This window comes from Ictidomys tridecemlineatus, chromosome 1 (assembly GCF_052094955.1).
Source record: "Ictidomys tridecemlineatus isolate mIctTri1 chromosome 1, mIctTri1.hap1, whole genome shotgun sequence".
Lineage (NCBI taxonomy): Eukaryota > Metazoa > Chordata > Mammalia > Rodentia > Sciuridae > Ictidomys > Ictidomys tridecemlineatus.
Genome location: NC_135477.1, coordinates 106,135,972 through 106,196,919, shown reverse-complemented (window position 1 = coordinate 106,196,919; position 60,948 = coordinate 106,135,972). Strand labels below are relative to the sequence as shown.

General features: G+C 38.6%; 1 protein-coding gene across 1 annotated transcript; it reads right to left on the bottom strand.

Moving 5' to 3' along the window:
* Positions 1 to 5,754: 5,754 nt before the first annotated feature.
* On the bottom strand, positions 5,755 to 34,082 carry Rgmb (repulsive guidance molecule BMP co-receptor b). The gene is made up of 5 exons (XM_005326137.5): positions 33,475 to 34,082; positions 32,430 to 32,505; positions 28,756 to 29,021; positions 22,909 to 23,417; positions 5,755 to 9,294 (listed from the first exon to the last, which is right to left on the bottom strand). Exons 2-5 carry the CDS (start codon positions 32,432 to 32,434, stop codon positions 8,626 to 8,628), a joined length of 1,449 nt encoding a protein of 482 aa, XP_005326194.2. The 5' UTR covers positions 32,435 to 32,505; positions 33,475 to 34,082; the 3' UTR covers positions 5,755 to 8,625.
* Positions 34,083 to 60,948: the final 26,866 nt, after the last annotated feature.

Genomic DNA, 60,948 nt, shown 5'->3' with positions numbered 1-60,948 from the left:
CTAAGAATTCCTAATATACTGTCCTCTCTTCCTGCTATCCCAGAACCTGTTATTTACTATATGGGATTTTCTAGGTCCCTGATTAAGCAAATTATCTTAAAGAAGATTAAAATACGTGGAAGGTGTGACATTTTTCAACATTAGGAGAATATTTTGAGGTTTTCTAAGTATACCTAGTGGCCCTTCCCAAAAATAAAGAGTTGCAAGCAGTTCACCAAAGTTAGTTGGTGCTAGTTATTATAAAAATTACTCATAGATCTCTTTATGTGGAGCACTGGAGAACATGTTGAGACTTTAAAGTGATTTTGTCTCCATTGATGGGCAAGCAAGAGATGGTTGAAACTGTTTCTAAATTAATGCAGGTCAAAAGGCAGCCTACTCAAAGCTAATTCTGTATCTTGGGCAACTTAATCTGGCAGGCTTTTTGTGGGGAGAAACCACTCAATAATGAGAGATGTCAACTGTTACTGAGTCTAATCCCTTTGGCAGAAATAAATTGTTTAATTTCCAGGAGAGATGAGATCCAGCTTCAACGCTTTTATGCAGCCTAAAAATTTAACAATATCATGTAATTTTGATAGATTAATTTTTGTTGAATTAATGAAGAACTGAAAGGAAATAACTCTCTGAGGTAAGCATTAGACTTATTATTACTAAAGACTGTGCTTGCAATTTTAATTTTGCCCTTGATATTACAGACTAGTGTTTGTACTATAAGGGGTATGGGTGTGTGTCATGTGATATCTGATCTAGTACTTGCTTACCATTGGAGGGGAATTTCTTCTCCAGCTGAGATACTTTTTTCTTTCCCATAGGAAAGTGTAGATGGGATAACCTGGTTTGCTAGGCAGAAGGTGGTTTAATGCATCCAAGAGTTTTGTACTAGTTTTTCAAATAATTTTGAAATGAAATGTTACTCAGAACAATGACTTTTCTAGTTGTGGCAGATGGTGTTTTCTAGATAGCTCAAGATCGCTAATCCCACATTAACGAAAGTAATGTGATCTTAATACTACTCCCCCTCAAGAGGTGGAGTTCATTCTCTGTCTTGGTACTTTGATCAGTAGAAGATAGTGGAAGTGACACTATGCTAGTTCTTTGTGTATCCCTTAACCACATTTTATTTATATCTTTCCTGGTAATTAAGAAACTACTCTGCTCTATGTTTGCTCTTGATACACTACCTCTCAGAGCCACTATGCTATGAGCAGCTCACACTAAAGTCACACCGAAAAAGCCATATGTGGCTACTTTGGTATACATCCCCATTGACCTCCCAGTAGACAGTCATCATTGACTGCCACTATTTAAGTGGGCCATCGTGGATGGTGGATGTCCCATCCAAAGGAGGCTTCAGGTCACTGACACCTCAAGTGACTTCTAACAATCAGTGCATGAGAGATCTCAAGAAAGAGATCTCCAGTGGAGCCCAGCCAATGCACATACCATGAGACAAATAACCTAATAGGAGTCATGGATGGGCAATATAGAGATAAATTACCCTTAATATATGAAAACTATATCAGCCTATTTAAAAACATTTCAAAGTTGAGCACTGAAGGTTGAACATCATATTCTTCTTTTTGCCTCACTGTAAGTTCTTCTAGGTAAGGAAATATGGCTATGCAATACTAATTACCCAGTTCTCAATTGTTTGGACTTAGTAAGTACTCAATAAAAGTTTGTTAAATGAATGACTCTTCCCTTTAATGCTATACTCAGTCCAGTCTTCCTACTCACTGAAATTCCTACTCAGTTGCAGTGAGTTATTATAATTATTGAATTCATAATCCTATCCCATGATTGCCAAAGAATGTGGTTCTTATGAGTGGACAAGTTTCGGCATATCCTTATCAAGTGATTACAAATACTGAAACTTACCTAAGGCTTTATCAACATTATACGTGTGTGTGTGTGTGTGTGTATGTGTGTATGTGTGTTGTATACAAAGAGTTATACAAAAAACAGACTAAATATTCTTTAGTTTCAGACCCCACTGATTCAGACCAATTTGGTGGAATTCATTTCTGTAATGATAAACAAGTGTTTGATAAGTAAAATTATAGGATGAATATTTACCTTCTTATGACAATATTCTCCAATACTACAAGTGAAAACAGGGAGATGCCTGCTGCCTGATGCTATGCAGATTTAACTGGCCTAAACTGAGCCAGAGAGATTTTCCCCTGGAACTGCAAACTCTCTGAAGATAGATGGAACCATGCTCTGTGAGCCGTGCATGTTCTGCCAAAAGTACCCATGGAACAGAGAAATCAGCCTGCAGCGTGAGTGAGAGGAAAGTGCTTATAGAATCAGCAGCAGAGATGAGATTCTTGATGCTTCCCAGCCTTGGTGTCCAGTCTGTGAGCTCACTCTGCCTTCCTGCCCTTTGGTTCCCCAAAATGCCTCAGTAACCTTGTAATAAGTCCCTCCTTTTTTGTCTCTGTGCTGGAGATAGTTCAAGTTGAATTTGTTGATGAAACCAGGGAATCTTGGTCAATTATTATGCTCTTCAATGTCTGAGGGATGTATAATAAATTTTAAAACATATAAAAAGAAGATATCTGATTCCTCCATGTCTCTGCTCTTCTCCATGAATACCCCATGTATCACCTGCAGTTTTGTTCAGGTCTTCATTAATTGTACATCTTAACAGTCTTCCCCCCTTCAAGCTTTGTCACTTTCTGTCACTTTCTCTTTCCCATTTCTATTATTTTATAATCTTTCCCAATATCTTTTCTTTGCATAAGCTTTTCCGTGTGTGGTCTGTATGTTGAGTGTGTATGTGCAATTTCTCTTAACTCCTCTCCTTTCACCTCTCATGGTGGAAAAAGAAATATTAAAACCAGAGGGGAAGGACTTTGCTTGATTGTCCAGTCTAAACCAGTCAGCCCCCTCTAGGAAGCCTTTTCTTTTTCTCCATTTCTATCTCAAGCACGATTGAGAGGATGAGAATTCTGCCACTGGCCTAGCTGAACAATTGCAAAGGGTCTGTTGGAGTAGAGTTATGGCTTTGCTGTGAGCACTGGATGCCCTCTTCTCACACCTTCCATTTGCAGGTCAGACTATGAAGACATTTTGGAATGTTTTTACCCAAAGTAGATGTTCTCTCTACTGGTACTCCAATTTGAACAGGTATGTAATACATGGTTAGCCACCAACCTTTAGTAGTATTTAATAGTAGGTATTTCACTAATAGAAGCTTTCCCTCAGAGCTCTTCCTATCTGCAGGTCACTCTTAATCCCTGTAGTTTGGTCCAGGCAAATGGTTGGGGGTGGGGGCAGCTGCAGTGAGGAGGTAAGCAGGTGGCACCTTACCTTGACTGCTCTTGGACCTCACCTGATAGTCATGAGAGAGTTTTTTTCCTTCATTCATGTATCTAAACTCTGCAGAACTTTTTGCCAGTCCTAAATTCTTGAATGTTCATATTTTAAAGTAATATATGTTGAGCACTAGGTCTGCTTCAGGTACTATGCTAAGAAATTAAGATAAAAGAATAAATTTAATCCTCACAATGAATGTTTGAGGTGTTCTCTTCAGGTTTTCATGAACAGGAGGAAACTGAAGGCTAAATGTGTTACGGCTTTGTATGTCCAAGGAGGCAGAATGAGGAAATCCAGTGAATTTATACTCAGAATGGTGTGATCCTACAACTTATGACCTTGACCATGATGGTATAATGTTTCCCCTAAGGTAGAATATAGAAAAAAAAATCTACACAAAATGAACCTTTTATCAAGGTCCTGTGGCTCAAAATGTAATCAGGATGCATTTCCCACACTTCTCACTTGGATTTCTAAGCTCTTTCTGCCTGTTGCTACCCTTAATCACAGATAAACTTTTCACCCCTTTCTCGACTTCCCAATACCACCCAAATTTCCAGTTTGATAGGGTGCTGAGGATCTTACTTTGTGCTGTCACAAGCTATTTTACTCTTTTCTTTTCCTTTCCAAAGAGGAAGATGAAGTGACTCAGGTCCGGAATCCCTTCCCTGACACTTAGAGGAAGCCAATCAATAACTTTCCCCTCTGTCCTCCTGGCACCAATGACCCACAGTGCATCAATAGCATTGCTACTTAGCAGCTCAAGACAAGATCTCACAGGGAAATAAATTTATTGTTCCCATTATTCTTTCCCTTCAGTAAATCCTACCTTGCCGCTTCCTGTTACAGGGCTCTGGAGGCCTTCCGGGCTATCAAATAGCACCATTCCCTTGGCAGTGGTATATGGACTGAAATAATCCTATTTAAAAAAAATGTTATCTATCTACTTGGTTAATTTACCTATGGTTTGGTCTTGTATATTCAATCTGGTAGCAAAATGCTTTTTATTTTTCTTCTACAGTTGGAGTTTTCATTATTGAAGTAAAAAATGAATCATTGAAATATCACCTATGAATCCTGTTAGAAAACATTGCCCATTGTTGCTTTCTTCATGTGGAGTTTGATGCACCTACTTTAGTACATTCTATTTGACAGATTGGCTTTCTCAATTGTTTTGAACATCATTCTGATAAGGCTGAGGTCATAATATCCTAGCTCTGCACAGTGTTAGGGTTTCATTCTGGGCCTGGATGACCAGTCTCTTGGTCAATCTGCACACTCTTCAGAGAGAGATGAGAAAGGCATTCCTACTCCAAGCACATTTTTTTTTTTTTTTGCACAACATTTTGGGTACAAAGGCAATACATTATTTAATTATTTAGTTGATAGTTTCAAGTATCTTGTTTACTAGTGATACTTGGGGTGGTGTTGGGAAGAACAGTACACTCAAAGGAAAACACCACCAAAATAATAATGTTGTGAATATGACTTGTCCCTTTGGAAGACATACAGAAGAGGTAGAAGTGGAAACAATATGAAATAATAGAGATTTGCAAGCTGCTTCCTCTTGAATGCCTCAGTTACATTCTCTGTGAGAGGTTAATGTTCCTTGGTTCACATATAGACATTTGTTTGTGGGAAGAAGAGGGATGTCTTTGCTCAGAAAAAACGATCTAAGACTGTTATCTTTACTAATTCCCGACAATAGAACACAGAATACTGCCAACACTGTGACTACAATTTTTTTTAAAAAAGGATGTTAGATAACTTAGAAGATGCTTGGAATTTATATCATCATTTGTAATTTAAGAAAAATGAACATTTACCCTTTGGGTTTTTGGTATTGTTCAAGTTTCAGTCTCTAAAAAGTTGGAGATAAATATGTTGTTAGTTTTAAGCATGGATTTCATTTTGATGCAGATTCTGTTGATTCAGTACAGACACATACAGTAGGTGTTCAGTGACCACATCACTGTCTCCTGCTTCATGTGTTTCAGCTGAAATAATTTTCCCTATTTGCTCTGAACTGCTAGATGTAAACATTAAATGCAATGGATAAGCTTTCTGTTTAAGAACATGTACTTCCCTCCACTGAGATTTCCTTCATTTATCATTCTACCTAGAACAGATAATGCATTTCTGAACCCCTACTTTCGGTTTCTTTTCCAAACTTTTCCACCTTTTGGTATGTTTCTTCAAAGACCAACTTTTGATATTGTGTGAATCTTTTTAGAGTCATCATAATTGAATCTCAACAAGTGAGGATTTATTAAAGTTTTCAAAGCTAGAAAACCCTGTGCCCAAGATCCTCCCCAACAGGAGCAAATTGTTGCAGTCCATACTAGCTTAAAAAGAACCCAGGTGCAGGCAAGTTACTTGTCTTCAAGGGAGCAAAATTATTACAAAACACAGAACTTTGTGACAATATCATTATAAGTCTCACAGATAATGGTTTATTTGTAATTGCTTAACATTTATAAGGAAAACTACAGTAGTAGTAAGTGAGTTGGTGGGCAGGTGGCACAACTTGCTATGACTAGTAGGGATTTTGTAATTGCCCCTTCTCTCTTCTGCAGCTGTTTCTCAGCTCTTCCAGCAGGTGTCACTATAATCACAGAACAAACATTCCACAGCATGGTATGTCACTTTATTTTTCTAGCATAATAATTTAAGTATTTACACACTGCACACTGTTTTACACAGATACTTATTCATATACCTATGAACCACATCTAAAGGTTTCTTTGCAAAGATTCAACACACTGATGGGGGGGGGTGTTCCAAGCATAGCAAAGAGGACAAAAAAAAAAAAAAAAAAAAAGTCTTTTAAAGACAGCCATGTACAGCATCTGTGAAAACCAGTGTTTCCCCCCAGGAGACTTGTGAATAGCTACAGCATATCCATGTGTTGGTATGACCTGAAGCTCTTCTAAGGACTTCATGAACCAACATGTGCAAGCAGCATTTTCTCTGGGAACTCTAAAGAAAAATCAACCTGGTTCTTCTCTAGAGAAACACATCTACTTCTGAAAGTTATCTGTGGGGACTATAAAGGTTTTACAGGGACATCGCTTAAAAAGTGAAAATAAGTAAATACACTGATCCTAATACTAGTGATGCAAGATGCTTTTAAGCATCGTTTCAGCGAAATGATATGGCAAAACCCAATTTTCCCCCCAACTACTGGTAGAAGTGTTTATTTTCCCTGAAAAGGACAAAGGTGTATTAATCAAATACATTCTAAACCCAGACACTGTAGAAATCTCTACTATTGCTTTTACTTCACTTTTATACTATTTGCACAAAAATAGTGGTTAAAAGTATCCTTGATATTTTTCCTCCTTTATTCTAATCGATTAGAAAATAACATTACTAGCTTACAATAGCTTCTGAACTGGGCACATGGCACCACAGTTGAATAAAAGCAGCCAAGTATCAGAGCTGATGGCAGGTAGGTCCCTAGTCCAACTTCTGTAACAGGGTTAGGTTCCAACTTTCCAGAGTTGAATCTTTTAAGAAACAGGTGCCTTATTTTCCCAGGCTGCCCAAGATTACTCTCTCATACACCAGAAAGCAGAGGTTTGCCACCTCCAGATGAACTCACAATCCCATCCTGAGACTGGAAGTTACATCAGTCCACTAAGAAATAGAACTTTACAAAATGATATCTTGCTGCCACTCTGGGCCTCCAGCAGTGCCACTGGTCAACAGGATATGGCAAAAAACATGACCTGGTCAACCAAAACTCAGCATACTCTTGGCCTCAATCATGATGGTATTTGAAATTCTTTTGTTCGCATTTATGTAAACTTGAATTATTAAAGTACAAACGGTGCCAGTTTTTCTTGGAAGCAAACATTTACAATTGGATATCACAATATAAACCTACCTATCCTGGAGCTTTCTCATTTACTGTTCTTGTTTTTGTTGTTGTTCTTTCCCTTTTGCAAGGGGCACCAACAACAGAATGGAAGAGGTGAGACGAGGAATCATTTTTCTATTTCACCAAGTTACAAGAGCAACTAATGTTCAACTACAGGTGTTAAGAGTATCTGATTTAAAAATAGACTTGGGGAGCATGAAGTTAGGTAATGAGAAATCTGGACTGACCAGCATCACAGGTAAGTGCATGCTGGGTTAGGCCTAGGGGGCTTTTCTGTCCTTAACACCCTACTCCATTTCATCATGCACAAAGACGTGTCAAAGACTCTCACAAAGACCAGGAGTAGCGGGCAAGGAAGCACAGAGAACTCTGTGATGGGCTCTGGGTCTCAACATCAAAGGAAGATGAATAAACCCTAACCTCAAATTCTTAAGTTGAGGCAGAGGAGGGGTAATGGGGTGAAGAGAAGGAGAATGTTTCTGGGCCCAAGCAGTTAAAGAAGAGAAAACTAAGAACGTGGGCTCTCACAAATTATGAAGAAAGAGCAAGTCATGATTATTACTAAACTTATGGTTTCATATTTTGTTTAAAGGGAATAGAGTTAAAAGAGGGGAAAACCACAATTTAAATTGAGTATGGGATGAGAAAAAATGTGAGAGCTACTGAGATCCAGCAAGATATTTATCTATAAACTGCCATCACGAAGGACCTTTCTACCTTTGGAAATGGCAGTTTCATAGGTTCAACTGAACAACACATGTGCTTGAAAGAAAATAATTATAGCAACACTCTCTCCGCCTTCAAAAAAAAAAAGTGACAGCTGTTAAGAAAGGGCTCCTTATTAAGATCAGCATTTACAAGAGTCAAAAGCACCTATAAGGGAAGAGTTAACTGTCCTTTCCAACTGAGTGAGGGCAGAAGAAAGGGTAGGGTCACACTCCAAAGGAAAGGAGGCAGCTCCATCAGGAGGTGGCCAGTGAAAACTACACGCTGTGGCAAATCAGTAGCAATGGGAAAGGGCAAGGGGAAAAGCCAAGAATAGCTACAGACAACTGGTCACCTTCCAAGGGAATGCTGGGTATGGTGTCTGTGTATATGTACTATACATATTAACCAGGTACACACATAAATATTTAATATATAAAAAATAAAGTGCTTTCTAACAGGTTCCCGGGTAGGGACAATTATAAAACATTTCACAAAACTGCAAAACAAAATTGATACAATCAAAGAACACTGCATCCAACATATGTGAAAACAACCAAACAGAATATGTACAATCTGGTGGTGTCCCAGGATAAACATCCTGTCATATACATGGTATATACATATATACTCTTTTACTCAATATATTATGACAATATATATTTTAAATTTTTGTTATAGACAAAAAATAAAAACAAAACAAAAGACAACCCCTACAAAAACACAATAAGGATCAAGCACATGAGTCCTAGACTGACAGACAAATTGCTGCCACCACGGGGAGTCCCATTGCCACTGCTGGGAAAGATGTGCCAGCGTTCCTTCCTGGGGTGCAGTGCCTCCACATCCTCTAAGGCACTGTGGGCTGCAGCGGTAAAGTTGGCATCACCAGTGGTGAGCAGGTCGAAGACACAGGACTGGAAATAGATGTCCTTCACTGGCATCTTCTCATGGCATTGAGTGTTGGCAGTCTCCAGTGTGTAGCCAGGCCAAGCCTGCACCAAGGAGGTGTGAGGCAGGCTGTGCCCCAGAATGGCAGACACCTGGCCCTGCCCATCATCGATGCGTTCACTCAGGGGGCAGCCATTCACACACAGCTGCAGGTCCTGGCTTTCCTCAAAGGACATGGCTAGGTCCTCGGGCATTCGGATGGCAAGGGTCAGGTAGCGACCCAGCTGTCGCACAAACACTGTGGTGCCTATGTAGCGGGCATGCATCTCCACGTAGCGGCCACTCTCCCTCTCCACGATAAGCAGGCTTTTGGCTTCTCCATCCCCACCGCTGGTGGTGCCATCCACAAAGGCAGCTGGTAGGTCATCTGTCACAGCTTGGTATACTTTCTGATCTGTACACTCACGGTGAGCTTTGAAGATGATCGTGATCTGTGGGAACACATACAAAGGTCAACACAATGGGTGGGAGCAGAATGCCCTCCCCCGATAGCAAGCATGCCCCTCCACCTGGAGTAAAACGATTTGAAACAGAATCTCCAATCTTAATGCAAAAACTCTCATCTCAGAAATGTTGAAAAATAAAGAGTATCTCATGTATTTAGAATTAAAATTTAACATAAACTCAGGGGACCCAAGGAGCGTGCATAAATAAAAAGGCTTGTTTTTTTTCTTTTGGTACTGGGGATTGAACCCAGGAATCCTGAGATATATCCCAAGCCTCTCCTTTATAAAAGTTTTTTTTTTTAATTTTTTTTTTTTTTCAGACTATCTTGCTAAGTTACCCAGCCTGGCCTCAAGCTTGTGATCCTCTTGCCTCAGTCTCCTGAATTGTGGGGATTACAGGCAGGGACACCACACCTGGATGAAAAAAGTTTTTTTACTTTTATAAGACAGAGAACAGTGTTGCAGTTGGGAAACAGGCAATTTTTATTGATAATTTGTATCTGTCTCTTTCCAAAAAATGACTGAGAATAGCATAGCTCTGAGAGGGGGAAAGAGTTGCCTAAATTATATAGAAAGTTTTAAGGGGCTTAATTAACAATGTATCTACCAGAACTTTGCTTTTTAAAAAGATTCTTCATTGGGCTTTCAGCATACCAGTCCTGACTTATCACTGCAAACTTAATGTAAATCCTAAGAGATGAGGCAGAGTATGGAGGTGCACCTCAGAAACAGCTACTAGCCATCTGCCTCAGGGACAATTTCTTTAAGTCTCTCAATCTGATGCTTTGCATCCTATGACAGGGAAATCATTTGGCAAATATAGCTCCCAACTGCTGGAAAAGACTACACACCCCAGACTTAGTTAGAGCAAATGTTTCCCCAGCAGTCCCAGGACCCTCTGACTCTTCAGAGCTCTTCCTAGCCAACTCTCAAGTCTTCAAATCACGTACACAATGCAGGGAGAGAAAAAAACCCATCTACTGAAAATGTAAATGCTTCCCTTCAGTAAGCCCATTTTCTTCCCTGCAGAATCCTTTAATTAGAACAGTTATAAAAACATAACTAAATTGAACCTTTAACACACCTTTGCCTCCAACATGCAGTAAGGGTAGTGGAAGGGAGGTACCTATGAAGAGACAGGGGTTTGTGTGTCACATAGATGGGAAAACTGCTCCAAAGAAAAAAAGACTACATTTGGAGATTTGTGTTATTGTTAGTAACTGAGGTAACAGCTCATTTCTTTCTTCCCTCTTGAACAAAAAATAAAAGGATCAGGTGACTTCAGTCAAGAACGAGGCAGACAAGCCAAACACTCTGTGAGTGACTCTGGATGTAGGGAACCTTCCAGCTCCTGCAAGGGAACTAATCAAAACAATAGGCCCTTGTTAAAAAGGCCCGAAAATGCCCCCCTCCAAGTCCTCACCACCACCCTCAGGTTTATGTCTGAAGTTTTTCCCCAACTCAGCCAGCATTTGCTCACACTATTTAATTCCACATGTTCCCACTGGTGTTACTTGACTGGAATTTTCCAGCCATTTCATTTTACTTCAGCCAGTTATAAAGCCAGATCTGAACCAGCTGCACTGCAGAGCAACTGGTTAAATTCATATCCGTTGTTTGCAGCTGCAACTAAAAGCCAGACAATGTGCTATGAAAATGCTGGGCTTTCTCCCGTCCTAATTACCCTGAGCCACAATTTGATTTCACTACCAGCCTTCTCACATTTCAACACCTCCTTAACAGCCTGAAGGAGGTGTACCAGAGATGATTTCAGGAAATTTGCTGTGCATCCAAGCATAGGACCTTCCAGAGTGAATGGGGGTTTTGAGTTAGATATCTAATGGGACTATAAAATAGATTTATTTGGTGGCTCTAAAGTCAGTTTGACAAGTGCTGTTTAAAGCACACTGGGATCTCTTGGAGGTGAAAAGATTAATTCAAGTAAATTCTGCACCTGAAGCACATGGCTAAAATAAGACTAGTAATAGACTTTATATAATCACTATCTTCAATTTCAACTATAACACACTCAGATTAAACAAACTCTTCTATAACATCTAATTTGTCTTTCTAGTTTGACAAACAAAATTATTTGCAAGAACTTTTTTTATTCACATTAGAAAAAAACAAAGAGGAATTACTTTTGTTGGGATAACAAGGAAGAGATATCCAATTCCAGACAGGTTTCTGAACAGACAAGCAATGCTCCATACTAAGATGAGTGGAATTGTTCCAAACATCTTATGAAGCCTGTTTTTTCGTTAAGCACACCAATTCCACCTCAGGAACTCAGAAGTCTGATTTCAAACCTCTCACGCTCTCAATCCCTGCAATGCCTGTAACACAAATGACAACTCCACATACCTAGAAGGTCACAGGAAAACTTGACTCCTCTAACATATATACCTACAAAATATTTCAGTTTTCCTCACAGATTCCTGTTTGTCTTTCCAATTTTCTAGGAGTGATTTTCTCTTTTGAGTGAGATGATTTTCACAGAATCCGTATAGAATTACTCACTGAATCAACATGCTGAGGTGATGAATTGATCCCACAGCATGAGTGAGGCCTCCTGAGGGCTCCTCTGTAGTTTAAGTATGTACTGACTAGGTATCTAGATATATAATCAGTGTAAATGTAGAAATTTCTGGGTAATAGAGTCACATGACTTGAGTTTTGTAATGTAATTTCATTCCTCAGAACAATTACAACATGAGCTCTTAAAAAGCAAGCACTCAGCTGTGAAGGGCAACAAATTTATTTTCAGGTTGTCTTCCTCTTCAAAAAAGCAATCTTCATTCATTATTATTCTTTCTTGTGATACTAAAGATTGAACGCAGGGGTGCTCTACCAGTAAGCTCCACTTCTGCTGCCCACCCCAGAGAAAGGGTCTTGCTAAGTTGCCCAGGCAACCCTTGAACTTATAATCCTCCTGCCTTGGTCTCCTGAGTCATTCTTAATAGTTATAGCATCAAAAACATTAAAATTCAGTGGGAGTTTTTGCAACTTCCAAACTTCTTATATTTCCAAATAGCAGTTATCAGAGCATAAAAACAGAATAGTCAAAATTGTATTTAAAAGCTTTCACACAGTATTCAAAACACCAGCTATTCTCTTAACTTTCCCCCTCCCCCATGCACTGATCCGTATGCCGTAATAACTCAATTTGGCACATCTGTTCTATGCCACACCATTTATTATTGATGCATGGCATTTCTGTACATTTAAAACATCAATGTCTTTTGTTAAACCTCCCCCACCCAGTCTCTCTTAACCCTACCTTAGACAAACTACTCTAGTTCTCCTCATTTATTTTTAATGTTTCACTCCCTGAGATCTTTACTACCCACAACTGTCTATTAGGAAGAGGAAGATACAGCTACACAACCAACCTCTCCACACATGAAAGGCAACAAAAGACTAACAAGGTTTGTTATGAAAGATTAAAATTAAGAGGCATCAGCCCCTCCTTTCCATCAGGAAAACAAAATAACGAAAGAAAATATATTAAATGAAAATGAACTAGCCCACAACAAGGAAAACAGGACTGCCTCTCCAAGAAATCCAGATATTTGCCCCAGGGACAACAGCCTTGCAAAATGCTGTACATAGGTTTTAAAGCAGCAGAATTCCCCAAAGGCTGTGCACTTAACTATTTGTTCATATTGTATTTTGGAAGAAACATTTATTGGCGTTCAATCAGGCCACTTGGCACTGCAAGTACAGGACCTTTCTGGCATCCTCAAATACCAGAACTGGACTTTCAGATGGAGGAATTCATCTCTCTTGGCTTAAGGTGGATCTGGAAGCTAAATTTAAGTTGTCACAGAAATTAGTTTGAAACTTATGGAAACACAATTCTGATAGGTACCTGGTTAAAATTCTGCTTATGTCAAAGGAAGTTAAAATGAATTTTATTTTATATAATTAGCTCATATGTCTACTTTGCCACTCTCTGGGTATAATTATAGGCTGAAAAAACAGCAGACTGTGAGGGAGAATGAGACTATACCCTTTCACTCTTACATATGGGAGGGGCAAGAGCTGACAACAAGACCTCTAGAGAGAACAACAAAACCATTCTAACAAGAGCACACGCTTCAAAGAAAAAAATCAGGTTTCAGCTCTATTCCCAACACACTCAAATTCTATTTCTGAGGGTCAATTTCTCCAAAAGTTGAGAAGTGAAAACCTGGGAAGCTCTGAAGCTTCAAAGGCAGCAGAGGGCTTTGAGGCACCTTCCTTGCCAATCTTCCCTAGCTCCACCTGCCCATCTTTTAGGGTAAGTAGAAGTCTGGATCTCAGCTGAAGCAGAGCTACTTCTACTCCCTTCAGGAAGAGAGGCAACTGTCCTGTGGTTACACAAAATTGCAGGAAGATTAAAAAAAAAAAAAAAAAAAAAAAAGCAAGCACACTTATTTAAAAAAAAAAAAAACTTTCAGTCTGAACAATTTCATGCAAAACCCACGAAGGTTTTATATGCACCAGAAAAAATGTTGGGCTGGGAAATATGTGATGTCACTGACAATTTTCCTAAAAAAATAAGGAAGACAATCTGTTAGGAAGTTGTGAACTCAGTGAACTGGAATGTAATTTTACTATCACAATTCAGCCTATATATCAAATATCTTAGAGAAAAGACACAGAAAAGTACAAGTTGTTCAAAAATTTTATTGGACTAGGATTAGATACTAACAGTAAGATAGTACATGTGTTTACAAGCTGAATGGCTGATTTTAAATATTATCATCATAGACGCCTTTTAAGGCTTAACTGAGACCAAAAAAAAAAAATCCTACAACCTTCAAAACATATACCAAAATATGTAGGTTTCTCTACTCTCAGGTCTCCTTCCATGGAGCTCTATTCTTGGAGCACTTGCAGGAAGGCTCCAGAGAAATGGAATGGATCACACTTATTCTTCAGTATTGCTGTAGGTAATAAATACATGCAGGAACAGGGGCTGCCTTGGCTGCTCGAGGGGTACTTGGCAGCAGATGGAGAAAGAAAAAGCCAAACCAGAAGGGAAGGACACCCACAGCTGAAGGCTGCTAGGGTGGTCCGGAGAAGCATCAAGCTCACTGGCTGGAAAGAACATTCAAGAATGAAAGGGAAGCTGGCCCAGGGATGACACATAAAAGGGACAGGCACAAAAATGCTGACTTTCAAAGAGTATTTTCTATACACTTAAAACAAGGAAAGCTGAAGCACAAATAGGCACAGATACAGGGAACCTGGCCAGCTTCCTTCTATACAACAGAGTAACGTGACACTGAGCAGGAGGAGGAGAGGCCTCTAGGCCTGTAAGTCTCAGTTATTCCAAAGACTCCAAAGAGATTTTTTCCCCTCAGCTTGTCTGCTGTGCTCAGACTCCACTGTGAAGAAGCCAGCTCCCAAAGGAGCTCCCTATGCTTACAGATGTGAAGGTAAGCACGTGAGGCCTGCCTTACAAGCCTGGGCTGCCACTCCTTTTTAGACTAGAGGCTAAAAATATTTTGAAAGGTGAGAGCCTGGGCTGGAGGCAGTAACACTTAGTTGCTCAGAATTTGCCCCAGAAGGTCTTGCCTTCAGGCATCCCCCTCCGGATGGGAGCTGGGGGGACAGGGCATTGGCAAATGCTCTGTGCCTGGGTTCAGTGTGGTTTTTCCCAAAATGGGTGGCAAAGAAAAAACTACAGCCTTTTTGATCACTTCTGGGTTTTGGGAAGTGAGAAAAAAAGGTAAAGCGTCTTCACTAAACACTCACGCCTTGTCATTTCTAAGATTAAGGTCTTTTTCTCCTCTTCTTTTTGTAGTACTGGGGATTGAACCAGGGGCACTCACAACCACTGACCTATATCCCCAACACATTTATTTATTTATTAGGTACTGGGATTTGAACCCAGGGCCTCACACATGCCTAGGCAAGCACTCTACCAACAAGCTACATCCCAGCCCTCTTTATTTTTTGTAGTAGTTTTTCTGTTGGCTTCAGTTAAGGTGGAAAAACAGTTCGTCTTAACTGAAGGCCAGGGCCTTGTGCATGTGAAGCAAGCACTATACTTAGTGAGCTATATCCTCAAGCCTATTTTTTAAGTTTTGAAACAAAGACTATGTTCCCCCAGGACAGCCTCCAACTTGTGATCCTCCTGAGTGAGGATTATAGGTGTGTATGCCCATATCAGGCTCTAAGTTCAATATCAAACCCCCATGGTTACAACAAACAAACAAACCCCTTGAAAATTTAGGAATGAGGTGATAAGAAGTAGTGACCATGTATTTCAAGAAGCCACTTAAAGGAATGCTACCCTATAATATCCCTCTATCTTCATTTTCCCTGGGCAGAGATAGAGAATGACATCAATACCTCATAGGTACACATGGGTATGTGTGTGCTTGTGCACACACGACTTAAATGGAAAGATAAACCCCAACGCAGTTTCAGGAGCACATGTAGAGCAGATGAAAACTTCGAGTTTAAATGCTGTCATATCAATTCTATCCACAGCACAGACACCATATTCCAACATGAAAGAGCCCCACCAGAATTAGCCAAATGTTCTTTCAGCTCCAACTCTCAAAATAACCAGCCTAGTGGAGCATAAAGAACTCCCTTCTCCACAGAAACAATTCACCTAAAGTTCTATCTAGACCCCAAAGGACCATGTTTTTAATGCAAGGTTGTTTAGTTAAAGTCTGTATCTTAGACGCACGTTAGCTGTTCTTGTTACTTATCACTTAAGGACAAGTTCTTAAGTTACCCCACCTCCTAGAACACAAAATTCAAAACAGTGGAAGAGCAAGTTCTTCCGCAGTCAAAACAAATAAAGAAAAAATGTTTAAGTAGCATTTTTCATTGTTCAACATTGTAGGTAACTTTTTACATGCCACATTCCACATGGGCAGAAACTGTTTTGTTCGCCTTAACTGAAGCCAACAGAAAAACTACCAACGATCCACTGTTTCAAAACTACCAACGATCCAATGTTTCCTTCTCGCCCCTTCCCCTGAAAATGTTGATGCAAAGAAAATTCAACAGGGCAGAGAGAGAGACATTTGGAAATGTGACAGAAAAACAAGTTCTAACTCTCAGCTGAGTATCTGCCTTGGCCTGGTGCCTCTGGTTTAAACTACAGAGGGGTGAAGGTTTGTTTTAAAGCAGCAGAGACCTATAGGATCCTCATGGATTCCTGCCTGGTTCGAGAGTCCTTGGGTTAATTTCACTTACAAATGGGGAATTTTGAAGGTCTCCTCCTTCCAAACTATATCAGGGACAGAAGAAGACACCAGGGATTAGAAAGCCTGTAAAAGACTGTTACTCAGAGTTATGTTAATGCATACAGAGAATATAAAAGTGTGCCCTTTTGGAAAAGTGTAGCATAATGAATAACCAAGGTTTGCCCATTCACCTTACAAAATGACTTTTCAAACTTCTAGGTTCATTATATGGCTAACAATTTCTCCTCCTTTCTCTGCTTTCTTTCACCACATGTACTCTGAATCTTTTTTTTTATTTTATTTTATTTTATTTTTTTTTACCTCCAGGCACTCTACCGAAACTATATGAAGCAAAGTTAAGTAGTTCCTGGGTCTAAGACCTTATAATCCAGTACAAACAAGAGCTGTGCAGGAAATAGAGAAGGACAAATAAGAACACTGCCACCTGGAATTGGAGCTGATTTCTGCCCTTCTAAAACCTGTCCTTTAATGTTAAAAGAATTGTTTCTATAATAAAGTCAGGAAAGATAAGAATGTGTAACATATGGTTTCAGGAACATTTTAAAGATAAAATGGGATCCTAAAAAATGACTAAGAACTGCTAACTGTGGAAACATCAATGCAAGTGAGGGACCACCTTGACTGTGGGAGGTGGAAAGAAGGTGTGCCAAATCCCAGGAGTAAAAATTTGACTTGTGAAAGCAACCAAGGCAGGGGTGTGCCCTGTTGATGGTTTAGGGCAGGTTTTTGCAGCAGCTGCTCTCTCTGGCCTGCTCTCCCTACCCTTTGTGACACTCTGTCAGCCTGCAGAGTAATGTCGCTAGGAACAAACTTATGAATGCAGCTCACCAATGTGCTACAAAGAAACTCTGAAAACAGATGTGCTTATATACAAACCCCACACTTCTCCACTGAAAACTATAAATTTCAGTTATGTGCTTACATTCAGGCAGAGGCTACCATTCACCCCTACATCTCTTAAACACAGTGGTTCTTTTAATACCTAGTATTGCGAATGTAGCACCGAATGAATGACACATTTTATCAGACAGATTATTATATTTAGGATGGGTTATAACTACAAACTCCTTTCCCATATGTTCCAATGTGTCTCAATGAGTCTTATAACTTTTTAGTGTCTCTATATAGCAAAGTAGATCACCATAAGGGATTAATTTCTACGAGACAGCAATAATTACCTGAATAATACATGGGATAATAACAAAACTAAAAACCAATCTCAAATTTAAAGAATTACAATTATTTGCAAGACAGTTTGTTCTGTGAAAGTGCTCTATATTCCCTAAATTTTGTGTCCTCCCTGCATATCAACACCACATGCATGAATGTCACCCATACATTTGAATCACAATTCTGCCAGTGAGAAGGAGGAGCATCTTTCTCAGCCTATAAAAATGAAAGGATGGCTACTGTGTAGCTTACATGGTCTTGGAAGAGATGCTAAAAACATAATGGGCCACAAAAATAAATAAATAAATAGGTGTGGGGTCAAGAGAGGACAAATTTCTAAACACTGATCCAGAGATATACTTAAAATGACAGTTGAAAGCCTTTGCAATGCAGTTAAGTCTGGATGATTGTGTAACCAATACAGAATGATCCAGAACACTGGTTTGCCTGTCCATATGATACTGTGGAAAAATACCAACATGCTAAGAGGCATCAGAAAGGAAAAGCAGACTTACCTCATGTCTAGGAGCCTACATGAGAATGGAGATTCATTACCATGGAAAGCCTTGCATTATACAGTTTGAGGAAGACATTAAATGAAAATGAACAAAACTAAGTTTTTCTACATCTTTAGCATCTGTAGTAAAGTTCCAGAAACTTCTAAGAAAGTAGCTACAGAATTTGAAATTTCTGGATAATTATGGAATTAAACACCACACACACACACACACACTACCTGATGGGTAGGGCTTCCTAATGTGTTTTGGACAGGTACTGGGTGCTGCCATGGGATTACCAGGAGCTGGTAGCTCATTGCAGGAGCAAGGGTTTACAAGGCACCTCAGAGAATCCACACTCCAGGTCAGCAGGAATTTGGTTTGGTCAAGCACAAAAAGCAGACCCTTTCCCAAATGCCAGCTACTTTAGGATAAACTCCTTCTTCCACCCAAGGATAAAATTCAGTAAAACAGGTAACAGATCACAAAAAAAATTGTTACAGGGCCTACAATTTGTAATTTTGCTTTACTAAGACTGAAGAATAGTACAAGAAAGCCAGAGTGGCAGAAAGGATATGACTACATTAAAACTAAAGGAAAGATAAAGCAAAAGCATTCAAATTGATTGCAAATACCAATTACTAAAAATCCCACCATTGTTTGGATTATAATTTAGTAACAAATTCCTGAAATTTCATTGAAAAGGAATCATTTAAAATGCACTTCAAAGACTAGTGTATTTTGTTTGGGGTTTGTTGTTGTTGTTGTGCTTTTCTGCAGTGTTAAAGATCAAACCCAGTACCCTGAACACAATAGGCAAGAATTCTACTATTGACATACGCCCCTAGTTTTGGTAAGGGATAATTTTTGCTACTAGAAATACACTGGTAAAGTGCAGAATCCTTCCTTAAAATAATTTACCCGCTCATCATTTCCTGTGCTCATGGTGTACACAGATCCTTACTGAATACCTTTGTTTGAAACAGAGCCACACAGATACACTGAATGAACTAGGGTTGAGACTAAGGGGGTGGCAAAGAATGTGGAAGAGAAGGAACAGAACCCAACCACTTTCACCAAAAGATGATCTGGCTCTCTTGCGAGTATAAGGCCCAGGAGAGCTAATGACATAGGTCCTCTCTGGAGCCTACAAAGTATGGGTTACCTCCTCCCTCCAAACAAAAACTGCTTTTCTTGCCAGTGTAGCTAACTATGAGTTCTATGCCCGCCCCTCTCGTCTCAGTCTCCCCCAGTACCTACATGCCTACAGCTGCCTCTCATGACTAAAGGTGGGGAAGATGGCCCAAAGCTGATGTGGATCTTAGCCGAGTTGTGTAGATGTGCCAGAAATCCCTGGAGCTCTGGGGTGGAGAGATGAAAAACCAGCTCTGGCTTTCTCTTCAGTAACACATCTACCTGGCAAGCTGGCCAACTGGTACAGACTGCTTCAGAGAGCCGAAGCATAGCAGGCTGGCAGAGAGCATAAACAAAAACAAAGAGTCCCCTAGAAAGCATACCTGCGCACACCATGACCACCTGGAAAACAAGCCCTGCTTTTCCCAGAGAAGGCAAGGAGAGGGCCATGGGGCAGAGAGAACAGTGGAGAAGAGGCAACATCACACACCACAGGCCTATCTGCCTTAAAACTGTCACTTGTTAGGGAGGAAAAAAAAAATGCCAAAAATGACCCCTTGAGGACAACTGACTTCCTCCTCTTTCATTCTGCTATTGGTCTTTTTTCCCATTTTGTCTTTTTGTGATGACAGAAAGGAGGTTATTTATAGGCAGGTAGTGCTCACTAAGTTTACTGGAACATGGCTTCCAGAAGAAGCTGGGCTTTCAGAAATGAGTTGTCTTAGTGACCTCACTGAGCAGCATAGCCGGGGTTTAGTGCTCCAGTTTGGTGCTGAAGGCAGGAAAATGAGCGAGCATTAAACAACAATTTCAGTATCACAGCTGGCAAGCCCAGGATCCATGATATCACCAGTTTTCAAACCAGTGACAATGGGCATATGGGTTATTAAAAATGCTTGACCACACAAGGATGCAGTATCTGCCACATGTGGTGCCTAGTTATCCAATAACTGGTCTACACATGTGTGCGAGTTCTCAGTAGGGGGTGGGACTCAAACGAAAAAATCTTGCAAAAGACTTTTTTAGAAAGAACTACAGTACACAACAAGGAGAAAAAATCAAATCTTGTTTGAAATTTGTTTTGAATTTTTTGCCTCAAAGTACTTTTATTTCCATCATTTTTTTTAATGCTTACAGTCTATAAGTCTATTATTTTGGCACTTGATGGGTGAAAAGATATCATACTGCAATATTTTAGGCCTCTGCGTGGTTTCACCAGCACATGTCACACCAGCCTTGAGACAGGCCATCGTGAGTAACCTTCCAGATAATTATGTGGGCTCTGGAGAGAGTTGCAAAGAGGAGGAGGGGGGAAAAGCCCCCTCCCAAAACCCCAAATGAACAACCAGAGGTTGTGAAGCCATAGAGTAATTTGCTGCTAAACAGCATGGTCACCAGATGTGGCAAAATACTTTCCAACAGCGCAATTAAAAAAACCACATACTCTCATCGACCCCTTGAATTTATGTAAGAGGACCACTTTTTGGAATGGGTAAAATCTCTGATAATTACCAAGCAGGAGGAGAAAATAAATAATTTTTATTTATTTATTTGCTAAAAATTATGATAAGTTTTCTAACTGAAATGGAATTATCTTAAGTGCTTCACCGTACATTGTTCCATTTATATAATATTAATACTTGTAAGATTACTGGTTATCCCCCAAATATTTTCATCATAATCATAAAATATGTAGACTTTAAAGTTAAATGATAGAGGTGACATGTGACTGGATGAAAGGCATGGAAAATAAAACTTTGGACTTGTGAAAAACAAAAAACTACTATTTTTGTATTCACACAGCTTTTATTAATCTCTATAGTCTTATCTGAAGTTGATTTTTCCAGTTCTTGATTATTTGAATAACTGATTATGACTTCCTCCATTCCTAGTTCCATTCTTGAAATTTCAGTTATCCACTGACTCTGACTATTCCTAGTTTAGGTGTCCTATGATTCTGCAGGAATGATGAATTTTTGGTTATGGTCTATTTTTTTTTTAAGAATTTATTTTTTTAGTTGTAGAATTTATTTTTTAATTTTGTTTATTTATTTGTTTTTTAATGTGGTGTTGAGGATCAAACCCAGTGCCTCACACATGCTAGGGAGAACTCTCTACCACTGAGCCACAACTCCAGCCCCTGACTATGGTTTATCTTGTAACTGCAAAATTTTTATCTTTACGACATAACTTAAAATAAATACATATTTTGTGATCCACAGAGAAAAAAATTTGCATACTTATGAAAATCAGAGAAAAAAGTTTCTTTTGAGATATAGTATTCCGTAAAGCAAAAGGCAAGCTAGAGCTTTTTCAGAGAGTTAAAGTATAAACATTTTGGAGATCCCCTTAGATGTCTGGACTAGGGTTAACAGTCCTCTTTTCTCAGAGAAATGACTTTTAATCTTAGATTTGTGGCACCCCTGGGTGTCTGCAGATATCTCCTGAGGTGTTATAAAATTACCTCCATAAAATGCCAAGTCAAATAATTAAAATTCATTTTAAAAATATACCGCATGTGTTTGGAGGCAAGGGAGGGTATCCTGGAATCAAAAGAACAGTCATAAGTATTTCAAAAGCTTGATCCCCCCCAATTATATTTTACGCTAAAGCAACTTATGAGTAGATGTAATAAATAAAGGAAATTAAAGCAAGTGAGATGGTCTGAAGCCATATGTAGGGTTTTGTGGTTGGGATAACAGGTAAGGAGGTGGTTTTACTTGGACTCTCTTTTAGTAGAATCAGTTTTATACTTTCTTTGCTAATGATTAAATTAGCATTGGATGGCAATCGGAAACTCCTCTCTACCTATCTGTAGGAAAACACTGGTGCGTGGAAGTAGGTGTCGAAGATCTCTGAACAGTGTTAGTGCTTTTTAAAATAAATAAACATGAGCTATAGACAATGGACAGAAGGCAGTGTAAACTTAATTTTGCCAGCTTTTCCCTTAGCTTCTGATTTATACTGTTAACACAAGGCCCAAGATTACATGGGAATTATATATCACTGTTCTGCAATATCCAATTTGTAACTTCCTTGGTCACCAAAAGGTTAGTAACTAAAACACCATTATGGGTTTGCCATTGGGAAGCTTAGCGTATAGCTATTATGTTTTACTATAGCTTTCAAATCACCAATAAAATATGCTTCCTTATGGGTCACTGCCCCAGGTTTCACAGTTTTCTTTATTCAAAATGCCCACTTCATTCATCTGATAAATCTGAACATGGATTTCTTCAAGAAGAATCACACATATGCACTCAAAAGACATCATGAAAAAAAAAAAAACACATTTTTTTTTTTCATTAAATAGGCCTGCATTTTCTTCCAGGAGAAGTCCATTTCACTGTTTTCTTTTATTTTTCATGTCACTGTCTGTTTAAATTTAGACCCATACTTTATATTCCAAAGCAAGTTCCTTACTAAATTCTTTATCAACTCTGTTAATTGCATCCCAAGAAGACATTAAAATAATAAAGACTCCTCTAAACTAAGCCTTTTATATCACATTTTGAAAGTTGTCTGAATCAAACATCTGGAAGTTATGAGTAGAAAGAAGGAAAACAAGAAAGCACACTTGCCTTATTTGTAGCAGTGGCACTGGATCCAGGGACCACAGGCACATTCGTGACTTGAACTGAAAGGTAATTATTATCTATGAGTGGCCAGGCCCCTTCCACTTTGCACGTTTGGAAGTGATCCTTGAAAGTTCTAAGGTGAGGATCTCCAAACAAGCCACAAAAAAGGTAATTGGGAGGGTTCTGGTCCCCTCCCCTATGTTCTCTGGCTCCTGTGTGGCTGTGATAGTTGCAAGGGTCATGGGTCACTTCAGGGTTGGTAGAGGATGTGGGTCCATCCTTGGAACAGTTCCTCTGGCTCATGAGGTCACTGATACCTAACACAGCAGAATGGTATACCAGGTTGCCACGGCAGGCTTTTGAAGTTCGCTGGGTGCAGCCAGCATAGGCACGCAGCGCCTTGCAAAACTCAGAGTCAAAGCCGTCAATGGCAGAGTTCAGGTGCGAAGTCAGGGACACAAAGTCCGTGGTACATTTCTGGATTCGACACTGGGCCGGCTGTTGGCAGTCACCTATGGGAAAGAAGATAAGACGGACTGTGTAAGTGCTTCATAACTTCCTGAAGTACACAAGAAAGACATTCTCCTCTGGGAAATGTTTGTTCTATCTCATATACTCCTATTTTAAGAAACCTTCAGAAACAGGGTTGTATTGTGATCCCATGTCTCTTTCAAACTAAGCCCAGGAGAAAAACTGTATACAGTTATTTAACTTAAAACTTCAACACATGAGCTACTGTGAGTGAACATTAGTCGTTTGGTGCTCCTGGGTTAAAATGATAAGGGAATAGTAACTGAAATACTTTATCAGGTTATAGATTTTTACTTTAAAGCTAGAGAAAGATTCTCTAGCTTTAAAGTAAAGCCAAAGACACAAACTTTGGATTTTGAAAAGTACATGAATAATTTGCTTTGGAAAGTATTATAAGAGCAGCACTATGTACAAAATCATGATTAAAGCCTCCACATGCAAGGAAGGAGAAAAATCCTAAATTATAGTATGATTAGTTAAAACACCTTTACATGATTTTATATACAAGGTACAGGTTGAAAATACCAAGAAAAAATCCAGGTACTAAGTTATTCTAACTTTCCTGAAACAAACTGGATATAGCCACTGTTTCCTAGTTTCTACAAAACATAGGTGCTCTGTTAAAAAATACAGTGATTCATTTGACCAAGCTATCTATTTATATCTCCCTTAACATCGCTGACACTCTAAGATTCCAGCTCTCAAGCAGATCACAAGTAAAAGGGCACTAAATAGAAAAGTACATGCTGAAATTATGCTGCGCAGATGATCCAACCATGTTTTTTTTTTTTCCAGAAAGAGATTCAGAGAACTATAAAGCACAGAATTCCCTCAGAATATATAGACCTTATATATTTTCCCCCTTAAACCAGCCTCCTTATAAACCTAATAATTTAAACAAAGCTAAAATGAAGGAATAAAACCCCAAGTATTACTGTCCTGTAGTTTTTAGAAAAATTGATTTCCAAAGTATCTTTTTTGCCACTAGCCTCTCAAACAATTTATAAAACCTCTCCAAAACATACAGAAAATCCACAAAAGCTGAGCACAGTGGTACACACCTGTAATTCCAGTAACTCAGGAGGCTGAGGCAGGAGGATTGCAAGTTTGAGAGAGCCTCAGCAACTTAGGCTCAAAGCAAATTAGCGAGACTATGTCTCAAAATAAACATAAATAAATAAATAAAAAGTGTTGCTCAGTGGCAAAGTAGCCTTGTACCATTAAAAATCACAAGAACAAAAAGAGAACTGACAAGAATGACAATCAGTGTTGTGTGCCAATCGATTTAATATTCTGTTTCATAAAGTGGGAACAACAGACTTACTGAAAAGATAAATTCTGGTCTTTATCATCAGTCTCAAATTATATAGAAATGAACTGTAATATATATTTATGTTACTTAAGAAATTTTATGTCTTTAAGAAATAGAGGAAGCCTCTTCATCCCTTCAAGTTTTGGGTTCCTTATCTGAGAAATGAGGATGCTATTCTAAGATGAATTTTGGGAAAGGGGAGAGTCACCACCAGTGGAACTACTCATAAATATTTATTTAAATATATAAATATTTCAAATATTTCATTTTAGCAGTTTTATTTATTTTTTTTTGGTACCAGGGATTGAACCCCCAGGGGAACTTAAATACTGAGCCACATCCTCAGCCCATTTTTATTTTTACACAGGGCCTTGCTAAGTTACTGAGACTGACTTTAAACTTGCAATCCTCTGCCTCAGCATCCCGAGCTGCTGGGATCACAGGTGTGCGTCATCACACCTGGCCCAATTCTTTCTTTCTTCCTTTCTTTTTAAAATTCTGAGACAGGGTTTTGCTAAATTACGGAGATTACAAGTCTGCATCACTGCACTCATAGTAAACTGCTTTTAATTGGAATAACATAGCCTGCAATCTCTGTTTCTAGCTTTAATAGTGAGAAAAGGATGGGCAGGAACAATCACTGATGACAATTTTGTCAATATTTTAAAATTTCAAAGACCAAGGAAGAAAAAATATTGTACTCTAGACTTTGTATTCAGTTTAATCTGAATAAAAGAGAATATCAGGATTATTTTAATATTGTGGAGCTGTGTACTTAGAGCAATCACTAAATCACTTTAAAAAAAAAAAATCACAAAATCACCTTCATATGTTTGGCCTATTTTAAGCTTTCTCAGTCCAAAGCTGACCCAAGCAGCTCCAATATTGTTGTAATTAATTCCTCTCTCCAAAGCAGATCAAGTCTATTGGTGCTAAAAACAAAAACAAAACAAAAACCTTCCCAAAGGCTTTAAAGCCATTTTACAGATAGGAAAACCAAGGCAAAGGGCTATTAAAGGCCTCTTCCTAGATGGATCACAAGCCAGGGTGTGATTAATGTTCTTCAAATCTCCTTTTCCTTCCACCACAGCTCATGCCTCCTTTAATTTCCCATCTCTTAACAACAGTAGTAAATGACAGCTGAAAAAAAAAAAAGTCCAATGTAACTGTTATATTACTTTTAAAATCATATTCATAGCAAATAGAAAGCAAAAACTAAAAACAGGGCCATGATCTCTCGGTAATGAACAGTTCTTATATACTACAAATAAATGACAGCACAAAAAAGTTTCCGCTAAACTTTCAGTGCCTATTTGTTCTTTTTTATGGTCTATAAAATCTATCTGAACATACATTTACTTATAATTATCATAAAATATCAAAAGTAAGAATGCCTTGGAAATATAGATGCAACTGTTCAGAAGGGAAAAGAAGCAGACTTTAGACTGCTTTCTTCCCTTTCCTTTATTCATCCCCAACCTCACTCTCAAACTTTCCATTTTTCATAGCATATAGGTGCTGATTGCTATGAGAAATTTCATGCAAAATGGAAGTGCTTCTTCAGAGAAGGTTTCTAACAGCCTTTTGTTATAAAGATTATTGGATGGAGAAGGGCTACCTAGAGAGAAAAGTGCTTTTGGGTCAGCATTTTCAGCTCCATCTCAGGCTTCTGTATAATGACTAATTTGTAGCATACACCCAGAAATATCCAGGCTTCATGAATTTATAATGACAATGCACACTTTGCCTGTTACAGGCGGTAAAGTAAACCTCCTGTCAAAATGCCAAGACAATGCAGAGTAGAAACAATCTCAAGGATGTAGCCAAGAAGGCCATGAAGTGTATGAGTAAGCAAGTAACTTCCATATTGGATCTCCATTTAGGAACTGCAGAGGTTTGCTAAAAATAAATACACACGTTATGTATATGTAAGTAAACAAATGAAAGCTATTTCTCAAGGGCAGAATTCTAAATTCGCAGTTACAGATTTCTTCATTTTGGGGTTAAATCATCTACAATCAGTGTGATAGTATTTTCATGCCAGTTACTGAAAGTGCTAAAGGACTTGTAGGTCTAGTGCTTTCATTTCATTATTTTTTAGTGAATCAGACATAAAGGCCTCACCATTCAAGACAGTTTCCTTAATGTCAGGACTGCATGTGCGAATCTGCAGCACAATCACCAGTTTATAATAAAAGAAAGGAGATATGCTGAAGCTGAATTGAGTGAACCATATGGGGTGCTGAGGCAAATGATATGGATCCAGACATAAAACATATGGTAGTCCATCTGCAAAGAGCACTGCTAGGCTTCCTACTATGGGAAACAACCCCTGCATTTCAATAACATTCTTTTCAAAGAGATCTCTCAAAAGGAGCCCTCTTTTCTATAACCAGATTAATTGTCTATTTCCAACAAATTGTCCATAGAAATTACGCCCCATAGCACTTGAAGTTGAATCTAATGATGACTTTAGTAAGGGCACACTGAGATAATGATAGGAGCTTTATGTTCCAAATTCTTGAATTTCCCAAACCAATTTCATATGCCTTTCATAGGCCAGCATGGAAATCTTCAAGAACCACATTTGGATCCTGTCATAGGACCCTATGGCAACTATGGCAACTATTGGAAACAATGTTCAAGCAGCCACAGGTTGGTGGGGGAGGGGTCCACCCTTCACTTCAGTTTCCATATAAAGAATGTATACTTTTGGCACTATAAGCATACTCCCAACCCCATACACTTGCTTCTAAATATATCTTTTGGCATATTAAGAATTTTTCACAAAATTGTAATGCACATTAATATTATTTTCTAAGGTGCTAAAGCTACTAATGAAAACAATCATTCTAAAATTCTCTACTACATTCTTTATTAAGACTTCAGTTTCCCCAAGTGACAGTATTAAAATGCAGCTACTACACCACAAATGCAAAGTTAGGCAAACTGAATTAAGTCGTTTCCTTAAATCTTAAACATTGTTTTCCATTACTTAAAAATACCTCCCAGATTTTTAGAACCTCTGATTGTGACTCAATAAATAAGTAAAAATTTCTCCGCACAGTTGGGTGGCGTTAAGGTTCATGATTCTTCAATCAGCGCGTTGTGACTGCTGTTAACATAAACATAGGACAAAACGTCCCAGGAGGAAAAGAAACTTATCAAATGTCCTGTTGTTTTCAAAATAAAATCTGCGTTTAAAATTTGAAATTAATATAAAAATTCTTTAAATTCCTCATTTGTAAATAGCGTCTTGGATTTCAATGAAAACTCCCCCCCCCCACCCAAAAAGAAACATGGGCATCACACGTTAGCAGGGTCCCTAAGAACTCATTCCTTAAGGCAGCCTCAACAGGGCAAACGCCAACCTCCAGAAGGCAGCATGCTATCTGTCAACCTCTCCTGGAACCCGAAAACACGCGACTAGCCACGAAGCATGAGTTTTGCAAGAGAGGCAAAACGCTGAATTAAAAGCAGCTTTGCTAAAACCGAAAGAAATCCCTGTTCAAATAAGTTTAAGTTTCTTCAAGATTAACCCCCAGGATTTTAAAGTCTGAAAATCTTTCCATCTGGTGGGCTTCCTTCGCCTCGCCGCCACCCCCAGCTCCAGAGAAGCAGTACAAGGCTCCTTGTCTCCACTTTGAGGCGGCGGCGGCGGAAACCTGATCCGAGCCTGACTTTCAGTAAACACCAATGCAGAGAGCAATAAAGCATCCGGAACATTTGTCTCGGGCGCACAGTCCCCGCCCGCTAAATCTTTGATAAGCTGCTCTAGGACGGGAGATTTATCAATGGTCCGAGACGGTGGCAGGGAGGGCAACCGAGAGAGGGCTTTCTCTGCGCCTGGGCGCGCCGCGAGCCGGGCCAAGGTGCGTGCACCGGGCTCCAGAGGCCTTTCCCGGCGCTCCACGTTGCCCTATGCCCCGGAGAGCGCTTTCGGGACTCAGGCTGTTGGAGAACAAAGCCCTCGGCCCGGGCCTGGTTCCCCCCCGCGCGCGTCGTACCTGCGTGGAGCAGCCCGAGGCTGAGCAGCAGTAGTAGCAGCAGCGCCAGCGGCGGCGGGCAGAGCCGGGGGCGGCGGCGCTGCTCAGCCCCGGCGGCAGCGGCGGAGGCGGTGGCGGCGGCGCAGGAAGGTGCTGCTCTCAAGCCCATGCCCGTCCATGCAGGTCTCCTGGGCTCGGGCGAGGGCGGTGGTGCGGGCGCCGTGGCGGGTCCGGGCCCGTGGCTGCGGCATGGGCCGGGGAACACGCCTCGCTTCCTCTTCTTCCTCCTTCAGGCCAGCGTAGAAGATGGGCCGCCGCCACCGCCGCAGCAAGCGGCGCGCCGCGGGCGGAGCGAGTCGGCGGCGGCGGCAACGGGGAGCAAAAGCATCACGGTGGTCGGAGACAGCGGGCGAGAAGAGAGAGGCAGGAGAGAAGATACAAAGATCGTGAGCGAGTGCCGAGACCAGCCTGGAGAGCGCGAGCGCCCGAGCCGCGGCCAGCGTGGGCTCAGCGGGCGTGGAGTGCGGGCGTGGACCTACAGGAGGGGCACCAGCCCTGGCGAGCAGCAGCGGGCCGCCCGGATATCTGCACGGTGGCCCGAGCGGTCAATCAATCTCAGCTCCGCACTGCCGCCCCGCCCCACTCTGCACCCGCCAATCCGCGCTGCTCCATGCCCCCAGGCAGCACCCCTTTCTTCCCTTCCCATTGGCTGCGAGCGCGCGTCGGCCGGGCCCAACCCGCCACTCTCAGGGCTCAAAGCGTCCGCCCCCGTTCTACCTCCCGCCTCTCGCCTCCCGCCTGCTGTGTGTAATTCGAGTTCCGCGTCCGCAGGCTGCGGGTCGTTTTTCGGCTCCCTCGTCGGCCTCCCTCTTGCTCGTTTTTCCTTTCTCTCCTCTACCCACTTCCTCTATTTACTGTTTCCTTGCTCCCAACTAGAACTGCTGACTGAGCCACTCTCCCTCTTGCTGGAGTTACAAGGGAACAGCCCCTTGACCTCCCTTCGAATTAATGTGATCGGGTTCAGCTTCCTCCACGTTTTTTGGTGGTTTGTTTTTAATCCCTCCCCACCCGATTCTTCCACGTCCTACCCCCGCCAATTCCGGCTTCAGGTCCTTGGCGGAAGCCGGTTCTTTAATCTCGTACTGTGCAGCAGGTCCCCTCTCAGTCAATAACACCTGCGGAACCTCTTAAGCTTGTTGCGGACGCTTGGTAAATCAAGCTCCGAGCCGCGTTGGAAATCTGCTCTGCGGTCGGAAGCAGATCAGATAGGCCAGGAAGGTACCGGCGAACTCCCGGGTAATGTTAGCAGGCGACTGAGTGAAAAGCTTACAAGGTTCTGGTTTCTTTGACATTTCCCTGCCTCGAAGCGGTGAGGAGGGTCTGAGAGTGGATGGACTTCAACGTGTGCCGTTACAGTGTAGTTAGATTAATGAGAATGGTGAGGTTTTATGCAGCATAATTATGCCACGTTTTGCTTTTGCTCAGTGGCTTTTTCACACATTTTCGGTCTATGAGATGAATTCAGTGAATAGTCAGTTTCTACTTTTTAGATTGGATGGGTCCAAAAATTAAGGAAATAAAGGAGACCAATGGTCTGCAGGGCAAGGGGGCTACCAAATGGAGACAGGAAAGCAGTTGTGAGACTGATGATGGGATCCAATCTGTTATCAGTAGGTGTGAACTGCTATCTACTCTCAAGAATGGCCTCGAGACTGGAGGCCACTTCATACTCTCTGACCTCTGCCTTTCCCTAAACCACGCAGGGCTGCCTTTTTAAATCCAATTACTGTACATCAAAATTGCAGTTTGCAACTCTACCCGCTACATTACTCAGAATCTTTAATTAGGAATTTCATATCAACCACAGATATGCTAATATTCCACATATTACAGTGTGCTAATCAATGGACTAGGATAATTGGGGGGCAAACCTTAGGTCTCACCAGCTTACTCATTAGACACATTATGAGTTGCTCAAACCACTAGGTTCCTAATGAAGCATACCCATCTTTTTTACTGTAACTTTTCATTACTTATTACATACTATGATGACTCAAGTAGTAAACACACCTTTCACTACCCACAGTATAATCCAAACCTTGTATCTATCTTTAATATCTTAATGATAGCTTCAGAGCTGCCTGGAGAGATGGCTTTTAGTGGGACTTGGGGTTTCTGACATTTTTAGATAATATCATGGACTAAATACTATTAGAGCAAAAATTAGTTTCTTGCAATTACTACACATAATCCATGAAATACAGTTCACAAGATGCTAGTAAATGTCTTTTTAAAATTAATCATATATGGCACTTTGTTTTTGAAAGCGTTTCACTAAAAAGACACAATAAAATGTACCTCCCCTTAAATCAAGTTTTAATTCTGTCCCCATGAAAAAAATTCCACTTTATTCATATGTCAAAACATATAACCAGCTTGGCTAATTTCAGCTACTGGGAGACTGAGGCAGGAGAATCTCAAGTTGGAGGTCAGCCTCAGCAATATAGCTAGTCCATCAGGACCTTATCGAAACTGTCTCAAAATTAAAAAAAAAATAGATTTTTTTAAAGGACTAGGTAAGTAACTCAGTGCTCCTGGATTAAATCAATACCCCACTCACCAAGTATAACCCAAAGTTAAGTATCAATAAATTCAATTTGATTTGGGTCTTGGGTCTTTCTGCTGGTGACTATGTTTTTCGTCCCCCGCCCCCTTTCTTCTTTTTTCCTTCCTGGCCCATCCTGTTTCTTAAATAACGGGGTGATCAAGATTTTCTTATCAATAGAGGGCGTCCTGGAGTCACTGCAAATCCTGATACGCGAAACAACTGTTCTTCAGAGGAAAAACTTCATCTCTTCTAAGGTGCTTTATTGCTCCTCTGCTGTAAAATTTGACAAGCTCAAGATTTATAAGCCTAACAATTCACTTTTTATTGCTACATAAGTGTTCAGCCGCTAGAGGAAAATGCTAATTTTCACAATTAAACCACAAGGTGGTTCCTATTTTCAAGACATTAGGTCAGTTGACAAACTAGCGGGTAAATCTGGGCTGTTAGCAATACTTGGAATAGGTTTGCTGAAATAGTCGTTTATATACTCAAGCTCGTGTGCTTCAGGTTAAGGCTTTTTGTACTCTACAATGAAAAATCTGGGAAAGGAGCTGGAATACAAACATTTAATTGATGATTTGTAATAGTTTCATATTTTAATTAGGAAAAAAATTATGAGGTGATTCACAATTTGAACATCTGACACATCCACGCTGTTTCTTGCCACTCATACTTTCTCCCTTCCTCATTGTTTTCAGGAAGGAAAGATGAGACCAGAACATACTTTCAGGGGACCTAGCAAAGCATACCACGCATGAACGTGCAAATGGATAGAATTAAAACACACGAGAGAAACATTAAAGGACTCTAAACAAGATGCGGTTTCATTTCCTGAACTTAAACGTGACGTCTTAACTGTTCCCCAGTTACTACATCTCCATTTCCAGAAATCTAACAGGAGTATCTCGGTTTTCTTAATGGATCGCCTAGGGCAGAAGAACCAGGAATCAGACCCAGAGTTGCGATTTGTGCAACCTATTGTAGGATAAGCGCTCCTCGGCTGCCTCCCGGTCCACTGTCGAAAAGCAGTGGCTGAAATAGCCAAGTCCAAGAGCCCAGCGGCAAGCAGTTCGTGGTTTGTACTTACATCATTCTTAACCCTTCCGCTCCTGGAGAGGGCTCGGCGGGATCAGGGGGTCCCAGAGCTCCGGAACACGCAGGACCTGGGTGTGAGAGAAGAGTCCCAGAGCTCGAGGCGAGCGCTGAGACCCCGGTGGCAGAGAGCCCCGGGTGTGCAAGGGGTTCATCACCCGCGCGTACACAACCGGCCCCCTGCGATCCCTGTGGGCTCCGCCGCGGCTTGCACTGCTCAAAGCGGCAGGTGCAAAAAGCATTTGGAAGCCGCTTGCCAGCGCGTAGAGGTAATGCGCTTCCTGTCCATTTATCTCAGGAAACCAGCTCAGCCTTCCCTTCGAAACAAAATTAACCTCTCATTAGCCAGCCACGCACTCCCAAGAAAGCCTTAAAAGCTTTACCAGCTCACTAATGTATTTAGTCTTTTCTTCCAGGCAAACGCAGCCGCGGCCATGACTAACATCAGCCCCGGGGGTTCCTCTGAGCTGCCCCAGGAGCCTAGTGCCTACTTCTGTTTAGCCTGAAGTCTGGGAAACTCTGGCCAACCCGCATCCTAGTTTGTAGTAACAGGCAGACCCGACACCCCTGAACGTACTTCACGTCAGAAGCCTTCAGAGCAAGTTCTCACTAATTTCATGGGCGCCCTTCACCAAACCCTTAGTTTCACTGTCCTAAAGGAAACAGAAAGGGCACTTGGGAAGAACTTCAACGGCCTGTTGTCCTCGGGTAGTGGGCGCTGACTGTCCATTGGAGCGCCAGTCCTATCCGCAGTGGGTGCGGGTAACGTTGATGGAGGGCAAACGGGCCGTGTAAGCTAGGATCTAGCCTGTTCCAGGCTTGGGGAATCAAATGTGGTCCTAGGTCTGCAAGTGTTGAAAAGCGGCCTTTGGGAGAGCAGGGTTTTCTCACCATGGCCCCCCGCCGCCCTGGGGCTGGCAGATTTATACCACACAGGTGGATGGAGACCTAAACAAAACAGTCCCGGTCGGTCGCTGCCTGCCGCTCGCCCTCCACGTCCCCCTGGCCCACCGCAAACTTCAACAAAATAAACAACTCACCACAGGCATTCCCTTGTCTGCAGCGCGACGCTTGCCAGCTGGGAAAATAAGCCGCAAGCCACGCGGCTGAGGCGCAGAAGGAAGGCTGTGCGGCGCCCGCCCCTCTCCCTCAGGTGGGGGGGTGGGCACCAGTACTGCCCGGCAGGAGGGAGGCCCCGCCCCAGGGCCGGCTCTCCCAGCTCCCCGACTCCAGAGTGAGAGATCCGCGAGGGGTCGCGCCCTCGCAGCCAGTGTGATCTCTCGGCCACCTAGGGGAGAGGGCGGGGAGCCAAATCCCTCCCCATGCCCCAACTTCCTCCAAACTGCTTTCTTCCCAGTCCTGCCTCAAAGAGAGCCTGACAGAGCCCCCACTCTGGGCAACCTCTCGCGCCACTCCGCCCCCTGCTGGAGCTACCCTGATTGTTCTAATGGGATTGTCGGGTGGGAGTGTAGGGACAACCCAGACACCCTCCTCTAGCTCCCACCTCAGCTCTCTCCTCTCCCCTCGCCCCTTGCGGGGTCTTGCACAAAGACGCCTTTCACGCCGCCAGCGCCACCCTCTGCGCCGCCCTCCATGCCGGCTGCGCTGTCTTTGCCCACCCGCAGCACCAACCGGATTCCGGGTGGGTAATGGTGCCAGTCGTCGCCGCAGCAGGGCAGTAGCGGGTGCGAGCGGGCTGTTCCCACTAGGCGCCTCCCCACAGGCAGCAGATAGGGTTCCCCTGCCTACAGCCTCCGCGCGCTTTCTCTAGCCGTTCTCCAGGGCCACAGAAAGCACCCCTTCCTCTCCACAAACGATCCTTGGAAGGTCTCGCTAGTGTGTCTAAATATGGGGGTGGTTGGGTGGCAGGAGTGGTTCTCTGGACTTTTGTCAAAATAAGGAATCCAGCGATCTGTCCTGTTCACCTGCGGAGCCAAGGCGACTTCAGTTTACAATTAAAGAAGAACCTAGGATCAAGAAGTGGAAATAACCAGAGGAGAAAGGTCCGAAAGAACCCTCTAAGAACAAGGCGAAGAGAATGTTACAAGGAACAAGCCCACGAAATGTTTGAGGGACGACAGCCTCTTTGATCAGCGCGGAAGGTGTGGAGGGCGTACAGAAAGCGATTTACTTTCCTCCGTAGGCGAATCTTTCGAAGTTGAAAATCAAGCCTCTGAGATATTCAGCTGCAGCTATTCAGCGCGTTCAATGCCTAGAACTAGCGTGCTCTTTTCTCAAGTCAAGGCAAATGTTCAAGCATCTTAGACGCTTAACTGATCCTCTCCAGCCTTTCTTGCCTAAAGTTTCTCCATTTAACTCTAGAGGCAGCATAGGGCAGTGTAAAGAGGGAGGGAGTGGGGATCCCAAAGAAGGGTCTAGTTCTTGTTTTCTGGGTCTGGGACTTGGGCAACTGGTAAAACTAACGTCTTTGAACCTTGAGGTCAAAGAGTGTAAAGGCGCGGGGGTATGGGGGCTAGAGTTGTGGCTCAGTGGTAGAGCACTTGCCTCACATGTGTGCGAGGCGCTGGGTTCCATTCTCAACACCACATATAAATAAAAATAAAGGTCCAGTAACAACTAAGAGATATTTAAAAATAAAAAAAAATGTAAAGGGGCCATGGGGGAAATTCCATGGAAGGAGACTCGTCTTCCTACCCTCTGCAGGTTCACTTTTGCGTTTTCCTATCTTGCTTTATCTCCTCCAAGTGCCAATCAAATTGAAAAACAAATGCAGAGAATGTTTCAAGGTAAATGTAAGATGTATTGAAATATGCTTTTTTAAAAAAAAAATTTAAGAAATAATTCAGCTCCTGGTCCACAGAAACAAGGAATTTTAATGTCCCCACTTGCTTTGCCTTTGAAAAGCCACTCCAGTAATCAGCCAAGCAGAGCTTTGATTTAGAAACTAAAGGCTAGTCTCCTGTGTTTTTCCTTTCCCCTCTACCAACACAAAGACAAGACGCGGCATAAAATAATGATGAAAAAGAGTTCAAAGCGAGCCCAGAGAACCAGTACAGAGAATGATTTCTAATGCAGTCCCAGTCCTTCACTGCTCCCCTAAGCTTTGCAGAGTACGTGAATAACAAGCACAAGTTGTCAGAATCTCTTTCCCGCCCACCCATTTCCTAAGCATTGTTCACCGGAACCTGGATGCTAACTCGTCGGTTGTCATCTAAATGCATTCATGAAATCATATGTTTAATTTTTCCTTAGTTTTATAATACCTAATTCATTATCCACTTTGGAACCTTGAGCCTTTGTTCTCTGGTCAAACATGACTTATTTTGTAGAATCTTCTCTAAAACCAAGGCAAAAAAGGGTGAAATTTCATAATGAAGTATTATTTTTTAAAGTATAAATCTTTTGCTCTTTTAATTTCAACAACAAAATTTCAGAATTGCTTATCTTTCATTAGCAATGCACATGTGCAAGTTTATTCATTAAAGATAATTGTTTTTAACTGTAGAATTTTATGAGGTAGAATGTGATAATTTGACACATAAACACAGTATTAGTGATCAAATCATGGTAGCTAACATGTCCATCTCCTTATACATTTAAAAAATTCTTTGATTAATGCTAATAATTGTACATTCTTATGGGGTACAGTGTGATATTTCAACACATGTATTTAGTATGTACTGATCAAATCAAGGTAATTAACATTTTCATTTCCTTTTTATTACTTTGTTTTTCAGTACCTTTTCAGTGGGGAAAAAAGTTTCTTTTAATAATAGTGGCTAAAAAATTGGAGCTTGGTAGATTCTGTTGCTTTTATTTAAAAATGTTTTAAAACAGCAAATAAAAATTGTATATATTTATAGTGATATGATACTTTGAAATATTCATATATCTAGAATAATTAAATTGGGCTAAATTAATCGATGCATTACCTGATACATTTATCATTTTTTTCTTGTGAGAATACTTAATACGCACTCTCTTGATTATTTTCAAGAATATAATACATTGTTGTTAACTATAGTCACCATTTTGTACCATAGTCCATTGTTTTCATTTGTGTCAATCTCAACATTCATAATGCTCTATTCAAATATGTTGAATCATTCATACATCTAAATAGACCTTGGATGTCCCTTTAGTAAAAAGACATAGCTTGTTTTTTTTTCTCCCCAATTTTTTATCTTGCTCAATCCTTTACAATATTTCCTCCCCAATCTTCCTTGGTCTTTCTTTCTTTTTCCACACCAACCCAAATAAAGCAAATCTCACTCTTTAGTTAAATTTACAAAATTTTTGTATAGACTGTAAAGAAACTTTCTGCTGATACAGTTTATATGCACTGTGTTTTGAATGTCTATGTAAAGGTGATAGCACTTGACCTTTGAACAAATTCAGGTAATGTACACTTTCAGCTCTACAGTTGTCAAGGTCATGGCTTGCTTACTTTTCATGTTTCTGAGTTTTTTCTTCTGCAAATTGTGGGGGTCATCTCAATTAACAAGAAACATACAGAGGGCCGGGTGTGATAGCACACATCTGGAATCCCAGCAGCTTGGGAGGCTGAAGCATGAGGATCACAAGTTCAAAGTCAGCCTCAGCAACTTAGTGAGGCCCTAACTAACTTATAGAAACCCTGACTCAAAATAAAATATATACAAACAAAGGACTGGGATGTTGCTCAGTGATTAAGCACCCTGGGTTTAATCCCTGGTGCCAAAAACAAACAAACAAAATAAATAAATAAATAAACTGGATCCATTTTCTAGTCTTTTTGTTTTGCCTTTCTTGCATATTGTATTAAAATTCTTCTCTAAATCAATTTCAGATTGATACTCAACTTAATAATTTATTTATTTACTCATAGTGATTAAGAATCATTCTTGCTAGTCAGTTACACTTTCTAAATTTTAATAGTTCTAATAATATGGTTGGTAAGAAACAGAATATTCATAAAATAATACTAGAATAAAATGACACTTTAAATATGATTTAATAAATATATTTTATTTAGTTAGATCTTATTTAAATTTATCAAATTCTTTTTTGTTTTGTAGGATTAATGTTTAAACTGAATGAAAAGACTAAGGATATAAGAATTCTACTTTTTAAGGGTGAGATTATGCTTTACTTTTCTCCCCGCTCTATAAGGATACAAGATGACTGTCTTAAATCATCACCTAAGATGGTTAAGGCAAGGAGTTCTGGTACTGTGACTGTTAAAAATGAAATCTCTGGACAAATAAGTCAAAGAACAAAAACAATTAAAAGAGTAACTGGGAGTATAGCTCGGAGTTATGGTACATGCGTAGCACACCTGGATCTAATACCTAGCAAGACAGGAGTGGTGGTGGAGAGAAGGAATGAGAATATACCCTTTAGAACTGTGTACTATCAGCAATAAAAAGCCTGATTTTCAAGAGAAATCCTGCATTTCTAAAAAACCTTGACATGAATATTTTATACATAGGCACATGATAAAATACATAAATGAATGCATATAATGTTAGTAAAGTCAATATTCATAAAGCAATACATGAGTAAAAAAGAATCTTGACAACAATCTCCTTGAAGCACTGGGAAAGTTTCCCCCCCCCCCACTCACTATTCTCACTATTAGAAAGTCTTTTTTCATATGTCATTTTTCATATTTCATTCAGTGTAAAATATTATAACATGAAACAGCAGAGGCTGACCTTTTCTCTATTGTATTTGTGGATTACAGTTGCAGTCATTACATATACAAATGCCCATTCTTATTTTAGATCTTATAATGTAAGTCTTAACAGGCAAAATGTATATTTTTAAGATATTTATACTTTTACATTATATTTTGTTTACAAAAATGGACTTTAAGAAGTTGATAAAGAAGCTTCTTAGAGGTAAATAATAGTGAAGGTCCCATATATGAACCAATTTAGACCTATAGTCATAATACAGGGTTTCTTTGAGGAAAAATAAAATCTCTATCCCCACATTCATCTGCATCCACAATGGCAATAACATTATGAAAACATGAAGAAAAAAAAAAGAATATGCTACAACACCTAAAGTGTGGTGAAATCTAAGACAAATGGTAAATTAAATATCCTCTGACAATCAATACTACTAATTAAGGGTTTAAATTGAGAAAAAAAAACTTAATATATTTTAATATGTAGATGAAATACAATTGTACCTTCTCCAATTTCTAAGGAGACACATTATAACTCAATAAGTTAAAACAATAATAAGGTCAAAGAAATCAGTATTCAAATTATTATCCATACAAAAATATTTAATATTTTTTGTCTTCTTCTATATTTCTTCAGCCCATCATTTCAAATTGTTCAAGTCACATAAGGAGACTTAGCTAACATTTGTGCAAGAAGTAAGGTTACACTGAAGCCTGAGAATCAACCTTAGATGAATACAATGCATGTTCATCAGAAGTTTACATGAAACAAATCTGTCTGAATTCAGAAGTGGGGCTTATTTCCAAAGCAACTAGTTTTGGAGTAGGAAGGGATTCTCAGAGGCCTGTGATCTTGCTATTGGGTTGTTAATATGCTCTTCAGCTGTCCCAGTTGGAACTGTCCATCAGTGAAGAATGTGAGGAATGCATGACTAGTGTAGGCATCTATGGTGAAATACATGAATTTTCCGTTTCCCTGTCTCTTGAGGGTGGGAGGCAGGAGGCTGGCACAGGGCATGGGGATGCATGCTCCCACCTCTCCTGGTAGGCAATCAACATCCTTTATTCTTGTTTCCTATGAAAGAGAGAATCTGATACACATTCATGCTCAAATAGAAATCCTTTACTTCTTTCATTAAACAAAATTTTTTGAGTGATCACTAATGAATCCGACAATCTTTTAAGTCTTGGGTATGCTGCTGTAAACAATTGAAATAAAGTTTTTGTGAATGTGCATTCTGGTTGTGGGAAAATAAACAGGTTAATAAGTTAATAAGCAAAAGTAACTTCAGTAATGGTATGGAGTTTATGGAACAAAGAGTCATGTCAGAGAGTAACCAGAGGTGAGAAGGAGCCATCATTTACATTAAGAACCACACTAATATTTGAATACATTATATTTATGGAATAAAACACAAGAAGGGATTCCAGAAAGAGGTTAAAGTCTTGGTGTGGAAACAACTTTGGAGTGTTAAAGGAAAAGACAAAAACTGTGGCAGAAATTTCTTCCATACCAGAAGAATTTTTAGCAATCTAAGACAGGTAGTTCTGTGATTTCCAATTGAGCTTTGAATGCAGAAGATTTCTTGGTTGTTCCCAAACCTCAGGGAAATAAGGAATGGAAGTATCATTTACTTAGTTACTATTAGGAGTTCTGTCTAGAGTTTATCCTCTGGAGGAACTAATAGCATGAACCCCCACAAACCTGTCTCTGAAACACAGATGATTGTTCTCATTTATAGATGAGAAAATTTAGTTTGAAAGATTTAGAAACTTGCTCAACATATTACAATAAGTAAATATAAATAAATATGTGATATATGATATAATGAATATATAGAAAATTTATTACAAAGATAGAATATTCGAAACAGTATGGTACTGGATTAAAGACAGATGTTATGGAATAGATGATGTAATAGCTGTCTTAAAGAAAGACATAATGGAATGGAATAAAAGTCTATAAATAAATTCAGAACTACCGGATCTGCTAATCTTTGACAAGAAGTTCAAGAATACTCTTGGGGAAAGGATAGTCTCTTTTAACAAAAGTGTTCAGAAAATGGGATATCCTTATGCAAAGAATGAATTTGTATTCCTGTCTCACACTGTGCACAAAAACCAACTCAAATGAATTAAAGACCTAAATATAGGATCTGAAACTACAAAAATCACTAAAAGAAAATACTGGAGAAAGCCCCATGACATTGGGGCTTTCTTAGTAATAATTTCATAGCTATACATCAAAAGCAAAAATAAACAACTGGGACTATGTCAAAGTAAAAAAGCTTCTGGACAGCAAAGGAAAAAAACAGAGTAAAAAAGCAACCTACAGAATTGTAGAATATATTTGCAAACCATATACCTGTCAAGAGGTTAATTTTCAAAATATATAAAGAACTTCTATAACTGAATAGTAAAAAAAACCTAAATAGGCTGATTTTAAAATGATCAAAACACATAAATAGAAATTTCTCCAGAGAAAATACACAAATGGGTAACATGTATATGAAAATAGGCTTAATGTCCTTAATAAGCAGGGAAATGCTAATCAAAATCACAATAAGATAGCTCTATGCCTGTCAGAATGGCTGTTGACCAAAAGAAAAAAGAAAAGCAGCAAATGTTGGCTAGGATATGGAAAAATTGGTACCCTGTTCCCTGTTGGTGGACAGTTGGTATGGAAAATAGTATGGAGATTCCTAAATAAATTAAAAACTGAAGTACCATATGATCCAGGAATACTAGATTTTTATTCCAAAGAATTGAAGTTGGAATCTTGAAGAGATACTATACTCCCATGTTTCATTGCAACAGTATTCACAATAGCCAAATGATGAAACAATCTAAATGTCCATGGATGGGTGAACAGATAAAGAACATATGTATATTTATACACATACACACACTAACATTATTTATCCTTAAAAAGAAGAAAATTTTGCAATATCTAACAATGTGGGTGAGCCTTAAGGGCATTATTTTAAAATGAAATAAGCCCATCACAGAAGGACAAATACAGTATGATTCCTCTTAAATGAAGTGTCTAATAAAACAGTAAAATTCATAGAATCTATGAATGGAGTGGTGAATTCCAGAGCCTAGGGAAAAAGACAAAGAGAGTTGCTAATCAATGGGAATGATATTTTATTTGAGTAAGATGAATTAATTCGAAAAATATGCAATACAACATGTACCTCTAGTTAATAAAACAGTCTTGTATGCTTAAAAATTTGTTTAGAATGTAGGTATCACTTTAAATGATTTTGTCACAAAAATTCTTAAAAAAAAGAAAAAAGCTCAAAAACATACAATTTGTAAGTCCAATTATTTCCATTAGACTTGATTTTTTCAAATTATACCCTGGATTGTTCTGATGTTAGAATGCACAGAGATTAATCACAAATGGTTTGTACAATGGCAAATAAAATAAATGAATGAATAGGAGAATTAAAAATGAGCTATATGAGAGAAACCTGTTAAGAATTGTTTTTAGAAAATTTTAAATTAAACCTGGTATTCTTTTTTTTTAACTTTTTTTTTTAATATTTTATTTTTTAGTTCTCGGCGGACACAACATCTTTGTTGGTATGTGGTGCTGAGGATTGAACCCGGGCCGCACGCATGCCAGGCGAGCGTGCTACCGCTTGAGCCATATCCTCAGCCCAAACCTGGTATTCTTTTAAACCAATTCAGAATTTTTCCTTTATAATATGGAGAGCTAGAGTCTCCTAAATCTTCATTTCACATTTTATATAGCACTTGCCAAGACTTGAATGAACATTCTTGGCCTGAGTCAATGCCTACTCTCTGATATTGGGTTTGGTACTACTGTTATAAATCTCGAGTTTCTGATGAGTTCATAATTAGAATCATCATGACAATGATGATTGGTACTATACAATACTATACAATACTAGTGGTACTATACAATACTAATGGTTTCCTGTCACATTCAAACCTTGGAAAGACAACTGGGAGTAATGGTATGGGAAAAGTTCAATAGAATCCGTAATGGAAAATAATCCAGGGCATTAGTGCACAGCTTTAGCACTTACTACTTTAAATGATAGTTAGTTTGTTATATCCATTTATTCATTCATTCTATTAGCCAGATAGATAGTTATTTGGGTAATCAGTCCTATGAGCCAGAAACTTCTAGGAACCAGGGATACATGAAAGAGAAAAGAGAAACTAAGATTAGTAACAATGAATAAAATGTAAAATTCCTTCTCCCTCATACAGGGAAGATAAACAATAATCACAGATCTAAGGAAGTTCTATAATAAAGGACATAAAGTACTCTGTTAAAAATAAATAAAACATGGGGCTGGCATTGTGGCTCAGTGGTACAATGCTTGCTTAGTATGTGTGAGGCACTGGGTTGGATCTCTGGCACCACATTAAAAAAATATAAGAAATAAACAAATAAAATAAAGGTATTGTGTCCATCTACAACTAAAAATATTTTAAAAAAATAACGGTATGTAGGGTGTATATGTATAATTTCTTAGTTTTAAAATTTATTTATTTATTTTAATTAGGCATATATGAGAGCAGAATGCATTTTGATTCATTGTACACAATTGCAGTATAACTTTTCATTTTTCTGGTTGTACATGATGTAGCATCGCATCACACCATATGTGCAGTTATACATGTACCTAGGGCAATGATGTCCATCTCATTCCACAGTGTATCCTGCCCCCAAGTCTTCTCCCCATCTCTCCCTCCCCTTTGCCCAAAGTTTCTCCATTTTTCCCATGCCCCCTCCCCATTATGGATCAGCATCTGTATATATGTAATTTTTAAAGAGTGGTCATGGTGGGCTTCGTTGAGAAATTGACATTTGAGTAAACACTTGGAAGTGTTGTGAAGTGACTCCCATAGTTTTCTGAAGGAAGGAAATTTGAGGCAGAGAAAATAGCCAGTGCAAAGATTCTATGGTGGGGTCATGTCTAGCATAGAAAGACAAAAAAGAGTTTTGTCAGATAGGAGTGAGCAAGGGAGGAGTGGTAGGTGATGAGCTCCAGAAGTCATGTGGGAGCCAGACTGTGGACAAGTTCTAGTTCTTTTTGAGAAGTCTGACTGAAGTGGTAAACTTGAGAAAATTTTAGGAGATGACTCATCTTATTTTGTTGAGAATAGAATATACAGCCAGGCAAGGGCAGAAACTGAGTCCAATGGGAATTTTTTTCTATCACTCATACAATAAATATGGTGACTAAGACCATGGTGGCTAAATAAGAATTAGAAGTGGTTGGATTCTGGATGCATTTTGAAATTATAGCAAAAAGGAATTCTTGGTAAATTGGATGGGAATACTTGAGAAAAAGAGAAGTCTAGGATGATTACCAAGGCTTTGGGCCTGAGACACCATCAAGGTGGATCCATCAACTAAGATAGGAGTTGATGTAAGTGTTGGTGTGTGAAAGCAGAATATACCAGGTGATTAAAGAGACAGCTTTACTCTGTTTGTTGCAACGGAGAGGAAATTCATTAATGAAGATGAGCTCAAAGATAAGGAAAGGGACATGAGGGACAGGAAGACATAAAGGGAGTCATCTTGTCATTTTCTGAAAGTGGGTAAGAAAGACGGAGAAGGCCCTTAACTGGATCTTTGAGGATGGCAGTGATAGGTTATCTTGGAATACTCAAGAGTATTATGGTCTTTTGTGGTTAGTCATTTCTTGAAAGCAAAGGTGTGGAAACACAGAGCCCAGATAAAGTTAAAAATTGTCCAATGAAAAGCAAGGGTTTTGTTTTGAACTTACAAGGTGTAAGATTCCTGTTCCAACACTACAGAAAGTATTTGAAGAAGACCTTGAAAGATGGAAAGATCTCTCATGTTCTTGGATAGGCAAGATTAATATTGTCAAATGGCCATAATGCCAAAAATATACAGATTTAATGAAATTCCTTTTAAGGTTCCAATGATCATTTTCATAGAAATAGAAAATACAGTTATGAAATTTATTTGGAAAGCAGTCCTTGGCAAGAAAAGTGAAGCAGGAAGCATCACAATACCAGAACTTAAACTATACTATAGAATTATAGTAACAAAAATGGCATGGTATTGGCAACAAAACAAACATGAAGACCAATGGTATAGAATAGAAAACACAGAGACAAACCCACATAAATACAGTTATCTCATAATAGACAAAGGTGCCAAAAACATACATTGAAGAAAAGAGAGCCTCTCCCACAAATGGTGCTGGGGAAACTGAAAATCCATATGTAGCAAAATGCAATTAAACCCCTATCTCTCACCCTGCACAAAACTCAACTCAAAGTGGATCAAGGGCTTAGGCACCAGAACAGAGACCCTATACCCAATAGAAGAAAAAGCAGGCCCAAATTTTTATCATGTCAGCTTAGGAACCGAACTCCTCAACAAGACTTCTGAAGCACAATAAGTAAAATCAAGAATCAATGAATGGGATTGTATTAAACTAAAAAGGTTCTTCACAGTAAAGGAAACTATTAAGAGAGAGCTTACAGAATGGGAGAAAATCTTTGCCACCTGAACCTCAGAGCATTAATCTCCAGGATATATAAAGAACTCAAAAACTTAACACCCTCCCCCCAAAAAAAACCCCACAAATAACCCATTCAATCAATGGGCAAACAAACTGAACAGACAATTCACAAAAGAAGAAATACAACTGGTTAACAAATATATGAAAAAAATTTCAACATCACTAGCAATCAGAAAAATGCAAATTAAAACTATACTGAGATTACATCTTACTCAAGTCAGAATGGTTCCAATGATCTTTTTCATAGAAATAGAAAACACAGTTATGAAATTTATTTGGAAAGCAGTCCAAATAAATAGTATCAAGAATACTAGTAACAATAAATGTTGGCAAGGATGTGGGGAAAAAGATACATTCACACATTGCTGGTGGGACTGCAAATTGGTACAACCGTTCCGGAAAGCAATATGGAGATTCTGAGAAAACTTGGAATGGAACCACCATTTGCCCCAGTTTTCCCACTGCTTGGCTTATACCCAAAGGACTTAAACCAGCATACTATAGTGACATGGCCACATCAATGTTCATAGCAGCTCAATTTACAATAACTAAGCTGTGGAACAAATCTAGATGTTCTTCAGTAGGTGAATGGATAAAGAAATTGTGGTACATATATCAATGGAATATTACTCAGCCATATAGAAAAATGAAATGATGGCATTTGCTGGTAAATGAATGAAACCGGAGACTATCATGCTAAATAAGATAAGTCAATCCTCCCAAATCAAAGGCTGAATGCTCTCTCTGATATTTGGATGTTGACTCACGATAGGCAGGGGGTGGGGGTGTGGGAGGAGTAGAGGTTCATAGAAATGAACAAGGGGACTGGGGGAAAGGGAGGGAGAATGGGAATGGGAAAGATAGTGGAATAAACTGTATATAGCTTTCCTGGGTTCATATATGAATACATGACCAGTGTTAACTCCACATCATATACAACCACAAGAATGGGAAGTTATACTCATGTATGTAGGATACATCAAAACACATTCTATTGTATATATCCAAAAAGAAGAAGAAGAACAACAACAACAACAAAAGATTCCTGTTCAATTTCCTGCTGAAAATTCCGTAAATATATGCTTGCTTGTTATCAAGATGTTTGCTCTGACATAGCATATAAATTAATCAAGTTTATTTTATTTTAGTGGGCAGGTAAAAATCCATGAACTGTTACTTTTTGGTTTTACAGATTCAGTTTAAAGAGGCTTCATATTACTAAATGATCTATTTCAGCACACCTGGAGCCTTCATCTGACACACCAGATATCCATTTTTTTCAGTGGCAGGATTTGGGAATAATTAGAGACAGCTATGTCCTTGCCATGGCTCCTTTTACATTCACTCCTATCCATAAAAGTCATAAGCTCTTTCCTTTTTAGGCACTTAGGTGTCCAGTAGATTGGAAAAGCCATGCATTTTTTTTTTTTTAAGAAGAAAGCTCCCAAGAGACACAAAAACCTTTTCTCTGATTGTGTATAGCAAAACATACGAAATGGTGTATTTGGTTAAAGATTATAAGTTCTTGGTTTAGATTTTTCCCAAAGTCCTCCTAACACCCCTCAGAGAGTGCCTCATATTTCATATGACATTCTTGACAGCCAAACTTTGATCAAAGTGGTCAGAAAAGTGATAAGAAACAGTGCTAAGAGAAAGACAGCAAAAAATGTAATAGCAAATAATATATATGTGGAATGAGAAACAGTGAGGATATAGAGGTTTTACATAGGAAAGCACATGTTGAGTTAAAAATATTTGAGGTCAAATTTAACACAAAAATGATAAAAATTGTAAGGTTAAGCTGTACTACAAGGACAAAAGGCACTGGCAAAATGTAATATCATATTTTGAACGGGCTTCATTTTGTAGGTTTGCAAATCTGAATTGGACCATTTCCTTTATTTGAGGGGAAGAGATGACTTGGTTTTATAGTAATTCCCAGTTGTGATCTATACTAGCATTACCTTTTCTTGGATTTAGAGAAGCATCATTTTAACTAAATTCTCTTAATTAGTGGAGGAAATGAGATCAAGAAACCAATGTCAACTTTTCATTAAATGTATTATCTCATTTAATTCTCACAATAGTTCTACAATCCTAGATGCCATCATTTTCTGTATTCTACAAATCACGAAATTTAGAGAGTTAAGGTAACTGACCAAATTATGTTCTTATTTTTTAGGGACAGTGGGAAGTTGAGGATGTAGGATTCAAATCCTTGTCTTTGACTTCAACAAAAAATAAAAATCTCTCAACGATTGTACCTTTTACTACCTTCCATTTATATGTCATTCAAGAGTTCTATTATTTCTCCTTTGTCAGTCTTTTTTTTCTGGGCTAACAGATTTCTATAATTTTTGTATTAAACCATTTCTTTCTTAACCTTTGACTGATTCTTCTATTTGCTCCTGAGTGATGTAATTTATCTGACTCTTCCATAACATCAAAAGGCCTGGGTGAGCTTCAAATTTCACTTGGTAATAAATCAAAGTAATGCAAATTAAATTCACTCAATTGTGTTAAATACAATGTCTAATGAAGAATAAATGTATTTCAACATTTTTGTATTAGTAATGCATCATTGATGTCTTTCATTTTTCTCATGCTTTTTGGTGTTCTGTTCTTGTTAGTGTTCCATAGTACATTTTCCATGTGAACCACTTTACATTTGTCCTCTTTTGAATGATCCATTTTGTACTGGTTTAAACCCGTTTCTTCAAGTTCTCAGGTTCATATTCTGTTTTGACCCTGATTTTAAAAAGCTCTATAACTCTCCTAATCATTTATAAATTCAACTGGTGTTAACATATTTTAATAAAAAGTTTTGAGTTGAATGATCCTGGCTTCTAAATGACCTTTATGGACTCTAAACAGCATTTTTTCCCATTCAGGATATTTACATTTAAAATTACTTTCTAGGTTTGATTTTCTGCCAAATGCAGTGTTCTCTTGAGGCAATGTCATCTCACCAAAAACTTAGTTTTAGTTTTTTCCATTTGAAGGATTGAAGACAGAATAAATTACGAATATTTAATATTGGCTTTGATAATAATTACAACATACATGTATTTCGGATGTAGTTATCTTTGGTTATTTTGCCTTCCCAGCTGCCAAACTTTTAATTGTTCCAAAGGTTATCTTCAAAGACAAACTCAATTAGAAACCAACAAACAAATCAGACTCTGTGTACCTGCGATAGTTAAAACCTGGTGACCTTGGGAATGCATTTCCAGCCATGATTCCTGCAGTTGTCAACACAGGTTTGTCCTAGTAAGTAAGACAATCACAAAACCACAAAACCGATATATCACTGAACTCACCGTCCCCAAATTACCTTTCTAACATTTATCAGTCTTGGTGTACTCCTTAGTTTCTCTATGGTTCTTTGCAAGGCATTTTATGTTAATTTCCTGATTCTTTTCACCATCAAGACTGATACAAAGCAAGATGTTAATCAAATATTTTTTGGTTATTTTGGTCTTGGAGATTGATCCAAGAGGCACTTAACCACTGAGTCATATTCCCAGTCCTTTTTCATTTTTTATTTTTTTTTATTTTGAGACAGTGTCTTGCTAAGTTGTTTAGGGCCTCACTAAATTGCTGATGCTGGCTTTGAACTTGTGATCCTCCCATCACAGCCCATAGACATGCACCACCATGCCTGGCTCAAATCTTTTTTTGAATGTGTAACTTTCAGTTTTTGTTTGGGTTTCTGCTAGAATAAATTTATCATAAGTAGGTCTTGAACTCCATCTTTTGCTTCCATTTTCTTAAAAATAACAAAATGTGACTTGAAGGGATGTTTCTCTCTCATTTTTTTTTTTTTTGGTTATCCTTCAGAGGATATTCCTAATAAGAGGGTTGAAAAATGGTGATATATTTTAAATAAAATAGGAGAATGAACTCTTGTATGTTGTCTTAATGTACCTTTTATTAATGCCCTTCATTATTAGAATAACAGATAATTGATAGAAGCTTAGGGGCTTTTCAGTCATCCACCCTGCAGTCTCTGATTTGACGAGTATGAAGTCATCATCTTCATACAATAAGTTAGAGTCATTTGAGTCCAGGCTATTTTGAAATGAACTATGCTATTATTGTTTCAATTTTTTATTATTATGTCATAACTATATTAACTCTTAACTGATTAATAAAAGTTTTTAATATCTATGGGCAGCTAATTAGAGATTATTTTGAAGGTCTGTACTTGAGTAAAAACCTAATTATTTATTGATTAAATAAGTATTTAAAAGCTAGGCATGGTAGTGGACACCTTTAATTCTAGCAATTCAGGAGGCTGAGGCAGGAGGATTGCAAGTTTGAGACTAATCTCAGGAAGGCAGCGAGATCCTAAGTAACTAGAGAGACCTTGTCTCAAAAAATAAAAAGGGCTGGGGATGTGGCTCAGTGGTGAAGTGTTTCTGGGGTCAATCCCTAGTACCATAAAAGGAAAACCAAACAACAACAACAAAAATATTGGCGGAGGGGAGGGAAAATGGGGAGGGAAAGGAACTAAAAGTGAATTCTATGCATGTACGAGTTTGTCGGGATGAACCCAACTACTGTGCAGAACTGTAAAGCTCTAATAAAAAAATAAGTATTTATATAGGGAAAACGGAGACTTCCCCATTCATTATTTTAAACATACTTTATTTTACTTTTAGAACTAGGAATTGAATCCAGAGATTTGTGCATGCTGGACATACACTCTATCACTGAACTATGCTCAGACCCTTACCTTTACACTTATTTTATTAATAAGATAATTTAAATAAGTGTCTTGGAATAATACACAGGAAAAGGAAAAGGGTGATGTCACACCAGAAACATAAAACACAAAATATATGTCTATTTATTATCTCCTTTTTATACGTAGATGAACCTGAGGGCAAAATATTAGTTAGAAAATGCATATTGAAAAATGCTTGGTGCTAGAAGAATAATTCACTTTATTTTCCATTTATGGTACTCAATTATCCACACTTTAGCAGTATGTATTTTTATCAGTTTGCATTATGCAAACTTTCTTGTGCAAGAAAGAGACACAAAGATGCCTTGGAACAAAGCAAACAAGAAAGCAAATAGGCAGACACACAATGGGAAGAAAAGAATTCAGAACATTAAAGTTTTTTACTAAGTAAGATAACTGGTGGTGGCTGTAGCTAAAATATTTGAGAGATAACTCAGAACTTAGCATACGCTTCTCTTAGTGATAAGACATAACAGAGCTAGCTCTTGTGTTTCACATCCATTTTCCTCTTCTCACCCAAAGCACGTCTTCTGCCCTGTCATTGTCATATTTCTCCTTCCCCAGATGAAATGCCTTTTAGCAATAGCATTTTCTTGTGGAGAATATACAACATTGTGCCTGGATGAAATTCATAGGGTAATGAGAAGAGATGAAAGGCCTTCTGGGTAATGAGAGGAAAAATTGTAAATCTCTGATCTAAACCTGGGAGTTGTTAGGTTTTGACTCTAAAGCCAATCTCCCAGAAAGTCCAGGTCTTAGGCAATGCAGGAATATTCACAGGTGACCCGTAACCACATCAGGGAATTAATCCATTTGACAGATTATGATTTGAATAAACTTCTGGGTAGTAACCATAGGCAGGTAGAGAATGGGTGGAAGAAGTCTCACTCAGGGCATGGCCTGTCCCTGACCCCTTTTTCTCTCTGTGCTTCTTAGTTGTCATGAGCTGAGCAGCTTTACTTGGCCAGGTCCTTCCACCATGATGTCCTGCCTCACCTCTGGCCCAGAGCAATGGAGTCAGTGGACTAAGGACTTAGATCTCTGAAACTAGGAACCTAAATAAACTTTTCCTCCTCTGAGTTGTTCTTATCAAGTATTTTGATCACAGGGACAAAAAGCTGACTAACACAGTAGACTACAATGCATGTGTTTCTTCCTCATTGGACACCCTAGTGTGTTTCAAAATATGGCCTCTGGACTAACAAACAAAGAACTTGTTAGAAATGCAAATTCTCAGGCCTCACTCCAGATCTGCTAGATCAGAATCTCTGAAAGTGGGATCCGACAATTTATGTTTTAACAAGACCTCCAGGTGATTCTGTTGCATGCTATGAAAACTTTGGGCTAACCTCCTTGTTGTTTAGAGTATGGTTCTTAAACCAGCCAAAAAATTATCACCTAGAAGCTATTTTGAATTTCAGATTCTTGGGTCCTACCCCAGTAAATATCAATATGCTTTTTAACAAGATGCTCTGATGATCCTCTGTACATTCAAATTAGGGAGGCACAAGTCTAGCCATTCTGTCATGATTTTTTGGCCTTGGGTGTGTTGCGAAATCACCTGGGAGTCTTCATATAAAAATACCCTCAAGATCTTGAGTTTTTGATTAAATTGTTCTAGGATGTTGTCTAAACTTTAGTGTTTTTTTTTTTTTTTTAAATTACCCTTGGTATTTCTGTTAGGCAGACAAGGTTAAGAATCACTGCTTTACAGTATGGAGATTCCTGAGAAAACTTGAAATGGAACCACCATTAGACCCAGTTATCTCACTGCTTGGCATATACCCAAAGGATTTAAAATGAGTATACTATAGTGATACAGCCACATCGATGTTTTTAGCAGCTCAATTCATAATAATTAAGCTATGGAACCAACCTAGATGCCCTTCAACAGATGAATGGGTAAAGAAAATGTGTTACATACACACAATGGACTATTACTAAGCCATAGAGAAGAATGAAATGATGGCATTTGTAGGTAAAAAGATGGAACTGGAGACTATTATGCTAAGTGAAATAAGCCAATCTCCAAAAAACCAAAGGTTGAATGTTCTCCCTGATATGTGGATATTGACTTCACAATAGACCAGAAGGTGGGGAGGGAGGACTGGATGTAGAACAATTGGACAAGGGGGAGTGCAGGGAAAGGAGGGGGGATAGAAATGGGAAAGACAGTAGAAGAAAGAAAGTAGAATAATCAGACACAACTTTCCTATGTTAATATGTGAATACACAACCAGTGTAAGTCCACCTCATATACAACTACAAAAATGGGAAGTTATACTCCATGTATGTAGGATATGCCAAAATACATTCTACTGTCACATATAATATAAAAAGAATAAATAAAAATTTTTAAAAGATCACTGCTTTAAGTGCCCAAATAGAGTTCATTTACTTTGTTGTTGTTGTTCATTCCTAACAAGCTTCTTTATTTGGTTTCTAACCTGAAAAACCCTGAAGGAAATCTTAATCTTCAGCTGCATTAAATGAAGAACATCCAAGGTAAGAGATAATTATTTTGGCTTCCACTAAATGATTAGATCACACTTTACGTGCTGTCTTTTTTTTTTTTTTTATTCTCTCTGGAGGAGAATGTAGAAAAACTAGAGAAGGATTTTTAAAAAACAATCATTCCTGTGAGAAGGGGCTACAGGAATTTGTAATGTTTAGAAGCAGTCAGAGTTCTTTATAAAAGTGTACCTCATATTTTATCCTTTTCCTGCCTGCTACTTGCCATTGGGTTTAGAAAGAAATGGAACCCTTTAACCAAGTCCCCCTGCATGATCTGCTGCTGCATCTCACCCAGATTCATCTCTGGCCTGTGCTACTCCTACTTCTCACCTCACCCACCACAATTGAATTCTTTAATGTTACTCAGTCACTTTGACAGTCTTTCTAAGAGTGAATTTCCTTGTTGTTCTTTTTTTTTTTTTTTTGCCTAAAGGCCTTTTCTCTTGGCATTTCTTCCCAGATAGGAAACCTGTTAAATGCACTCTCTCCTAGTACTTTTCTGAAATAAAAACTGATTTAATTAGTTTCTTCCTGATACTTCATATAATGGTAATATTCTATAATTCTTGTTTGCTCATTTATTTTCTTGTTCATTATCTTCCCCATCAAAATATACGTTTTGATTAAGGCAGGCACCTTATTGGTCTTATTTATTGCCTCATTCCCAGTATCTAGGCCAGCACGAAGTAGGAGCTTAACAATACATTCATTGAACGAATGAAAAATAAAAGAACTGAGAAGACTTTGGGCATCATGATAGTTATTTTCAGACATTTGAAGAACTGTAACTGAAGAGAGATTTAAAATTTGAATGGCTCAAATGTTAGTAGTAAAATCAAAAGTTGAACATTGTAAAGGGATGTGTTTTATTCTAGATGAGAAACTTGCAAAACTTAGAGGAGCAATAGGCAGCCAGAAGAAGTGAGCTGTCATAAGTGAATGAGCAGTTTCAGCTGGAAGTTTATCTTGGCAGGGTTGTCAGTCATGTGACTTGAGCATTCAGAAGGTGATTGGTTTTGATGATCACTGAAATGCTGTTCAATCTCATGACTTTGAAATTAAAATGAAAGAGGCAGGTGCACTGTCAATATCAAGAGCAGACAGCCTTACAACCATGGAGAAACCTTTCGAGAGTCAGGAAAAAGACATGAAGAGGAACACAGAAATTCCTGATATTTTGTTTGGATGAGCAAACAGTGCTATGATAATGAATAGGTATTAAGGGCACCACCGTATCATTGTATAATATCACAATGTTTTTATAGAAACATTTACATTTTCTCATTTTAAAATATGACATGTTCACTGTCAGTTTTGATTTTGTAAAAATATTGTAAATATTGTATATTTTCATGAATCATATGTCTAGCCTATCTTAATGACTTCTGAGTATACATTACAAATAAATCATCACTTAGAAATCCAATCTTGATTGATATTTTTGTGGTAAAGTCTTTGTCTACCTTTTGGTCATACTGTGAAGATAAATTCTGAGTAACAAAATATTAAGTTAGAGGGACTGCAAATATCTAAGGCTTTGATAAATGATTGTTTATAGTGATAAAATTAAAATCAGCATGCTTCGGTGACACAGTCACATCAATATTTTTCGTAACGCAATTCACAATAGCTGTTGAGGGCCACAGACAAGTCAAGATGGTGACTGGCACTTTGCCAGGAGGAGTGGTTTGAGAAGTAATGCCAGAAAGCCATTAAGATGATGGAGATTCCTTAATGACTGACTGCTGTGTCTAGATTATGTCAATTAAGTTAAGCTGTGTATAATTATTAAGATGATGAGGATTCCTTAATGACTGATTGCTGTAACTGAATGATGCTAAATTGAGTCAGGCTGTGTATTCAGTTATGTATATATACCTCTGCTGTCCTACAATAAATCGGCTCCCGATGTTTCAATTTTCACAAGTTGCCTGTCACTTCCCGGTTATTTTGCCCAGCCAGACTGCAGCAAATAGCTAAACTATGAAGCCAAACTAGGTATCCTTCAACAGATGAATGGAAAAAGAATATGTTTTATATATATATAATATATATCATATATATTATATAATTTATATATAAATTATTATATATAATATATATAATAATTATATTATATATTATATATATTGAATATAAATTTCAATGGAATATTACTCAGCCATAAGGAAAAATGAAATTATGGTATTTGATGGTAAATGGATGGAAGTGGAGACTATCATGCTAGGTGAATAAGCTGATCCAAAAAGCCAAAAAACCAAAGGCTGAATGTTTTCTCTAATATGTGGATGCTAACACACAATAAGAGGACAGGGAGAATAGAAGTTCATTGGATTAGACAGAGGGGAGTGAAGGGAAAGGAGAAGAGATGTGAATAGAAAAGACATTGGAATGAATCTGACATAACTCTTCTATGTTTACACATGAATACACCACCAGTAAACTCCATATCATGTGAAATCATAAGAATGGGATCCTAATTAGAATGTTTTACTCCATGTGTGTATAATATATCAAAGCACACTCTACTGTTATGTATATCTAAAAAGAACAACAACAGAAAGATATGGTTAAGAATATAGTTCATCTACAAATGATCTCTTTGGCCTTTGTTAGCATTGCCTCCTCTATGTGGAACACATTGTTGTAATAAATGTAACTGTTTTTCTAGAAATGAAAAGGAGATGAGGGGCTGAGACACTTCACATATTGATCTGCAGCGTCTATGCATTGAATAAATGTTTCACCCTCCACTGCACTTTGAGAGTTAGATCTATTCTTTGTATTTTCAATCAGCAAACATCATCATAAGGATTCAGTGGAAATTTTATAGGAAGGCCTGGGACCTCAAGAAATTGGTAAGAAAATGTTTTCTTCCTAGTGCTAAGGTAATTTCCATCTTTGGGTATTCAGTATTTTAAAAATATTTTTCTATGCTCTGTGTTATTATATTGTGTATTGATGAGCTGGATATTTATATTAATTTGGGCAGTTACTTACTAGAATGGCTGATGGGGCCTCTAACAGAGAAGGAGAATACAACTAAAAAGTTCTTAGCAGTTAAATTACAGTTTATCATTGCTACTGCCAGTTATTTACATTGTTAGAATTTTGGATAGGATTTATTTTTAACAAGCTATCAATATTATCTGTGCTTATGTTCCATGATAAACATCATCACTGGTGTCCCTATCTCTTCAAATCTTCTAGGTTAAATTTAATTTTCTATACTTTTCACCCCATTTAGTTCCTTGCCCACATCTGTTGTTTTTGCATTTACATTATTTCCTAAATTTGTTCTTTTTTTGCTTGCACCTGTGGTCCTCTTTCACATTCTCATTATCTCTAACTTGATTTATCCACATATATAATGTTTATTAGGGATGAGGTTGAAGAACTATTATTGAGAACTTTCTGTGAGCTAGGGATCACTTAGATTTGTTGCAAACATGATTCGATTCTCACAGCTGTCACAAACAATGCATTATTATGCCTGTTTTACCTATGAAGATATTGAGATACTAAGATGTTCTGTAATGTAAACAAAGTGACTAGTTTGGAGATGTGCTTTCTCTGCAGCTCTCTTCACAACACCACACTCTCCCCATAATTAGGGTGTTTACCTACTATGTTCCAAAATTTATCCATGTAGGCTCTGTGAGTATGAAATAAAAGAGACAGAATCCTTTCCTGAGGAGATTATGTTTCAGGACAACTCACATTCTGCAGTCACACGTACATTTGGATAGGGATAGAAGTGCAAACTCACAGAGAATAAAGAAGACAGCAGTGATTCGCAAATAAATGAAGAAAGGAGTTATATTAATAAGATCTGGTGAGAGCAAAGAAAATTGAAAATTAAGAAGTGTGATATGTAGAAAAATCCATATGATTCCTTTTTTTCTTCTTTGCTATGAGCTGATTTCAAATAAAACTGACTGATATACTGGTGTGGGCTAGCTAGATATAGAGGCTCAACCAATGCCACCAGAGCTGGGATCTCTTTTCTCATCGCTTTTGTGCACATTGTCTTGGTTAACTTTGACTCCAGGAGGACACTTTTCTCAGGATCGTCAGTAGTTGTTAATCTCCTTTGTGGTCTGGTCTTCAAATATTAAGTCAAAGGGCAAGAAACTTTGTTCCAGGATTCCTTCTCGTATCTCATCATCTCTTACTGGGGCACGTGCCCATCACTGAAGCAAAGGATATGCGTAGCACACTTTGGCTTAAGTGTGTGTCACACATTTTACCTCTATGCTGAGCACTACTAATTTGAGTGTATGATGGGTGGTGAGACAAAAGTTTGCTATTCTTCACAACATACGACATGTTTTTCTTTTTCATTTGAGATCCATTTAGGCACTCCAATGCCTTCTAAATTCCATTGAGTAATAGAGTACGGAATATCTATTTTATGCCTAGCCCTATGCTAGTACCTGGAGGAACTGAGTTGAATGAGATTAGCACTCTTATAAAAGGGCTCAAGGCAACTCTCTTGTTCTTCTGTCCCTTCTGCCATGTGAGGTTAGAGTATTCCTCCACTCCAGAGGATGTAGCAAGCTGCCATCTTGGAAGGAGAGAGCAGCCTTCACTAGACACCAATCCTGTTGGCCTTGATCTTGGACTTCCCGCCACCAGATTTGTGAGGAATAAATTTCCCTTGTTTGCATATATTTAAAAAGAGAAAGAGACTTCAGGAAACACGTTAAGGTCAAGGATCATGCCTGTTAATACAGACATGCTAGCTGGATGTGGGGCCGCATGACTGTAATCCTAGAGATTTTGGAGACTGGGTCAGGAGGATCACAAATTTGAGGTCAGCCTCAGCAATTAGTGACTCTGTCTCAAAATAACAAAAAAGGGTTGGGGATGTGGCTTAGTGGTAAAGTGCCTTTGGGTTCAATACCCAGTATCAAAACAAACACATAATCAGAAAACCAGACTTGTTGATAATCTGTTTATAATATAGTCAGGAATGTTAGTTCTTATTTACTATACGATTTAAAGAATACAAGCTACCAATGAAAATGTTTTTGTTTACTATTTGTAGGCCCTTGGATCCCCTTTTTTTTGTGAATAGCTCTTTCTATTCTGTTTCCCCATCTCCATCATGACTTCTGTGCCCCCCCACCCACATCTACCTCTCCTTCTTATTCATCTCTTTTTTCATACCTGATGATACATGAACTTTATAATAGAGCTTCTTTTTTTATTTTGCGTTTTCTTCTTTTCCTCTCATCTTCTGTTAGTATCAATATGTATAAACATACAAATATGTATATAGAGAGGTGTATGTATTTAGGTATGCATCTGTTTATTAAACTTTATAGTAGTTAAAAAGAAAAACATTGAAATTTTAGTAAGAGAGTATGAATACCATCATTTCATAAAGAGAGAACAGGATTTTACTGATTTATCTGGGATCTTTTAATTATAAGTTCTTCAGTTAGTAATGGAATGTGTCTAATAAAATGAATTATGTGTCTTATAAAAGTAATTAAAGGTTTTTGCTTTATGTATTTATGCCCATGCAGTGAGGGCATAGTTAGTGAATATTTTATCTTCTTAGGGGTTTGCTCCTTTTGTTCCTGTATTGAGTTCTTCTGTATCTTGTTAATGACTTTTGATCTTACTTTGCTTGATATTAATATTGTCATCAAAAATTTTTTGCAAAATTAGCATTCGATTGTGTCTTAGTTCTTTCCCTTTATTTTCACCATTTTAATTTGTCTTTGCTCTAATTAGATGTTTGTGAAAGCATATTATATGCTAGAATCAATCAAGGCTAGAATCGGGAAAAATCAATTAATAATTTCTGTACTTTGAATATCACTTTTTTTGGTGGGTATTCATATATTTGAGCCCTACTCTCTGTTTTGTGGCTGCAGTTCTTGTCACCGCCCTTGCTTCCTGATATATTGATAAAGTTCACTATTTTGCCAATTAAAAGCTAGATATTATATTTTTATTTTGTTATTCAAAAAATTAAGATACATTTTATTTATAATCTTTAAAAAAGAGGGCTTCCATTATTTAGTTTTTCCATAATTTTTCTAAATGTGACAAAGGTATCATTATACTTTAAGTATACACTGAACATTCTTCCTTAATGGGGCTATTATTATATGAAAATTTTTATCATTTAGAACACACTGACTTATTTTTATTTAGCTATTATAGTAGTTAATGCTTTATTATCCCCTGTTTTTCTATTTATTTTGGTTGTATACATACTTTAACAATACTTTTAGTTTAGGTCTGTGGATGACAAGCTTTCATACTCTGAATATTTGAGAATATCATTTTTTACCCTCACTCTTAAATGATGATTTCAACTCTGCAAAAAATTCTACATTGCTATTTATTTTTTTTCCTCAGTGGTTTGAAAATAATACTCTATTGTATTCTGGCTTTATTTTCACTGAGAACTAATTGAGTATGTGAAATTTCAAACAACTAGCACAAATCATGTTGGGTGTTTCTTTAAATTTCAATTAAATCAAAGTATTTGATAAATATTAATTAGATCAACTATGAACTCTCTGTTAATTGTTTTTATCATGTGCTATAAGGGGTATTAAAATCTCTGACAAAGATGGTAGAATTTTCTATTTCTCCTTTAATCTCTCAATTTTTGCTTTCTGTATATTGAAGGACTTTTATCTCTTTCTTTTTAAAAATATAGCACTTTTTTTTCTTATCTCTGGTTGTGTACAAAGTATTTTCACACCATTCATGTCTTTATACATATGTTTTGGATAATGATGACCCCCTCATTCCAACATCATTTCTAACCCCATGCCCCCTCCTTTCCTCTCTCATCCCTTTGCCCTATCTAGAGTTCATCTATTCCTCCCATGATCCCCATCCCTACTCCACTATGAAACAGTCTGATGCTGGTTGTTTTAATGAATCATAATAATAGCCATTATTTATCAGATGGTTAGTATGTGCCCAATACTATTAAAATACTTCATGAACTAGATTTCTTTTTAAAGTCATGTTTATTGAGATATCATTTCTATATAGTAAAACGTGCCCTATTTAGTTTTATAGTTATATGAATTTTGACAACACAAATATAAAAAAATGACAACATATAAATGATTATATATAGTACTATAGTAAAGATACAGAATGTTACCTTGTTCTCCTTTACTTCTTTTGTTCTTTTTTAAAAACAAATAGAGAAATTAATTTTAGTATATTTTCATTTAACCCAAAGGATTACCAACATAATTTGCAAAAAAATAATTGTTAGTAAGATATTTCATGTTCATTTTGTTTTTCCTAGTAATTCTTTGGAATCTATATAGTCTATTTAACACATAGCACACCTCAATTCAGACTAGATACATTTCAAATACTCAGTAGCCTCATGTCACCAATGACTGCCATATTGGCTCCTTTCTCCATCTTTGACATTTGGTGAGACATATGCTGTAGGCTGCATGATAATTTCTCTTGTTACGTGGTTTTTTGTTGAGTTCCATCAGAAAGGGACACCAAAGAGATGAACTTAGAATATACAAGAGTAGCTTACTGCAGCCAAGAAGAAGACAGATGGATTCCAACATGGCGGCAGGCGCGGAGAGATCAATTCTCTGACCTCTTCAGCTGTGCGGGCATAGGGAGTCGTAAACAACCTAAATTCTATTTGCTCAGGATCACTAGGCAATTCTGAGCTGATGTGGATCTGGGGCGAACAGTCTGGGCCTCTCAGAACACACACTGAACCCGGATCGGCTGAATTCAAGCTCCTGTTCGCCTGCTTCCCGCAGACAAACAGCTGTGACTCAGCACTAATCCATCCGGCTGAAACAACCGGTCAGCCCTTCTGATCCTACAGAGGTAAATGCCTACCGAGCCTTCATAGGTAGTGGCCACAGGTTTGAAACGGGGCTTGGGAGAGAAAGTAAGGACCCACCCGTTGCATTGGTCACCCGGCAAAGGGAAACAAACTGTTACCATTTGCAAGAGATACCACCAGGGCAGAGAATGACGTCATCAGACTGCAGCAGAGGAGATAACTTCATTGAAACCTGTGGCTACAGGTGTGTAATTCGCTAGCCTTCCCTCTCCACACATGGGGAAACCTTAAGGGCCAATCTCAGCTCTCCCGTAAGGGCCCCTCCCAGCTTCCCCAGATCCAGGGAATCAGACGTGGCATAGGACCCGCGGTGTGGAACTACCGCTCCCTCCAGAGCTGACAGCTGAGGTCTCTTGCACCAGCTACCAGGGGCATGGCTACCGGAGGGCAAGTAAAATTCGCTGAGAATTCTCAGCCCCAAGCTCTACAAACTTAGGGTCTGAGGGAAAGGCAAACTGGGAGAGTGTGCCCAATCGACCATGACAACAGGGCTCCCGGGAGCAGCAGACCTGGCGTGTAGCCAGTATTGTGGTGAGCGACACCCGTGAGAGGGGCCTGGCTAGAGGAAAAGTGGAGGAGTGACTAGACACAAGAGGAGGCCCTAGGCACTCAGGATTGGAGACTCGCCCAGTCTGGGAGGAGGAGCTGCTGCACAGTGATTGGTTCCTACCTATTGACAGGAGAAACATGGCCTGGTGGGCACAGCGCCACCTACTGGAAGAGAAGTTAATCAAGCTCTAAGACTGCATTTATTAGTTTTTTTTTTTTCTTTTTTCTTTTCTCTTTTTTTTTTGATTTGGCTTTTTTCTTTCATTTTCATTTTTCTTTCTTGTTGTTTTTAAATTTTTTTTACAATTTTTTAAAAATTTTTTTCTTCTAATTTTAATTTTAATTTTTTTATTATTATTTTTTTAAAATTTTTTTTCTTTCCTATTTTTTTCTTCTTTTGTCTTTTCATTTCTTTTCAATTTTCTTATCCCCCTTCCTTGAATTCTACCTGCTTACTCTCATTCTCTTTAGTGACTTCTTCCCTTCCCTTCTAATACCTTTCCTCCCAAGCATCAAATAAATTTATAGGAGTAAACAGTAACTCAGCAGTCAAACAGAACAAGAAGTAACATGAGCAGCTTCAAAAAGCAAGGAAGAAAAGGAGTACAAACAATGTAGGACAGCCTAAATATTCAGGAAGACCTAGAGTCATCA

Bases quoted from the DNA above. Each gene is read 5' to 3' on its own strand.
- Rgmb (XM_005326137.5), bottom strand. The intron at 23,418-28,755 runs GTACGACGCGCG...TCTTTCCCATAG, and splicing joins CCTCGGGCTGCTCCACGCAG to GTGACTGCCAACAGCCGGCC. The intron at 9,295-22,908 runs GCAAGTGTGCTT...GTGTTCCCACAG, and splicing joins GTGCCACTGCTACAAATAAG to ATCACGATCATCTTCAAAGC.